The sequence below is a fragment of the Musa acuminata genome, chromosome BXJ2-6, assembly GCF_036884655.1.
Source record: "Musa acuminata AAA Group cultivar baxijiao chromosome BXJ2-6, Cavendish_Baxijiao_AAA, whole genome shotgun sequence".
Lineage (NCBI taxonomy): Eukaryota > Viridiplantae > Streptophyta > Magnoliopsida > Zingiberales > Musaceae > Musa > Musa acuminata.
The window spans coordinates 35,104,930-35,167,792 of NC_088343.1; the positions used below are offsets into that span (position 1 = coordinate 35,104,930).

At 39.0% G+C, this 62,863-nt stretch overlaps 5 protein-coding genes, 1 long non-coding RNA gene and 1 other non-coding gene across 7 annotated transcripts; 4 read left to right on the top strand and 3 right to left on the bottom strand.

The window, feature by feature from the left end:
• Positions 1-8,298: 8,298 nt before the first annotated feature.
• On the bottom strand, positions 8,299-18,285 carry LOC135615350 (T-complex protein 1 subunit gamma). Its single transcript, XM_065113700.1, has 14 exons — positions 18,111-18,285; positions 17,288-17,349; positions 14,116-14,188; positions 11,964-12,031; positions 11,676-11,745; positions 11,317-11,385; positions 11,131-11,202; positions 10,856-10,929; positions 10,413-10,690; positions 9,569-9,953; positions 9,364-9,489; positions 9,135-9,239; positions 8,815-8,889; positions 8,299-8,742 (listed from the first exon to the last, which is right to left on the bottom strand). Exons 1-14 carry the CDS (start codon positions 18,133-18,135, stop codon positions 8,551-8,553), a joined length of 1,674 nt encoding a protein of 557 aa, XP_064969772.1. The 5' UTR covers positions 18,136-18,285; the 3' UTR covers positions 8,299-8,550.
• Positions 18,286-27,826: 9,541 nt separating this feature from the next.
• LOC135613603 (probable glycosyltransferase At5g03795) lies at positions 27,827-30,921 on the bottom strand. The gene is made up of 4 exons (XM_065110632.1): positions 30,340-30,921; positions 30,115-30,245; positions 29,628-29,976; positions 27,827-28,969 (listed from the first exon to the last, which is right to left on the bottom strand). Exons 1-4 carry the CDS (start codon positions 30,808-30,810, stop codon positions 28,277-28,279), a joined length of 1,644 nt encoding a protein of 547 aa, XP_064966704.1. The 5' UTR covers positions 30,811-30,921; the 3' UTR covers positions 27,827-28,276.
• Positions 30,922-32,193: 1,272 nt separating this feature from the next.
• LOC135616012 (U2 spliceosomal RNA) lies at positions 32,194-32,390 on the top strand. The gene has a single exon (XR_010488246.1). It is a non-coding gene; the product is annotated as a U2 spliceosomal RNA (small nuclear RNA).
• LOC135615351 (uncharacterized) lies at positions 32,211-35,419 on the top strand. Its single transcript, XR_010487988.1, has 3 exons — positions 32,211-33,773; positions 34,059-34,119; positions 34,568-35,419. It is a non-coding gene; the product is annotated as an uncharacterized LOC135615351 (long non-coding RNA).
• A 1,123-nt stretch (positions 35,420-36,542) lies between these two features.
• LOC135615352 (cinnamoyl-CoA reductase-like SNL6) lies at positions 36,543-38,467 on the top strand. The gene is made up of 5 exons (XM_065113701.1): positions 36,543-36,833; positions 37,110-37,273; positions 37,370-37,561; positions 37,643-37,802; positions 37,900-38,467. Exons 1-5 carry the CDS (start codon positions 36,575-36,577, stop codon positions 38,214-38,216), a joined length of 1,092 nt encoding a protein of 363 aa, XP_064969773.1. The 5' UTR covers positions 36,543-36,574; the 3' UTR covers positions 38,217-38,467.
• Positions 38,468-38,587: 120 nt separating this feature from the next.
• Positions 38,588-52,094, bottom strand: LOC103988863 (glutamine--tRNA ligase). The gene is made up of 23 exons (XM_009407532.3): positions 51,847-52,094; positions 51,681-51,728; positions 51,527-51,598; positions 51,224-51,323; positions 48,611-48,706; positions 47,883-47,944; positions 47,683-47,784; positions 47,508-47,600; positions 46,825-46,977; positions 46,695-46,750; positions 45,700-45,790; positions 45,549-45,635; positions 45,174-45,371; positions 44,994-45,092; positions 43,823-43,954; positions 43,592-43,728; positions 41,523-41,622; positions 41,345-41,440; positions 39,753-39,853; positions 39,559-39,661; positions 39,369-39,458; positions 39,143-39,272; positions 38,588-38,857 (listed from the first exon to the last, which is right to left on the bottom strand). The coding sequence occupies exons 1-23, from the start codon at positions 51,973-51,975 to the stop codon at positions 38,760-38,762; spliced, it is 2,373 nt and encodes a 790-aa protein (XP_009405807.2). The 5' UTR covers positions 51,976-52,094; the 3' UTR covers positions 38,588-38,759.
• Positions 52,095-54,026: 1,932 nt separating this feature from the next.
• LOC135613604 (NADPH-dependent aldehyde reductase-like protein, chloroplastic) lies at positions 54,027-55,117 on the top strand. The gene has a single exon (XM_065110633.1). The coding sequence runs from the start codon at positions 54,239-54,241 to the stop codon at positions 55,034-55,036; it is 798 nt and encodes a 265-aa protein (XP_064966705.1). The 5' UTR covers positions 54,027-54,238; the 3' UTR covers positions 55,037-55,117.
• The last annotated feature ends 7,746 nt before the right edge of the window (positions 55,118-62,863 follow it).

Genomic DNA, 62,863 nt, shown 5'->3' on the forward strand with positions numbered 1-62,863 from the left:
TCAGTTGCACTATCTACGGCGGAAGCCGAATACATTGCTGCAAGTGCATGTTGTGCACAAGTCATTTGGATGAAAAATACATTAGAAGACTATGGAATTCACTTTAAAAATATTCCCATAAAATGTGATAATACTAGTGCCATATGTCTTACTAAAAATCCAATTCAGCATTCTAGAACTAAGCACATCGACGTTAGGCATCATTTCATACGCGATCATGTCCTTAACAATAATGTTGTTCTAGAATTCATTGACACAAAGCATCAATTAGCAGATATATTCACAAAAGCCTTGAATGAAGACCAATTTGAATTCATTAGAAGGGAATTAGGTATGTTAAATTGTCCCTAAACAATAAACTTGTTTGATTGGATTTTCCGTAAAGTTTTTCATCTTCTTTCCATCTCTCATTCTCCTTCAAATTCCATATGACATGTTGTGAAATCTCGAAATCGACTTTGATGACTTGATTATGAATTTCAAGTTAGCGATTTGATTTAAATAATTTTTATCTAAATCATAATCTTGATCTTGCAAAATTGGAATCACAAATAATATCTTTTGGCATTCATGAATTGATACTTACAAATATGAAAGTATTGGCATTCATGACTTGAATTTGATTGAAACATTGTATGCTTAAATTAATCATTCTCCTATGTTTCAAAAATTCTTTAAATGCCTTATGTGATGATTAAAAAGTAATGTTGAGATTTTCATGAATTTGACGATTTGAATGAGTTTGTATTCGAATTATGATCTTGACTTCGTGAAATTACTACTTGAATTTTTTTTTATCCCAATCTCTCTCTTATACATCTACAATTTCTGTTATTCATAGAAAGAAGAGATTAGATAATATGAATGCATGCTGAATTTTCCTCTAAAATGAACTCTGCGTAAATATTTTTGCATACTTAATTTTCAATGATAAAATCGTTGTATGACAAAATATGTGCTTCAAGTCTCATTTTCCTTTTTGTTGATGACAAAGGGGGAGAAAAGTGATGACTTATATCATTCTTAATAGCATGACAAAATATGAATTGCAAAATCCTTGAGAAAAGTGATCGATCGATGATTATCTTATATGCCTTGCAAAATCCTTGAAAATATCGTAAGATTGATTGATCATATTGAATGCATGTCTAAAATGTATAATCATGCAATTCAAGTTGAAAATCTTTATCTCTTGTCATAGTAAAATTTGTCTCTTATCTTTCGACTTAAAAAAGATTTTCATCAAAGTTTCGCATTTACATTATGCTTAATGAGAATAACGATAAGTTCTACGGTTAGAGCTTATCGGTTTATACTTGAATTCAATGATGAAATTCATGTGTTTTATCTTCTCATAATATGGCATATAGATAGGGGGAGTTACGTTTAACTCCGTCATCAATTGATTGTCGTCATCAAAAAGGGGGAGATTGTTGAATCTCGGATTTTGATGATAAAATCAATTGATGGGTTATTTGATCTAATCCATATTATTGAGTTAAGTATGCAGGATTAACTACGATAACCAGAAAGCACAAAGCGAGATTACCGGAGTCAAGTTCGATGGACGTTTAAGAGTCCGAAGAATCGTCGGAGATGCTGCCAGAACCAACCGAGAAGAAATCGGGAACCTGTCGAAATTTTCGAAAGTTCGCCGAAGAGATCGTCGAAGGTTCACGGAGATCACCGAGAAGGCTCGGCTACTCATTAAAGTCATCACAAGTTCGGGAGCTTGCTAGAAGCCCGTCGGCAGAAAGTTCGTCGGAAAGCTCGCCAGAACAAGACTCGACGTTCGCGGTTGAAAATTTGCTTAGGATGTGTTTTGGTTATGTAGTCCACTTGTAATTAGGATTAGGATTAAGAGATAATCCTATATCCTGGTTAGGGGCCAACTGGGCCCAAAGTCAGAGTTGGTTTAGGCTAAAAATTAAGCTAAACCAACGAACTAGAGAGCCAAGATTGAAGCCCAACTAGTGGCTGAAAATACTGTAGTCGGGCTGAAAACACTGTAGGCGGTGGCACCGCCCAACACCCGAGTGCTGGGCGGTGACACCTCCTTGGCTGGGCGGTTGCACCGTCCAGCACCCGAGCGCTGGGCGGTGGCACCGCCTGGCTGGGCGGTGGAACCGCCAGCACCGGGAACCCTAAGAGAATTCAAATTTTGGAGCCCAAAATTTGAATCCTCTTGAGGCCTATAAATACCCCTCAAATCTCAGCTGAGGTTACAACTTTTGAGAAGCATTTTGATTGAGAGAAAAGTCTTAGAAAGTCTTAGCAAGTCTTGTTTTCAATTTGCTAGAGAGTTCTCCTCCTTCTTTCTTATTGAAAATTTGTAAGAGGTTGAGCTGCTTGTAAAAGGTTGTAAGAGGGGTGTTTACCCTTCCATTTCAAGAGACTTGCTAGTGGAAGGTGGGAGGCTCATCGAAGAGGGGCCTCGCAAGTGGAGTAGGTCATTTGACCGAACCATTCTAAAAATCGGCGTAATCTCTGGTTTGCTCTTTATTATTGTCATTTACATTACTGCAAATCTTCTTACTGCTTTAGTTCCTTATTACTCTTGCTGCGCAACTTCAAGAATACGCCTTCAAGTTAAATTTCTCAAGTTTCGTTCTTAACGTACGAAAGATTTTGTTAAAATCGAAGTTTTAATCCGCTGCACTAATTCACCCCCCCCCTCTTAGTGCCGCTCCGATCCTAACAAGGGCAAGGGCAAATCGGATAAAGCAAAGATTGCTAAGAATGACCCAATAAAGGACAAAGATCAGTGCTTCCACTACGACAATGATGGGCATTGAAAGAGAAACTACAAAGAGAACCTTACAGAGAAGGTAAAACAGAAGCTTATAGAAGCTTCAGGTACATTCATTATCAATCTTCATTTATCAGATTCTTATAATAATGCATGGGTATTGGATACTGGGAGTGCTTATCACATCTATAATTCATTGCAAGTTCTGGCAAGACTTAGGAGATTGGCAAGAGGTAAGAAGGACCTCAAGATAGGCAATGGAGCAAAAGTTACTACAGTGACTATTGGCGAGGTCACCCTATATCTACTTGGTGGAGCTATTTTTGCATTGGATGCATGTTACTTTGTTTCTTCTATTATCAAAAATATTATTTCCATTTCATGTTTGATAGTTATAGATATAAATTAATTTTTAAGAATATTATTTGTTAAATAATATTAGATGATAAGATCATTACTAGAGGAATATTACATAATAGTTTATTTATACTAGACACTATTTCGTACATCATGAATGTAAGTGTGTCCAAGAGGAAACGAGATGAGGTGAATAGTGCACACCTATGGCATTATAAACTAAGTCACATTCATGAGGGAAAGATTCAAAAATTGTTAAAGGATAGATACATAGATCTATTCGACTATAAGTCATATGCAACTTACGAGCCTTGCCTTCATGGAAAACTAACCAACTCTCTATTTAGTGGAATTAAAGAAAGAGTCATTGAGTTACTAGCTTGGAAAACTCGGGATGAGACTTTTTTGCTCTATTTTTTTAAGTCATTTGGGGCCTATAAATACCCCACTCATTCTTGCTTGAGATAGTAAGAAAAGAGCATAAAAAACTTATGAAAGCCGGTAGCTTCGATGGAGGAGGAATCAAGAGTGAACATAGGTCACGATGATCGAACCACTATAAATCAATTATGCATTTCGTTTATGCTTTTCATTCTTATTGCTTTCTGATTTATTTGCTCACTACTTTTACTTGCATTCCAAGTTAAACATATTTTTGATACGGGTTTAATCAAATAAATTTTTGAAATCGGTTCAACTTTTTGAAAGCACTAATTCGCCACCTCCCCCTACCCCCCCCCTCCATCTCTTAGTGTCTTTATGATCCTACCATACCAATCAGACATGAGATATCACTTTCTAAGAGTATATCCCCAAAGACTCTTAAAGAAAGGATAGACATGGATAAGATATCCTATGCCTCAGCAATAGGATCTATCATATATGTTATACTATGTACCAGACTTGATATAGCGCAAGCTCTATGTGTTACGAGTAGATATCAGGCGGATCCAAGTTTGGAATATTGAAAGGCAATAAAGTGTATCCTTAAGTGCTTGAGAAAGACTAAGGATCTTTTACTAATATATGGAAGAATTAGCCTTAGGGCTAAGGGCTATACGGATTGAAAACTACACAGACTCGAGTTTCCAGTCCGATGTTGATGATAGCAAGTCTAACTAAGGGTATGTGTTTACCCTGAATGGAGGAGCAGTATGCTGGAAGATTTCTAAGTAAGATACTACCGCTAACTCGATCACAGAGGCGAAGTACATTACTACAACAGAAACAGCAAAGAAGGGAGTTTGGATGAATAAGTTTATCACATATCAAGGAGTTGTGTCGGGTAGCGAGAAGTTGATTCCCTTATATTGTGACAACAATAGGGCGATTGCTCAAGCAAAAGAACTCAAATCTCATCAGAAGTCTAAGTACGTTCTAAAGAGGTTCTACCTAATCATAGAAATCATGGCCTATGGAGATGTAATAATGAAAAGAGTTTCATCTGAAGATAACATCACAGATCCACTAACGAAGTCGTTATCTCATTATTATCTTTAAGCGACATAAGGGTATGATAGAGATCAGATACATAGGTGATTAGCTTTAGATCAAGTAGAAGATTGTTAGTCATAAATGTCCTATAAGCTAATTACATGAGTGATGGAATGTGTGACATAATACGCACTCTTTTTGCTTATCACATGAGTGATGGATTGTGATGAAATCACGATAATGAGACCAATTCACCTTTAAACATAGACTCTAAATAATCTCGATCATAGGTTACTCGATGGGATATCGAGATAACCGGATAGAGTGGTGTGTTATATACTCGTCTATATAATAGAGGCGGTTGGTCTCATAACTGCTCATGTGAGGACATTAGGGATACAATGCATGTGCTCATTGGAGAATAAGTTTACTGATTGATCTACTCACAGAATGCTTGATGTTTAATGATACCTCATTGTCAAACAGTGATTCTATCGTCCTAGTGGTGTCTCTGGTCCTTAGACCTGAGACATCAAAGATATCCTGTATGAATACTCTACTATTTGATATTGGACTTACAAGCTTAGAAGTTCCAAATCTAGTATAACATGTCATCAAGAATGGCAGTCAAATTTATGAGGGCTATTGAGTGTCGATAGAGGATCATCTACTCTCGGTGTCATAAGAGGAATATTCTATATATTCTTGCTCAAGCAAATCCCTGGCCAGGGTCATTCAAATTGAGAGAGAAAAAGTTTTCCGAGAGAATCCGATTAGAGCGAGATTCGAGTAGATTTCGTATGGGCCTGATAGCACCATTCTCGGTATATGGTATTTAGGATATTAGATAGATGAGGGACTATAGATACATAGTAACTGAGGATAAATAGGTCTCATAGATTAGATTCCCCTATATCGTTTGGGGACTACGGTGTAGTGGCCTAATACGTCCGTAATCGATGAGTCGAGTGAATCATTATGGAGATAATAATTCACTGAGCTAGAAGGAGTTCTGACAAATATGACTTATAGCCAACTTGATATGGGCTTAAAAGGTCACATATATATAGTAGGTGTTGCAACGAGCAAAGGTTCGGATATGAAATATCCACTAGAGCTCATATCTTATTGGATATCCAATAAACCCCTGAATTATTGGATCTTGTGGATAAGATCTAATAAAAGCCAATGAGAGATTATTGGATAGAGATCCACTAATCCAAGAAGTTTGGGTAGTTGGATAGAGATCCATTACCTAATATTGTATGATCCATTAGGGTTAAGTTGACAATGGAGCATCTATAAATATGAAAGAACCAAAGGGCCATAGGCTAGACCCGTTTAGCTGCCACTTCTGATACTCCTCTCTCCCTCTCCTCCTTAGCCAACAGTCCTTGTTTGGAGTGTGTGAACACAAGAAGGGTCAGCCCCTTCTTGATCGCGTGGTATACGTGAAAATGAGGATTATACAACGATTTAAGGAGCGTGTTCATAGTCCTTTCCATATGGATCATCGCTAGAGAGGAGGATAGTTGACCTCCTTCATCCTCTCCTATAGATCTATAGAATTTCAGGGATATACGATCTCCCTAAGTAACATATTTTTTATATACGCACAGTTTTCGGTTTTACGATTTTTGTGCACTAATCTTCGCATAATGATGAAACCTTCTTTTTTTGTAGAAAATTTTGATATTTGTTTTATGTTCTTCAACTATGCATATGATCCTGCCCTAGATTTTCTAACACCTTTAACGCCCAAGTTAATAACCCGAGGTGTACAGCCTTTTGTATTTGGTCCTAAATGACATAATATTTTATAGGGTATTCTACGGGGAGATAATCTCTAACCATCCCCAATTGCTTCCTCTTAACCTCTTATCTATGGGAGCGACAAGGGAGGACAATTCATAATTGCTTACCTTTGACCCTCCACGTAGGCTAACAGGTGAAAAGTATCCTCCATCTTCTCTCTCCACTCTGGACATCATGTGACGATTATATATTAGATGGCAATTGACTGACTGTGTATTTTCTGTCATTTTCCATCTTTAGACCATTCTGACCCTGGACCTTACTATTTTCCTATTTGCAATTTATTTTCAGCTTAGTAGCATCTTGATTTGTGAGAATAATTGTTAGCGAGTATAAATAACTAATAGAGAATAGAATTCAAAAAGTTCATAACACTTAAGTCATATATATTTCAATAGATGAATAATGAATCAAAGAAGAAGCAAATTGATAAAGACATTTAATCTCATATTGATTAAGGAGTATGAGAACCAAGGGCTCATAAGTCTGTCGAGTCACCCTTACCCTCAAAGGCATCTTTTAAAGTTCACAAGCTCCAAAATGATAAAACCGTGCGAGTATACCCACCGTCCAAAACGGATAATTCCTCATGAGTCCATAACACTAATGACGATAAAATGTGACTTATCATATTGGTGCTAGAAGGAGGGCCCTAAGTCCTTGGCTCCAGTACGGGAGGGAGCACTGATAAGGACATTTAGTCTCATATTGGTTGAAGAAAATGAAAACCAATGACTTATAAATCTGTCGAATCATCCTTATAGAGCTCGAGCTCCGAAAGAGAAAACCTACGAGGGTACACCCATCATCGGCCTACAGACCGCACCAATGACCAACCAAATCTTGGCTTATCAAATCATATGAAAATAATAATATTAAGCAATATAAGTGTTGCACCTTAATTATATCATAATGGGATCTATAGGCTTAGTCATCTCCATGTATTGTTTCCATACTAATTAAAGGAATATAACATATGCTTATTTAAGATTTAAGATGTAGGGATCTGAACCATATTTTCTATTTGTGTTTTTTTTAACTCCTATATTTTTATCATTTTATTCTTTTTTTTTTACCATAGCAATAATTATGATGTCTGCACCAATGAAGCTTGTTATTAATGCCTTATTGATCTTTGTTCTGATTAATAGAGTTTTGAGTAGATCTTTTAGCCTTAAAATATGAGGATAAACTTAGACTTCGTTTCCTAAAAATTCGAAAGGTGACGGCTGATAGACGAGCTTGCAGACTTTTGAGACACAAAAAATTGAGGGTTAGAACAAGGAGAAAATGGTGACACTTTACATAAATAATGAAGTAATTTTATTATTCTTCAACAGACATGATGATGGGGTAAGTCTATTATTCCAGTTGTGTCAATCTCCAAGGTAGGTATAGCCTTCCGAGAAGTAGGCTTCCTGTGGACCTTTGGTGATTCAAGCCATCTCTTACATCTATCTCATACATGTTCCCCATAGGAGACTCATCAACTTGCAATTTGAAGTAGATTAATGGATTAATGGAGACTCTTTGGATGCTTTGACAAATCGTAAAACAAAATTGAAGTTTTTACCAACGCATATTCATAGTTTGTTGGTCATCCAGAGGGATTCAGAGGATTAAATAACCAAAGGATCCAAATTTACTTTCAAAAATATTGATATCATTCGACGTGTTTTATCTGATTCTTTGTATTAACGGTAATTGATGTGTGGCATTCATTCCTCGTTACAACATCACTGATCAAAGCCTGCTACACTAATATCTACCCTCGTTACGGCAGAGGCACCCTGAACTCAAGGCTCCCATACACAAAGATCACAATGCAAATTGCAGGGAAAACAGATGCATGTCAGCAACATATTTCCACAATCCCTATTTCTTTGGTTTTTCTGTTTCAGCCATGCACAAAGTTGACAGCATTCTGAAGGAAAACAAAAACAAAAACAAAAAGATCCCACTCGATCTAAAACAATTTTTTACCTGCTGTTACAGTGCATAAATAAAGGGTTAGCCATAACAAAAGGTAACACCCAACTTCCCAGGTTTAAACAAAATTTCTCAAACAAATACAGCATGAAGGGATGCCCCTCGAGGCACAGAAAACATCATCAACCACCTGGGAACGAACTCAAGTACCCATGGGTTCAAAACAATCCTGCAAGTGACATAAAACCACACATCCTCTGGGCTTTCTAATCCGGTAGGATCTGCTCGTTGTCTGCATCTCCTTCCTCCTCTATCTTAGGCTTAGATGGAGTTGGGCCAGCCCCAGGAGCCTGCTTCTTCTTGATCCCACTCACAATGTCATCAATCCTCAAAAGCATGCAAGCAGCCTCGATGGCCGTCTTAAAAGTTTGGGCCTTTACATTGTAGGAGTCCCATATCTGAAATGAAACACCAATTAGGAGCAGAAAGACGAGAACGGGAATGGAGGGAGGTTGGCACCCAACCCATACCTTCCGCTCTTTCATATCAACAATGTCACCAGTATTTCCATCAATGCCGACCCATTCATTTCCGGCATTAGCATGCTGCAACACAAAACAGGCAAATGATGTCATCTTGTAGTATGGTCACAATAACCATCAAGCCTAGTCAAGTAAATCAATCTCATGGTTCAGCAAGTCACATGTCCATAGGCAGCCATATATCAAGCCTTACAAAGGGGTCTAATCAGTAATGATCGACCTGACTGAAATAGATCAGATTCAAGGTCCAAATTTCCAGACAAAGGAACTCCAAATAAGATCACAGTGGCAAGAAGGTTATACTTCACCTTTCCCTGGAGGGCAGTCATTGTTCGAATGACGTTCACCCCGCAATTCTGAGCCAAGGTTCGTGGGATCGCCTCAAAAGCTACAGCAGCAGCTTCATAGGGCCACTGATTACACAACCAAACAGAAGATCAATTTAGTTGTCACGTGCCTAGCGTATAACATCATTGCTTCTGCAATTCTACTTAATGAATAAGAGCATACTATACGGGTAAGTAATCTAGTTATCACCTTTTCTATCCCTTCAATTGATGAACTCTTCTGTTTTAGTGCAGCCGATACTGTTAACTCGGTTGCACCACCACCAGGCAGAAGCTTTGGATTTTTCAAGATGTTTCGGGCCACTGACATAGCATCCTGTGGATCCAGACTTAGTTATTGCATGACACCCATGATTTAAATAAACATGTACAAACATGAGAACATGAAAATGTACCTGCAAGTTCCTCTCAACCTCATTCAAAAGATCCTTGCTGGCACCTCTCAAAAGGACAGTACAGGCTTTTGGATCTTTGCAATCAACAATAAATGCAAAAAACTCATCACCGAACTTCTTGATTTCAAATAGCCCTGCTCCGGTTCCAATATCAGATTCTTGTAACTCCTCCGGCCTGTTGACAACAACAGCGCCACAAGCCTTTGCAATCCTGTTATTGTCAGTCTTTCTCAATCTCCGGATGGCACTGACTCCGGCCTTGCTGAGGTAATGACATGCAAGATCACTGAGCCCCTTTTCTGTAATGACCAAGTCAGGTTTAAACTTCAGTATCTGCATGCACAGATTCTGTATATACTCCTCCTCCATCTTTAGCAGAACTTCCCTGGAGATGGACATACATGTTAATGGAATACTTGATATTGATGAATAACATGTTTCACACAAGCTCTACTGTGTCTTTGATGAAAAAGTTGAACTTCCATTAGGGATAATACTATATAAAACTGAGCGCCCATGATCAGCCCAAAAATAACACCAACTACCTTAAGAAGAGTTGAATTAGGCTGTAAATATAATAAGTGTTGTGACATTAACCATGCTGACTACCTGCAATTGTACATAAAAGACAGTAATTTTGCTACATAGTCATTACTTATCTCAACATCAACCTTATAAGAATTACAAGTTATCCATAAATTCCAATTTTCAGAATACAAAAGGTCCAAGTATTTTTTATTACTTAAGAATGAGTAGGCTTGACCTGACATCAATCATCACATTCAGGATATGAAATATATTGTTTAGTAAAAAATAGCAAGTCAAATATAAATCAACTTCGTACCAGTCTTCTTCCTTGACCAACTCGGCATTAGTTTGGTTTTCTCCTTTCTTATACTCAAGGGGGCAATCAAGGAGAATAATGCGTGGGTTCAATATCTTTCTCCTCATTTTTCCAGGTGCAACAACATCCTTATTAATCATAACTCCCTTAAGAACCTTGGAATCTTCCAGCTGCCCTCCAGGAACCTTCTCAACTTTTATATATTTTTTAATATCAACCTCACGTAGACCTTGGCCAAGGTCCACACCAACTGTGGTTGTAGCATCAATGGCAAGATCCTGAAAATGACAAGATAAAAAGTTAGAATTTCAGTTGTTGGGTGATATAAGACAACTTTCACCAAGCATCATAATCAACTTTGGAATATAGCCTTCTCATGTTTAGCTAATAAATAAAGCATATCATTAGAACTGAAAACTAAGTTATCACAAGGAAATACTCACAGCAATTAGGTCCCCAAATTGTCCAGTAAATTTTGTGCCTATACAACTTTTGACAAGGCCCAGCATCGTGGCACCTATGAAGACGAATCCAAATGAAAATTATTCAAACACATTTCGAAAAGATATTTCACACGACAAAAGTGAAGGGAGATCCACAAGAATTAAGAAGAAAGATAGCAAAAAAGAAGGGTGTGTAACACTGAACCATTGGTCGTGACCACCAAAAAATTTGCTGTGCAACACTGAATAACTGAATCAAAAATTGAAGAACTTACGGTCAGTGACATCAATAGGCATTGCAATCTTGTCCAGAACGGCAATAGAATCTTCGAGAGCTTTATTATATGCTGAAGAAAAGATTAGACAATCTTAGAGACGATGAACCAAACAGCACGGATACACATGTATATACATATATGGTGCAAATTGAAATAGGTGCCTCCTGATTATTTCAAGATTACCTCGACATATGACAGTAGGATGGTAGTTCTTGTCAATGAAAGTAGCAGCAACATGGAGCATCTCACCAGCTTTAAGAAATTTCATGCAAAATATCATCATTTCCAAAAATAAAAAGTTTGTGTTTAGATACTAGCTCAGGCAACATACAAGGAAACCAAAATGAACAAAAAAAGCATAAGCACACCTTGCTAACATTAATAAAGACATGGTGGATGATTCAAAGATAATGTTTCCAATCAGGTACATTGCTTTTGATTCAATTTGACTATGTATTGTGTAGTTAGCTATATGATGAGGCAGATCCAACATACACACATAAATTCACAAGGAGATTCAAAAACAAAATAACAGAATGCACCTAGTACAATAACAGATGTTGTGCCATCTCCAACTTCCTCATCCTGTGTGCGGCTTAGTTCAATCATTGACTGTCAAGTCAGGAAAAAAAAGCACAGTATTGCGTTTAGTACGGTTATGAAGCCTGCTGCGAGAGTTCTCAAGTAAAATGAAATAGAACAAAACAATCCATGTTGTAAAACAATACTGATCTAAAATTCATGATATTAAAAACAACAGCAATCGACTCAAAATAAGAGAGCATATACAAGTAACTTGACACAACTAAAATCAACTAGCATGGACAAACCTTGGCAGCTGGGTGAGCAAGATCAAGCTCACGTAGTATAGCATTTCCGTCATTAGTAACCACAATCCCTGGCAACAATAGTTTGAACAGAAAATAGTGAGGAGAGTTATGTTAAAAAGTATATCATGATGCTGAATGTTAAAAAGTGATGAACCACTTGAAGCAGAACCACCAAGAAGGACAGAATTAGCCTGGAAAATTAATACTAGAGCAGGAAGAAAAAACTAAAACATATAGGTAGGTCATGGCCTAGTACAATTCTTCATCATTGTTTGTATCAGTGGCATGTCAGAGATGCCAAAAGCTGATATTGTTTGTATCAGTTGAACAAAAAAAATGTTTGCATCAGATGCCATCAAATTATCACATTTAAATGGCAACAGATTTAACTTTATTGTTGTCTTTTTCATTTTTGTCATATATTTGTCCTAATTCAATCATCCCCTTCTCTTAGACTGACAGATCTACACCTATTTACCATTACCCACTTCCATCACCCCCAGTAATCACCTTTCTTAAGCCACTAGAAATGACAAAATTCTGCACACAACCACTTCTTACTAGAAGTTACTCAGCCTTAAACACATCATATTTACATCAGATGAAAGGATATTTTAGCAAACTTGCAAGCCCCTTTGATCTTGCTTTGGTGCTCTTCAACAAGCCCAAACCACCACCATAAAGGCTAAAGCAGTCAAGATTCCACAACAATAACCAATAAAATTGGAAAGATCATAATCATAAATATCAACAGCTTCTGCAAACAAAGCAATCAGAACAGGAGCAACTTGTGCAAGTTCTTTACCATTTTTGTTATGCTTGGTGACCTAAAAACTTTCCAAAATTTGCTCCAGAATAGTTCAATATGGTGTACATCTCAAAATGCCAACAATTTTAGCTAATTTACAGCCAAAAAAACTCAGTTCTTAAGGTTCTATTACAGAATTTGATATCTGGTCTGTTCTCAGCTAGTTATTCTGATGGAAATAACCTTGAAAGAACGCCATATTCAATGAGAATGAATCAATCATACTTGAATACAAGTCAACTGGCAGGGGTATGAATTTAAAATAGATACATTATATGCTACTGTTGGTGCCATTGGGCCATGATCCAGTTTGGCTGCAGATCTGTGACACTGAGCAGTACAAAGATACATAACAGTGCAAACTTCCTTGATCAGCATGCATCCCATTAATTCTATAAGCAGAGGGGTCATGAAATGGTCTGATATGATCAATATGGAATTTGGGCTTTAATTTTACAACTGAAACAACAACAACTAACTAATTGATATCTTATCTAATGATTTTTTTTTAACAATTCTACAAGCTTATGAATGTTGACAATATCTTAGCTAATCTTAAGCTGCTAAAATGTGCCAAATACAATGACTAAATTCATTTTCAAAACAATTAGACAAATGAAATAGACATCATAGGATTCGACTTGGTGGAAGATGATTCCAAAATGATAATACTTATTTTTTATTTCAAGAGATCAAGTAAAAGCAATTGTATAAAGTTTAAAAGAAATTTGAGCTCCATTAGTCAGATAAAAGGAATGCATTTACATTAGGATATGATTCAACACCGCACAGCTTAAGAAGCATGTTCCATAGCCTTTATGATACTTTTATACTTTGAAAGCCCAGAGAACATTGCTTGAATTAAATAATAGTGATGATGTCAGAATTTCAAATTCGTTTAGAAACATCGTCACATAAATTGTCTAAATCCTTCAATTTCTGCAATTCTAGGTCAACAAGTTCACTATTTACTACACATAATACTGCACCTTTTTTTAATACATTCACAATCATTCTAAACTTTAGACATTATTTTATGGGTTAACAAATTTACCCTCCTTACTATAGATTCTAAGAGGCCCTGTACATAAGCAAAATATCTCTTCTTCGAGGGTAGATGTACACAATAGAACGCAAGAAAGGATCAATGATTTTATAAGACCAAAAGTCTAAAGCATAATTGAAGATTAAAAGGTCATCATCACAATAATAAATATAAAGATCAATCAAAAAATAACTTAAGAAGTTTACAGTGTCATTATCACAACAATAGATGCAGAGATCAACAAAAGAATAGCTTAAGATGTTAACAATGCCAAATAAAAAAAAAGTCTGAAAACAGACCTCCAGCAGCATCAAGCAGCATCTTAAGCATAGATCGAGGACCCAAAGTAGTTCGAATTATGTCAGCCACAGCCTGCGTACAAAATATAATGAAAAACACAAGAAGTCCAAATTTGGAAGGAAAAGAAAGTAAAGCCAATTTCAACAACAATGAGGTATCAACTACTTTATTCCCGACTATTCCAATTATTACTGGAATCCATTAAGGGCAATAATTGCCAACCACATTCATGCAAGTTCAAGTGTACAGAAAGAGGTGAAAATGATGAAATTTCCAGATATTCTTATTAAGTTCATCAAACAACCACACAGTATGTCATTGTTAACCGCTCCATTGGAAAAATCCCATTTGACATTGTCCTCAGTTATACCCCTCACACAACCATTGACCTTACCACCCTTCCATTTGACTATCATGCCTCGGAACCAGCCCATTCTTTCGCCCAACATATCCATGATTTGCATACTGAGATTCGAGATAAAATTACCTTAAATAATGAAAATTACAAACTTGCTTCTAATGCACATCATAGGAGTCAAGAGTTTCAAGTTGATGATTATATCTTGGCTCGCATTTTCCCTGAGAGATTCCCCAAAAACTCATTCAAGAGTTGCATGCTTGAGCCATTAGTCCTTTCCCCATTATCCAAAAACTATGATCTAATGCATATATGCTTGATTTGCCTTCTAACTTAAATATTAGTCCAATTTTCAATGTGGAGGATTTAACTTCATATCATGGTACTTTTGAGCCTCTTTCTCTATCTACCGGTATTCCTACATGTGACAATCCTCCCAAAGCACCAACTCTCCTACAACATGGATGATGTAGAGGTAATTCTTGATGATCGCCTTGTTACGTCTACTACTAACATCACTCAACACTTTTTTAACAAGTGGCGTGGTCATCCAACTTCCAATACCACCTGGATTACTTTAGAGGAACTTCATGACACTACACCAGACTTATTGGACTAGTACCTTTCAAATCATTCTCCAGGGCCTAAGGTCGAGTTATTTTCCACCAGGGTAGAATGATGGAGAACCATCTAGACTTATAAAGAATTTTCGAAGAGTTTATTCTAGACAAAAAATAAACAAAAACTCATCAATTATTTGGCCTAGAAACTCTAGGAGTTGTGTGGAAAATTGTAAAGTCTTTTGTGTCTTTCTAGGTGTTAACCTAAAGACTCTACTTTTGTATTTAGTGCCCTCTTGTATTAAGTGCACCTCTTTACTATTTAATTATCCTACAAGCCACATTTTGGGATTCTAAAAGGCATACAAGTTTCCTATGAAATTATTTTTGAGAATTATTGCCTTCATTAATTATACCAAGGCTCTTAAACCCCTATAAATAGTAGAACTTATCAATGAATGAATCACTATAGATTTGAATGAAAAATCTTCTCTACTCTTTTAGTCTCTTACTCTCCTCTCTTGCTATCTTGCTCTCTTGCTTTCTCCCTACTCTAATCTACATCACCAGGTCTATGGTTATGATACAAACTCCTTTCTTATATAGTCATCAGCTAGTGGACAAACAAGAGTTGATCAACATCTTCAATTCTTGGTAATAAAACAACCATCAACATGAATGGCCTGAATCATATTTTGATTCGTTATACAATAATATTAAGTCTCACTAGATCAAAATTGCACCAAGCTCGAATCAATTTATCCAATCTTGGTTGTGCACATTTGTTGTTCACATTCACAAAATATATCTACATGACAATTAATTTTTCGAAGATATAATACCCTATATTTTTAAAATAACAAACAAGGCTGTGAAACATTTGGTTTAAACTCTTACCACATGATAATCTCAAGTCTCAATTGATCAAATTGCACCAAACTCGAATTAGCATTATGTATTCTTGGTTGCACAATTTCTTGGTTATATTCACAAACTACATCTACATGCCAACTAATTTTTTGAAATATCTTATATTTTTAAAAGGATTTGGTTTAAACTCTTATCCTTCCTGAACCAGTACACATTTTTTTTCACAAAAAGTATCTAATGACCAATTACTGTTGCAAATAGAACTCATTATATTTATTATAACCGCATATCCCACACTGCATCTAAAAATTAAGGTATGACACATTTTGAGTCTCTAACTAATAGACTATGATCATAGCACTGACAAGGTTTAAGAGGACATGACGCAAAAAAAATAGTAGATTATTATAGAACTTTTTTTCAACTGCAACAACAAATGTTGCCATGAGAAAACACATTTGTCCTTGTCTTAACCAGAATTTAATTATAAAATTCCCTTTATTTCTAGTACTCCATTGATTCTTAGTTACAAATAGTCCCAACTCCTAAAAATGTTATACGCTAGGGAATGCTAAAGCCATTAAATACATAACTTTTAAATGACCAATATATTACCATATGGTTCACAAAATTTAACTTTTAAAAGCAAATTTGCCACACAAGGAACTTATGTCACAGAATATGGAGGAATCTATTACACGCTATGGGGAGAATGGTTTTAAACTCTTTATGCAGCATCTTTTACGTTACATATTGAGAATCAACAAAACAGGTATAACAACAATATAATGTTGGAACAAAGACCTATAGATTCTGCTGTATAAAATTTGAACAAGGAAATTCCTCTCCCAACCATTTTTTAACTACTATGAACAGCACAGACATGATTTCTGTAAAGATTGAGTACTCAGTTCACAAGATACATAAGACAGGTCATGCTATAAAGGTAGATATGAACTTTTCTTTCAAAAATTACTCACTCTATAACTAAAGTAAGCATTAAAGTTAGCTTTTGGGAAAGGGTTTATTTACTAACAAAGCTATAAAGGAATCTGATAAAGATAAATCAATCTTGATGTCAGGAACCTTATCAGAATATGGTAGCATCCAGAAGTGCTCAGGTGCCCAGTTGATCCAATTTGTTCAAGCAAAGTCATACTAATAAATCACTGTGAGATTCATGCCCAAATTAATTACCCAACACTGTTTCAACAACAACACTTTTCACACTTCTCCTAGTATTGCCCAATGAAAACCAATAAAAAGATTCCTCCCTCAACAATGCCAAGTCAAATGTGGCAGGTTCTAGACAATTCCAAGCCAAATTTGGGACATGCAACAGCCTGTCTCGCACAAATACTTAAAGCATTAACACATACTCACCTTGGAGGCTTGGATGTTAGCATGATGAACCTTGCTTCCAGATTCCCGTTTTAAAGAATCTTCTGCTCAAAAGAATTAGCACAAATTGTTAGATGATCCTAATGATAAAATCATAGGACTACTCGATTCAATACACAGTACATTCAAAATAATAGTTTTGCCATTTCACAAGAATGACAAAACCATCCTGGTTCTTCTCTTCCTTTCATATTATTTTAACCACAAAGGTTCCTAGCAAAAGAAGTCATGCAGTCAATCAAAAGATCAGCAATTGCCAAATCATGAATCTTGATCAGTGGTTTGCTAAGACCCTAAATGTGACTTGGTAAATGAGAATCTTCAACCAGAAAGGAAATCTGACCATGATCAAGAACACAACTTTTATTTTCAAAACTAAATAAAAAAGACAAATAAAAGGTAAAATTGACCCAGCCGATCCTACATAATGTGAGACGCCAAAGGACCAAATCACACAACCAAGAAGAATTAGGAGCAGTCGTTATCTTTAGTAACATTAAGTGCAAGATCCCCCGTAAAAGAGGGCATACAACCAAGCAGAAGATCCGCGGCTTCCAAATCATCGATCTTGAACTAGGGTTCATCAGAACCCTCAAAAACTTCGTCCCAGAAAGAACAGGTAACGAAACCTCGATCAAGAACCGAACTTTCGCCTTGAAAACAAACAGAAAGCAAGAAACGACCCCAACCGATCTTACATATTACGGTGATCCAAAGGACCAAATCTCACAACCGAGATGGAGATCACCCGTCACCCAAGATTCGTACGAACGACCTCCTAGGGGAGAGAGAGAGAGGGACTTACTGAGAACGAGGACTGGGGCGTGCATGGCTACGATGAGAGACGGGCCTTCCTCCTCTTCCTGAGGAATGAGACCGTCGACGGCGACAACCGGGTATTAGGGTTTCGGCACCGAGTACCTTCGCAAGAGGTCTTGGAGCTTAAAACCCTCGTCTCTTAGATCCTTAATTTTATTTTTCTGGTGCTCTTCTTTATAAATAACGCCCTATAAATATACTGTCTATAATAGAGTCTCTAGAACGCACCGTTATACATCTTAGACCTCCTTAATATTTATATTAAGTTCTGGTCTGTGAAACTAAAACCGGATCAAATTTAGATGGCGATTGGCCATGCATTAAGTTCCTTAATATTTATTCATAATCTGCCATTTACCATGTAATAGACCCTATAAACCTCCTTAATATTTATATAGTAGAACTATTATGCATCTTAGTCCTCCTTAATTTTCTTTTATTAAGTTCTAGGCTGCAAAACCAAAACAACCTGACATTTAGAAGATAATAATTTTTGTCTGTCTATGTCGTATGAAATGATGAGTCAAATAATTCATGAAAAAACAAAGGACTAGATAATCTTAAAATTAAGATATATTAATTTTTTTAAATAATAATAATAATAATAAATTATCCATTAACGATTACATTTGATAAAAGAAAAAAAAAAACTCAAACATAATATATCTAAAATTTATACCATATGTCATTATCTATATCTATAAGGCTCATTTCTCTATTCAATCACTTAGGTTGAGTACTAGTATTCTTACTTATAAAATAGTATCTATAGTGAATAATCACTCAATAACTATAAATTTTTATAATTTTATTTACTCAACAAGTATAAATCTTTATAATTTTATTCAAGTGAATATACATCATGTCATATATATCATATTTTAAAATCATCATCATAAGATAATTAATAATAAACATCTCATTCTATGACTTTTTTAGCAAACATAATCCTACGACATAGTATATGTAAAATAAAAAATAAATTTTAATATTTAAATAATTTAAAATACTTATATACACATGTAAAAAATATAATGAATTTATGGATTTCTATACTCATATTATAATATATATGTGCACTCATATACCATATATTATTGTAATATATACGTGTGCTCTTACACCATACATCATAATATATATGTATACACCAACACTAAACGTTATAATATATAAGTGAATTCTCACACTATACATCATAATATATACATGCACTCTCACACTATACATTATAAGATATACGTACACTCTCATACTGTACTACTATAAACAAAGTCATAAACGAGGTGTTTGATATAATGCTCATGTATATTCATATCTTTTGGTTTTGTTCATGCTTTGTATAACATGTAAAGGGTTTCTAGTAGCCTTGACAAACTTAGTGTGGTTGGCTTTTATAGTCATTTCAAGTTTGTAAATATAAGTTATGTGTAATCGTCGTGTAGAGACAAAACTATCCGAAAGTAAACTATCCAAACAGTCATTTTGGGGGTTTTCTAACTCCATAGAGTGGTACAAAGTACAGTAACCAAAAACTACCCAAGTGGCACATGGTTGGATGGGCCTTTGGGGTAATATATAGGGCTGATTTATTGTCTTGTTCTGCAAGAGTGTAGATGGACATGCAAGGGTGTCATATGGCTTAGGAAAAACTAACTAAGTCTATGACAGATGGTATCAAATGAGACAAGCACATTTAAAAACACTTGGCATACAAACGTGATGGACCTAGCGGAGCTGCATTAAGGGCAGCCAGCACGTGCGATTGTTTGGGAAAAACGAGCGTTGAGATGTAGAGAAAGGAGTCACTTAAAGGAGCAAGCATCTTATATTGACGTTTTGAGGAATGGCCAACCCTTTAGTATCACAAGGACAAGTGAGCTAAGAAGAACGCATAGCACACAAAAGTTGGGATAACTAAGTTCGAGCTACTGCTCAATGTTGGCAATCAAACTTTATAGTTCTCAAGACAAGTGGGGCACTTAACAAAGGATGAGACCTGAAAGGTGGGATGGATTACGTAATGATTGAAAGAACTTTGCAAAGCTCACAAAGGTGAGGGGAATTGCTAACTTGAAGAATTTGATACTCATGCAAGAGCTTGTAGGTGAATGATGGACTATCCATGGTCATCCTAAGGTGACTAAAACTTGACGCCATAGAGTATTGAAACTTTCTCTTTAACATGAAAATGATATGGAGGCTAAAATGTGTAGTAAGTTTAACATATTGCTAGGTCTTGAGAGGTGTAACGAGAGCTATATTAGTGAAGAGTCACAATCTAGTAAGTGCATTCACGAGGTCGAAATAGTGCATAATTCATTTAGCAAGCCAAAGTAGTACAAGGGGATAATACTCTTTGAAACTTTCAGAGAAAAGGATATGAAGAGAAAAATTATTCTAATGGGACAAATATCCAAAAAGGATAAGTCTTGATTCTCGAAAGAGAGAATCATGTGCAATGAACTGTATATGTTGAGGGGTACCTAAAGACAATAACATCATAAAGCTCAACGGATCGAGTAAGTGACAATGAATCATCACATAATCTTATATGATGTAATGCAATGCGAGATCAAGGAAGCGACCCAAGGCAACACCATATGATGGCATACTTAGAGTCGATGTAGAGATCATACTCAATAGAGGTTTGACCTATCGAATTAATAGGCATGAGGGTTACCATCAACTTAATATAAATCGAGGGGCAGAGCAACTTAGGTGGAACTTAATGAAGTGTCCAAGCTGTATGAATGGAGTTAACATACAAACAAAACATGGAGTAGAGATACAAAACTTTCCTTGGACAGAGGTTAAGGACATGAACTCTTGTAGAGGTAAGAGCAGGATCATATCGTTCCATGGGTCCCTAATTCTGATGAACCAGTCTGATCATATATTGTGCCAAAGACAAAGGGAGTTTTGAGACATATGCACCTTCTCTCGGTGAAATATTTGATAAATGAACTAAGGTAACTCAACTTGTGAAAGCAAAATTAGGGTCAAAATACCATAGTACAAGATAAGAGGATACGAATGCAAATACTCTTAAAGAATATGTCATTGTACTACCATTCAAGTTGTCATAAAGAAAACAGTGGATAGTAAAGATTATACTAGGAGGGTAGAGTCCCAAGATCTAAATAATGACGCATCAATTTCAATAAAGTCAATAGACATCGAGAGCTTCATCTGACTTGAGAGCGGGTGGATGAAGGTTGGTTACCAAATGAACGAATATAATCAGAGGTGGCATAAGCTCTATGATGTATAGCAAAGGCTGCATATAAAGAAATCATAATCTAGATTCATCCCACAAAGATCAATATGCAATGAAGATGTCACTAGGAGGTGACATGGTGTAGTAGATCATGGTAGAACAATTCAGGATAATATGACACACATAGGAGAAGTCCCCATGAGAGACTTGATCATATAGAGGTATAATCGGGAGCTACCGAGAGCTCCACTTTGGTGAATAATATGATGATAAGAAGGGCTATGGAGAGTGAATATCATTGTACTACAGAGGTGGATCTTCCATATGTATATTGAATCTTACATCGGATGAAAGCCTTAGTCATCAGCATATAAGGGTTGTATATCACTAAGGAAAAATTTTATATGTAAGTACTAGTGATCCCATGGAGGGAGGGGTAGACTTAATTATATAGAGATATGGTTAGAGTAACTAGAGAGTTAGACTTCTCTAAAGCTCATATTTGTTTAAGAGAGTCAATCAAGTCAAAGAATAAAGCCAAGTAAACGAACGTTACTACCAACGAAGCAAAAGAAATTAAAATCAACATAAGCCTTACAAAATGATAGCGAAGATCATACATAGGAGTTACAGTTTATCTTTTCATCAACTAAGGGGAACTACTCAGATGATAAAGAGGTGTTAAATTAGGTGGTCGAAAGGGACGAGTAAGTAACAACGAGTTTAGAGAGACTTAGCTACCCAAAACTAAGTGTCGATTAGAATAGAGGTGGACTCAAAGGAGTGCTATAATACTACAAAGGTAAATGTATCGATCGTGCAAAAAGGGATACAAATGTGAAGCAACAAATAGTAAGGCTACGAGTATAGCAACACCATGGTGTTGGGAAACCTAAGGCAATATTATATGTACAGCAAAAGAATAGAAAATAAAAATCCTAGATTTCTCACAAAAAATAGTTTCTCATCGTCATGTGAAGAATAATGCGTTAAAAAATACAAAATTAAAAAAATTATGCGTATATGAAAGATGTGTTACCTAGGGAGATCATATATCCCTAAGAACCTGTAAATCTATAGGAGAGGGTGAAAGATATCAACTGTCCTCCTCTTTAGTGGTGATCCACATGGTAAACGCTACGAAGATGCTTCTCAAATCACTACACAATCCTTTATTTCCATGTACACCACACGATCAAGAAGGGGCCGACCCTTCTTGCTATCCACATGCCCTAAATTGGGGCTGTTCGCTAAGGAAGAGAGGGAGAGAGGAGTATAGGAGATAGTAGCCAAAAAGGATCTAACTTATACCAGTTTAGTTCTCTCTTATTTATAGAAGTCTCTATCAGCTTAATCCTAATGAATCTTGTCCTTTAAGTATTGAATCTCTATCCAGCTACCCAAGCCTCTTAGAATAGTGGATTTCTATCCAATAATATCTCATTGGCTCTTATTGGATCTTATCCATAAGATTCAATAATTTACAGGGTTATTGGATATCCAATAAGATAAGGGCTCCAACAGATATCTCATATCTAAACCTCTACTCGTCGTAACACCAACCATACGTGTATGACTTTCTAAGCCAATATCGAGCTGATCATAGGTCGTGCTTATCAAAACTCCTTTTGGCTTAATGAATTATTATCTCCATAATAATTTACTCGACTCATCAACTACGGAGGTACTAGGCCACGACATCGCAGTCCCCAAGCAATATAAAAGAATTTAATCCATTGGACTTGTCTATCCTCAGTTATCATTTATCTATTGTCCCTTATTTATCTAATATCCTAGAGACCGTATTCCGAGCATGGTGTTGTCAGGCTCATACGGTTTCTACTCGAGTCACGCTCTAATCAGATTCTCCTAGAGAACTCATTCTCTCTCAATCAGAATGACCCTGACTAGGGATTTTCTTGAGCAAGAACACATAGGATATTCCTTTTATGACACCGAGAGTGGATGATCCTCTATCGATACTTAATTGCCCTCATAAGGTTAGCTGCCACTCTCGATGACTAGTTGTGCTAAATTTGGAACTTCCAAACCTATAAGTCTGGTATTAAAGAGATGAGTACTCGTATATGATATTCTTGGTGTCTCAAGTCTAAAAACTAGATACACCATTGTGATGATGGAATCACTATCTGATAGTGAGATATCATCAACCATCCAGAATTCTATGAGCGGATTGATCAGTGAACTTATTCTCCAATGAGTACCTACATTGTATTCTAAGTGTCCCCACATAAGCAGCTATAAAATCAACCACCTCCATCATATAGATAGGTATATAGCATATCGGTTTGTTTGGTTTTCTTGATGTCCCTCTCAAGTAACATATGACCAGGATTATTTAGGGTTTGTGTTTAAAGGTGAGTCGGTCTCATTATCGTGATCTCATCATAATCCGACTTTCATTGCACAATACTAGTCATAGGTGTCCTACAAGCTAATCACGTGAGTGATGACACGTGTAATATGACATGCACTATTTTTGCTTATTATTATTGTAGCATTTTCTCACTTTATCTTGTTTGATGCATAAATATATTATGATGTTCATGGATCTGTACAACAATAATTAGATTGTGATGAGATCATGATAATAAGACCAATTCACCTTTAAACACAAAACCTAAATAATCTTGGTCATAGGTTACTCGAGAGGGACATCGAGATATCGAGATAACTAGACATACTAGTGTGTTGTATACCCATCCATATGATGGAGGTGGCTGGTCTCATAGCTGCTCATGTGGGGATACTAGGGCTATAATGTAGGTGCTCATTGGAGAATGAGTTCACTAATTAATTCGCTCATGGAATATTGGATGGTTGATGATACCTCATTGTCAGACATCAATTCCGTCGTTCTAGTGGTGTACATGATCCTTAAACTTAAGACATAAAGGATATCCTGTATGAACACTCCGCTCTTTGATACCATACTTATATGTTTAGAAGTTTTAGATCTAGCACAACCGATCATCGGAAGTAGTAGTCAACCTTACGAGAGCTATTGAGTGTTGATAGAGGATCATTCTCTCTTAGTATTATAAGAGGAATATCTCATGTATTCTTGCTTAGACAAATCCTTAGCCAAGGTCATTTGGATTGAGAGAGAAATAGTTCTTTGAGAGAATCCAATTAGAGCGAGACTCAAGGAGAAACCGTATAGGCCTGACAGCACCATGCCCGGTATACAGTCTCTAGGATATTAGATGGATAAGAGACTATAGGTACATGATAACCGAGGATAAATAGGTCCAAAAGATTAGATTCCCCTATATCATCTAAGGACTGCGACGTAGTGGCCTAGTATGTCTGCAATCGATGAGTTGAGTGAATTATTATGGAGATAATAATTCACTAAGCTAGAAGGAGTTCTGACATATATGACTCACGATTAGCTCATTATTAGGCCTAGAGGGTCACACATATATGGAGATAATAATTCATTAAGCTAGAAGGAGTTCTGACATATATGACTCATGACTAGCTCATTATTAGGCCTAGAGGGTCACACATATATGGAGATAATAATTCATTAAGCTAGAAGGAGTTCTGACATATATGACTCACGACTAGTTCATTATTAGGCCTAGAGAGTCACACATAAATGGTAGGTGCTGCAACGAGTAGAGGTTGAGATATCCGTTAGAGCCCTTATCGTATTGGATATCCAATAAGCCCATAAATTATTAAATCACATAGATGTGATCCAATAAGAGTCAATGAGAGATTATTTGGTAGAGGTCCACTAATCTAAGAGGTTTGGGTAGTTAGATAGAGATCTAATACCCAATATGGTAGGATCTATTAAGGTTAAGTTGATAGAGGACCTCTATAAATAGGAAGGAACCAAAGAGCCATAGGCTAGGTTCTTTTTGTTGGGAAATCATGGGGGTGACATCACATGCGCAGCGGAAGAACAAGAAAACAAAATCCCCGATTCCCAAAAAGATGTTCGTCGTTGTGCGAAGATTGGTGCGCAAAAATCCGCGAAACATGAAACTGCGTATAGAGTAGATTGTGTTACCTAGGGAGATCGTATATCCCTGTTTCCTTGCAGATCCTTAGGAGAGGGTAAAGGTGGTCAAGCGTCCTCCTCTCTAGCGGTGATCCACATAGTAGGGTTGCGACGACGCTCCTCAAAAACTTCAGGCCTGATCTAAGGTGGAGAGGAAGAGGAGAATAGGAAAGGCAAGCAAAGGCTCTAGCTTATGAGGCTCTGAATCCCTCCTATTTATAGAGGTCCCCTGTCAAACCCTAATGGGTCCTCCCCTAGTGGGTATTGGATCTGCATCCAATAAGACAAGGGCTCCGTCGGATATCTCATATTTGAACCATTACTCATCGCAATACCTACCATATGTGTATGACCCTCTAGGCCCAATATCGAGCTGACCGTGAGTCATACCCGTCAGAACTCCTTCTAACTCAGTGAATTATTATCTCTGTAATAATTCACTTGACTCATCGACTACGGACGTACTAGGCCACTACGCCGTAGTCCCCAGACGATACAGGAGAATCAAATCCATTGGACCTGTCTATCCTCAGTTACCGTGTACCTATAGTCCCTCATCCATCTAATATCCCAGAGACCGTATATCGAGCATGGTGCTGTCAGACCCATACGGTTTCTACTCGAGTCTCGCTCTAATCGGATTCTCCCGGAGAACTCTTTCTCTCTCAACCCGAATGACCTTGGCCAGGGATTTGTCTGAGCAAGAACACATGGGATATTCCTCTCATGACGCCGAGAGTGGATGATCCTCTATCGACACTCAATAGCCCTCGTAAGGTCGACTACCACTCCCAATGACCAGTTGTACTAGATCTAGGACAGCCAAACCTATAAGTCTGGTATTAAAGAGTGGAGCACTCATACAGGACATCCTTGGTGTCTCAAGTCTAAGGACCAGATACACCACTAGGACTACGGAATCGCTGTCTGATAATAATGCATCATTAACCATCCAGCATTCCGTAAGCGGATCAATCAGTGAACTTATTCTCCAATGAGCACCTGTACTGTATCCCTAGTGTCCCTACACGAGCAACTATGAGACCAGCTGCATCCATCATATGGACGGGTATACAGCACACCAGTTTATCCGGTTATCACGATGTCCCTCTCGAGTAACCTATGACCGGGATTATTTAGGATATGTGTTTAAAGGTGAATCGATCTCATTATCGTGATCTCATCACGATCCAATTCCCATTGCACAAATCCAAGGACATCACAATATATGTATGCATTTATGCAATAGTTATAAAGTGATATATGCCAAAATATAATAAGCAAAAAGATTCTGTATCAAGTCACACGTGCCATCACTCACGTGATTGGCTTGCTGGGCACCTATGACTAGCACTTTTTAGGTATCACCTCAATACCATACAAATATTGCTTAGTTAATGTCTTAAATTATCGTAGTTGAACCTTAAGTTGAGTTAGAATTAAGAGATAATCCCACTAACTTAGTTAGGGGCCAATTGAGCTGGTTGAAAAGCTCATTCAGCACCCGAAGTCACGGCCAACGGTGGCACCGCTTGGGACTCAGTCTCCTAGGTGCTCTGGGCGATGGTACCGTCAATAGTTATTACCTTCAAAGCGGTGGTTATCGCCTTATCAGGCAGTGGTACCGTCAGACTGAGCGGTGGTACTGTCTAGTGTCAGTTTACAAGCGGTGGTACCACCCAATAATAGTGGTGATACCTCTAGTATCTTAGAAATACGGGGTGAGACACTTTTTTATTCTAATTTTGAAGACATTGGAACCTATAAATACTCTGAAATGATACAAAAGTATGAATAATATCTTGAAGTCTTTGGGATGTTAAAAGTGTTGTAAAAGTGATAAAAGTCCTCCTTCTCCCTTTTTAGAGTTGTGATCATTCAAGAGAGGTGTGAGCCTTGTAAGGATTATCTCCTAAACCAGTGAAAATGAGAAAGTGCTGTAAAGAAGGTGTTTGGTCTTCGCCCATTGAAGAAAGACCATTAGTGGACGCTGGTGACCTCGACGAAGAAGGAATTAAAAGTGGATGTAGGTCACAATGATCGAACCACTATAAATTCCGATGTACTTATTTCTGTTCTGCTTTTTACTACTGTTATTATTTTTAAATTAACTGTTAGTTTATTTATTTTAAAGTCAAGTACTTTTTGAAATTAGTTTTTAACAAATGAATACTTACAAAATCGATGATTTTTCTGCTAGTGCTGCTTTTAGATCCTAATAATTCCTTTATCATTCTGATGCGTATCATTTGATGTTTCACAAATTTTCTGTATCAGAGCTTCAAATTAATAAATATTTTATTTTACTACAAATTTTCAGTAATAATAGAATTCAACTGATAGTTACACAGACATTATCCAATAAAGGCTTCAAATTAATTCAAATAAACAAGCAATTACTGAACATCTTTTTTCTGTAAAGAGTGAGGACCACCATTTAAAAGAATTGCATAAATAAAGCTAAAAAATTATAAATTAAAAAAGAAAAAGTAAAACACTTTCTTCTAGTTTCTTATTGGAGGTTACTTGAACTTTGTCGTGCCATTGTTCTGGTGGATTTCATCCTTGCATTCACCAGGAGTCTTGTGGATCTGTATTTGCTCGGCTGACCTTCATTCCTAATGATCCTTGCATATTACAATGAGCCTCAGTCGACATCTAACCACAGCAACTCTAAAATCCCGTGGTTAATATCCCTCAATTCAATTGATTTTTCCCCCTGAAAACATATTCTTGCTTCAAGAAACTCTAGATCTGGAACAGTGAAACACAACCATAGATGAACTAAGCAGTGGCAAGCAACCTTGATTCGTATATCACACTGGAAGGCTACTCATAAACCATCAGAGTTTCATGTCTGTAAATTGCAAGTATACTTTCCACCGCAACAAGGGTGCTATTCCTGCTGAAGCTGAATCTGAATCTGGTTCAACCTGTTAAACCATATGGAATGCAGAATCATGTGGAAAATGTCGTGCTTGAGTGGCTTTGCATGCCAAAGAAAGTGCTTCTGCAACTTCTGTACACAAGTGTGCATCCTGATGTATCGCCTGAGAGAAATTCCTAGTAGTATGTTCTTTAAGTTAGGTATGTCCTTCTCAGCCACAACCACAGAGAACGCACTCCAGTCTAACAATTCCTCAAAAGGAAGCACAAAATTGTCTGCTATTATCACCGGAACACATTCATAATATATAGACTCAACGATCCTCGGGCTGTTCACTTCGTATCCCATGGGACAGATACAGAACTTGCTTGCTTTCATATGCTGGACATATGACATTTGCCTTGAAACCCTGTTTGGAAGGGGTCCATAGATTCTCATGTCTTCATCTTTATCACCCCAGTACTTCAGAAGGATTGGTCTGACCCTCCCATGCATGTTCCCAGCAAAAAAGGCTAGAATAGATCGTTGGGAGACACGGTTCCCACCCACATATCTAAGCGGCTTCTTCGGATCTCTGATGGTTGTTTCCGGAAGGGAAACATCCCTGCCACGGATAAATATACCTTCTGAAGCATCAGAATTGCACAGAGCTTTGATTGTGTTTTTACACAGTTCTTCATGTTGAGTGGTGGTGTAAGGCCCCTGTACAAAACTCGATGGAAAACGGGGTCATAGCTGTTATTGCAGAAACATGATAAAGTGAACTTTATATAAGATACTGATACAGTGATTTACATACTCGTGCTTAGAATTGTGAAGTCATGAATATATTATTCCATCCACAGATCTCCAAAACATCAATTAAACAAAAAAAGATACACATTTGTGGAATAAAAGACAAGGCATCTCTCTCCAAAACTCTATTATGAACTAATTCAAACATATGTTACATGAATAAGTCTTAACATCAAGCATATGAATTTCACACCCACTATGTATTATTTTCTCAATCTACACCCACAGTGACTTTTCTTTTGGACATCCAAACTCCGTGAAATAATGTTTGCAAAGGACATAAGCTAGATTTTATCAAAATATGATATTATCCAATAGAAGTCATTTCCGAACTTGCCGTCATTAAACCTGTAATTGATAAGGTATAATGGAACTCTAGAACTGACAAAAAAGAATCACTAAACTTGATGCAGACAAAGAAAATTTGGAATTGAACAAGATAAACAGAACAGGGAACATCACACATGATACCTAACAAGAGTTGATCATATAGAAATTTATGAATCTTCAACAATTTTTTTTTGCAAAGGCAGAATATTTAAAATTGACACTAGTGAATACATACCCAGTCATGGCAGGCAACTAGAAAATGATCTGCCCCTCTAGTCTTATTCCAGAAAGGAAACATTGCAGCTATACCATTCACATAGTCCCTTAAAAAGAGTGATAAGGGCCTCAAGTTGTGTGAGTTGGGCACATAAAGGGCAAGCTCTAGCTGGCGTGCACTATATGGTAGATAGAACAGATGAGCTTTACTTGGATCCCTGGTGGTATATTGCCTGTTCTCCTCCATCAATTTCATAAACCATCCTTCAGAAGCGTAAATGCCTCTGAGTTCTGGTGTGTGGAAAATGGGTGTTGGCCCATCCTGATAGATGTAGACCTTAAGCATTCTTTCCATCAGTTCGTAGCTCCTGAAAGCATATCAATTTAAGGATTGTTTTGATTTGTTTCTGGAGAATGTTAAGCTGTGATGCATACGACAAAAAGAATGTTGCAGCTATCATTCGCAAGATAAGTGCCCACAAAAAAGCAAAAGAGTCGTCTCTCACCTCTTGAAAACTGATACATTCTTGAACAACGGGGCATACAGATCCGGATCATCCAAAACTACCGGCGGATTTTGAATCTCTCTCTTGGCGAGCCGAAGTGCCTCCTCCGGCGCCATTCTCCAATAAGCTGGCTACACAAATTTCAACGAACCAGCAGAATTATTTGCAACATCAGAATCGAAACTCTCCGATTGCCCCAAAAGAAGAAAAGACGAACTTTTCTACCTCCCGACGCAGAGATGGGACCTTTACGTCGCTATGGTTGGATTTTCGTGCGGGTAAGTCTACGTTCCGGACCACTGGAGGCGGTTCCCGACGCTTGGATCTTCGCCGCTTTGAGCGTTTCCGGACCACTGGGGGCGGTTCGATACGGTTCCGAAGCACTTGAGGCGGTGCAAATAACGAAGAAGAAGAGACAGAATTCGAGGTGGAAACGGCGGGTTCGTTTGGTTTGACGCGAACGAGAGAGGGAGAAGGGGGAAGGGGCTCATACTCGTCAAAGGAGGTGCCGGCAGAGGAGAGAGGGCCGAGGGGGAAGATGAGGCCGAGGGCTAGGGGGTAGGGCATGGTGAAGGCGAGGAGAGCCGTGACGGCAGAGGAGAGGAGGGCGACGGCGGTGATGCGCCTCCGCCAGTGGGACATGGTCCGGCCGCGGCGCGGGCGGCGGGCGGCGGCCCTCAGATCCAGGGCCGCCATGGCCGGTGGCCCAAAGATCCGGTGGGAAGATGGGAAGAAGAGGAGGAGCAGGAGATCATAATAGGAGAAATGGTTGGCGACGAGAGGGAAGGAAGGAGGGAAAGAGGGAGAGGAGAAGAAAGAGCTGGGGAGGACAACAGCAACGGCTGCCAGTTGGCCGTTTCCTTTGTCGTTTGCACTCGATTCCTTCGTGAAAGGGTGAGCCTCCCCTGTCTCGGACGTGACAGGGGTCAGGGAATCCTTCGAGTAGAGATGGGTCCCAGCTCCCGACTTGCTGGTATCATCCGAGACCACCTCTTCTGTATCCTGTCTCAGATGCCGCGTCCGTCCGCCACGCGACGGGGACTTGGGGGGTGGCCCACTGTTTATCCTATATATATATATATATATATATATATATATATATATATATAGGATAAACGTGTGGGCGTGTAGAAGATGAGTTTAAATAACTGGTGTTTAGTTGGGATCTAAAATAATTCACACATAAATTTCATGAAAAACTGAATACTGAATTAAAATTGTTTTCATTTCCTAACCACACTAAAATTAGCAGATATAATGAATTGTTTATTAAAATGTATCAATTCTAAGTAAATATGTAAGAATCCTTTACTTTAAAATACTAGAGTTTTTTTTAATGATTAATGTGAAATATCCATTAAAAATGAGATAGAACACCGAGAATAACCAATATCATTTTAAAAGAGACCAATAAGATATAACTCACATACCTCAAGTTTGATCTTTTGGACGCTATTGATGAAAACCCTAATAAAAAAATTCTTAAATTTTATAAGGAATACACTTCGACCGAATTAATCCCGAATAATTTTTATGCATATATTTACCCATAACGAGGATCAACTTCCTCTATAAGTTAAATTAATCATGGGATGTAGCTTAATTAAAAGGAAAAACATTTGTTTTGGCTACTGAAAAATTGATGAGAACAAAAAAAAAAAAAAAACGAGCGCACTATACCTTTCTTTTAATAGACCCATAAATATCAAAATCTATTTCATTTGATCTTAATATGTAAGTGACATTGTAAATTGGACATCCATGTAATAAGATCAATAATACAAGTCAATTCCTTGTGATACATATCCCTTATATTGATAACGGATGAATTATCAAATTGCCTCTTCGTTCTCTTAAATTATATATAAATAGATACATATAAAACTTATCGTATTTCATTTCTTATATTTATTTGTCATGTCGATGGTTCGGAGTTTGATAAATTGTAATGTGTGACATGCAACTTTCCCGTTAATTTGAAAAGTGGAGCTTGCAAGTCGTTTAGTCCCACATCGCCAAATAAGAGACCACCGACTGAAGCAAGCGTTATATAAGCGTGTCATGGCGACTGAAAAAATCATACCTTTCTCGGCCTTTTGGCTAAGATCAAGTGTAGTATCTGTTCTTATCAGTTTAATATCTGATACGTGGGTCATCGATCCACTATGATATTAAATTAATTTATTGTGGGGGAGGGTCCGCTACAATGGCTTGCCATTGGGTCCCTCGCGCGTCGCCTGTGCGTTGCACTACTGCACGGGCCTGGCGCACCCCGACCAATCCGAAGTCTAAGCATTATTAAGGCCCGATTAACTGACAATATTCAGTGACCTGGCGCACCCCGACCAATTCTAAAGTCTAATCACCATTGGGGCCCTCGTGCGTCGCCTGTGTGTTGCACAACCGCATGGTCATGTCGCACCCCGACCAATCCTAAAGTCTAAGCATTTATGAAGGGTCGATTAAGTGACCATATTCAAGTGATGTATAGATTTGATCACCGCTTTTGTGCGATTTGTTGGTAAAGTCGTGGCACGCAGAAGGCTTGCAAGGAAGATTAGATGTAGGATGGGGAATATGCTTTGGATTGTTGCTGTTCCGTCCGGTATTGCGTTTGATGTTTGCTCCGATGTTCGATACCGATTGCTTCAGCGCTCCGTTGCGCATCCTGCGCCAGGAGAAGAGCATGAGCGATGTCTGGAATGTGTGTCACAGCTTAAAGAATCCTAAAATTTCATGGGTTTGACATGTTGTTGACAGATAATAAGTCCGCCGACGAGGCTGAAGGGGAGATTTCCGAGCTGGGGGATGAAGCCGGGTCTGGTCTCGTATGATTGCACGGAAGATGGAAGATGTCTACTGTAAGAGTCGCGGGAGGGAGAGGGCTTATGAGGTGGTCGATAAAATGCGGGCGGACCCTGTGTATCACAGCTTGAAGCATGATCTTAACCTTAATCTTTAGATGTTTGACATACTGTTGTCGGATTGACAGTACGCCGTTGCCTAGGGTTTCTTCCAGGAGATGTTGGAGCTTGGGGGTGAATCTGGATCTGGCCTCGTACGATTGAACGGAGGATGTCTACTGCAAGAGTCGCGGGACGGAGAAGGCACACGAGTTAGTCGATAAAATGCGTGAATAAGATTTATGCCCGGATGTAATCACACAGACTGACCGATAAAGCTAGAGATGTTCTGAAGGAGAAGAGAGAGAGAGAGAGAGAGGATGCCACCATGGCGTTGCCGTGCTCTGCATTGTAAAAGACATGGCTTTGCTTTGATTGATGTGATGGTGGAGAGGCAATTGCTTCCAAATGCCATGAGCTATAATCTGTTCTTCATGTACTGTTAGGCTATGATCATAGATGATGGACGGCTGTTTGTCGAACATTGTGTTTCATGTTTCTCATAAGGTTGTTCCGTCAGCAGGAGAATGCCATGCGGCAGAAAGGTTTGGGATCGTTCATACTGGTTTTCCATGTATTGTTTGATCTGATTTGTGATGCAGGAATAATTGATGAGGCCAAGCAATGTTACATTTTAGAAGGATCAAGATTCTGATGGAACCAGCAAATAAGCAGCAGTCTCTTTGGAACAGTAGATGAATCACTCAAAGAAGTAACATCATCCTTATTGCTGCACCCTTGTTGATGCAACTCTTGGTATTATATCCTCTTCTAATATAGGTCTATGTTTCAGTAACTCGAGCATCACCCAAATCGCAAATGAGATTACATTTCGAGGAACTTTGGATATCCCTTTACTGCTGCTCGAATATATACTGAAAACTCAGTATTTGAAGGGGGAAAATGTGTCTTTGTTAACTCACCATTGGTTTCTGATGTTCTTATGCTTCTCCTCATGTCACTGACTGTAAACAGTAAACTTGTCTACTGCTTATTTAGACAAAAACTCTGAGATTACTTGTTTTTTTTTTGGCTCCTCAGATGATGAATCAATTGAGGAATGACTTGCAAGGAGCAAAAAGGCCTTCATCATGAATCTTTGGTATTCTCCCTCTCTCTCCTACTTGAGTTAGCTTCACTTTTCTCAAATTAAGGTAGATGTTGCTTTTTATGATTTGAATTGAATTTACAAGTTCAAGTAATCTGATCCATTATCATTTCACTGCTTTGACTTGTATGAATGAGAAGTTTGACTAGCTACCATGATATCTATCTTTTTATCATAGACATTCAATCACTCTTTTTTACATGATATCTATCAACAGCATCGAGAGAGAAGAAATCCATATTTTGATCAAATTGGTTCTATTTCTAATAATGCAGTCTTTTCTGCTATGATCTTTGGTAGAAAGGAATTCTCAACTCCATCTTCTTATATTAGACCTCATGGATCAAGCAGCACTCGTCCACGGGGTAACTTCGAGGAAGGCCCCGCCCTATCGTTATGATCGGATCGGACGGTTGATATTATTGACTCACGTAAGTTTCAGGTGTCAAGAGTCAACCTTCGAACGTAGCCCACCATTTCGGACACGAGTTGGCGAAGCAAGCGTGGCTAAAAAGCTTGGAGCCGAGCCGATTGACTTGTGAGTGGCCGGCTTGGTGGTTCGCAGAACACGAGCCCTCCCCACCAACCCACCACGTGCGCAACAGCTGCCCGCCCACAAAGACTTTGACTCAGCGTTTTCCCTAAAAGTCAATGGAATAAACTGCTTTTTCTTCCACTTCATAATTCTTGTGCAAGTTATGCTAATTCTTAGAAAATAAATTTAGTGATGTTAATTAAAATTAATTATTGGATTAAAAAATTAAGGTATCAAGACTTCCTTTTGACCACTCTTTATGAGCCTTCATTGTCTGAGATTACCATTTAATAACAAATAAATAAAACATGAAATATGATCCGATTAAGAAGAATGATTTATCTTAGGTAATTTTGCCTAGAATAATATTACATGTAGAAAAGTAGGTTGAATGATAAATAGTCTTCTCTTACCTCCCTTGTTAATTCAGAAAAATATTTAAGCAGCTAATTAACTAGACAAGTAGAAGTGATTAGTTATGTGAACTAATTTAGTGTTAGATGGGTCAGAGTGACCTAATTGTGGACAGAAAGTTGTGGTGATGACATGTTAGGAAAAACCTAATGTTCTTAAGAAAGTTTGGTGCCATGCACAAACACAGACTATGCTTTCAACACTGTGCCTCCATTTGTTTGATTTGGCATGAATAATGCTTTCATCCCAGGAGAACAATGATGAAGCTGGTCCTGGATGGCATCTTTCTATATCATTAATTCATGCTCTTAATGAAGGATTGTTTTGGGTGTCTTTTGGCAGCAACTCCAAACATGTTTACATAAATATGTGAATAAAATAAAAATGAAAAACAACAAGAGTTTTTTTTTTTTTTTTTTGCCCCCAAATAAATTACACTTGGATTCTCATCATGAGTCTTGCCAATACTTGGCTACATGTCACTTTGAGTACTTTATCAATAAAATATTATTGTCTACAAGAAACATTTTTGGCTGGAACTTAGCACTTAGTTGAATAAGTCAAGTCAAATGACAATGTTTTAGACGTCACACATGGTTAGGTAGGTATCTCTTTTGGGTCAATTGGTCAACATGATTAATGGTCAAACTCCATAAGCTTATCTTTGATCTCACCCTTTCCCATTATGCTGATTTATGAACATCATTAATTAATAAATACGGTTAAACTATTACTAGTAGGGTGCCTGATTTCATTTGGAGGAATTCATTAAAAAAAAAAAACAATTGTCTATTAGCCCGGACTTGTGTTGGAAGAATTCTTGGATAATAATAATAATAATAATAATAATAATAATAATAATAATAATAAGATGATGATGATAAATAAAAATGAAATTAAATGACAAAAAAGTCAATACATATAGATGTGTAAAAATGTGATGGTTTTAGATTTCTATCCACTATTAAGCACAACATTATTTATTTATCTTGGGACATTGTCTTCTATCCCTTATCTTATTAGCAAAAATGTTTTTGAGAAAAAAAACATGTTAATCATAATTACATATACCGTCCTCTTGTAGTTTATTTTAAATAGAATATGATATAGGAATATAAAGTAAGTCTTATGACATCAATAAAGCTAAAAAAATATATTTAGTCAAATTTGGACTTCCTTGTTCAAACATGCTCTGCATATTAGAACCACCACCGGCAGAACAACATCAACTTGAGCCATTGGAGCCGAGCTGAGCCGAGTCAAGCTGAGCCGAGTGAGCCAAGCCACAATCCATCTCCCCTTCCGAGAAATAAGTGAGATGCAAAAGACAAATGCTATTCTTACCCCATATTATCCCTGCCGTCTTGTAATCTTGTGCCTGATACATCATACGGCTTTGAATAATTAGGGGTGACCATATCAGAGCCCTCCGATATAAAACCTTCACCGACTCCGCCATCTCAATTCGCGACAGATCCCATTCAAGTGAGACAGCAAGGGATGGGGGCGATGGGGAGGAGTGAGGGTGCGGTGGCGGAGGCGGAGGCGCTGCGAAAGGCGATCCTGAGTGGCTGCAGAGGACGGAGCGCGAGGAAAACGGGTCCGGTCGGCGTCCGGCGGAGCAGGGACGGCGACGGAGGAGGCCGGATCGAGGGGCGCGCGGTGTGCGTCACCGGCGGCGTCTCCTTCGTCGGGTCCGCCCTCGTGGACCGCCTCCTCGACCGTGGCTATGCGGTTCGCCTCCTCGTCGAGACTCAAGGTTTCTTATCCTCATCGCCTCCTACTTCATCTATCTCTCCATAGAACATAAAAATCGTCTCTGCCACGGATACGTTCTTCGATTTCAGCCGTTTATTTCCTCGCCGTTATTTGAATCGGCATGGAAAGATGTCATTTAGTCTCAGCTTTGATTCCTTTTCTTTTCCAATTCCTTTGCTCCCACCTTGTCCATTTCATGTTTGATGAAATGATGATTAATAAATACTCTGGCAAACCTCCTCACAAATGATGACTAGTTTGGCATGGAAACTTGCAGAGGATTGGGATAAGCTCAGGGAGACAGAGACCTTATGGGGCGGCGTGTCGGCGGTGATGGCCGACATGACGGACATGGATAGCTTGTGCCGGGCGTTCGATGGCTGCACCGGTGTCTTCCACACCTCGAGTTCACTGGATCCCGGCGGCATATCGGGCTACTCCGTGAGTTAAAAGCATATAACGCTTAGATCGTAGAACCAAAGCAAGATTTAAATGCTGGCAGAGCTTTTAACATGATCTTTGCCATCCACTCTACAGAAGCATATGGCCGAGATCGAGGTACGGGCGGCAGAGCGAGTGATCGAAGCCTGTGTCAGAACCGAGTCAGTGAGGAAGTGCGTCTTCACCTCGTCTCTGTTGGCTTGTACATGGCGACAGAGCGATCCTCGTAGCCGCAGGGTCGTCGACGAGAGCTGCTGGAGTGATGAACAGCTCTGCCGGGATAAGAAGGTGAGTCGAGTCCGACGCAAGTTGGAGTGAAGACGAAGGCTTGCATGTTTCTGCCTTATAACTCCTTCCGGATGACTGCAGCTGTGGTACGCACTGGGCAAGACGATGGCAGAGAAGGCCGCTTGGGAAGCTGCTGCTCGAGGAAGACGGGACTTGAAGTTAGCGACGGTGTGCCCGGCTCTTGTCACCGGGTCTGGATTCCATCGTCGCAACATCGCTGCCTCCATCGCCTACCTCAAAGGTGAGATATATCACTGCATGCTGTGATCGATGAGTCCCGGCAACGCAGGAAGAGTAAAGGCCATGATCCTGAAACCCATTCCATTGCATTTGGACAGGAGCCGGTGAGATGTTTGCAGAAGGATTGCTGGTTACCGTCGACGTGGAGAAGCTGGCCGGCGCTCACGTATCGATCTACGAGGCAATGAGCAGCCACGATTGCGGCCGATACATCTGCTACGACCGTGTCATCGAAAGAGGGGAGGCCGAGGAATTGGAGCGGCGACTCAGCATTCCGAGCAGAATATTGCTATCTGGAGAGACGGCCGCCCCCTGCTCGCCGTCGTCGGAGCTCTCAAACCAGAAGCTCTTCAGGCTGATGAACTCAGGGAGGAAGTGCACGTTTGATGTCTACTCTGATCTTACATGGAATTGAGTATAGTATGATGTTTTACTGCTGGCTGCAAGCAGTAATGAGATTATAGGTAGCTAATGAGAGTTTGAGGAAAGGAGAATTTTGTCCATAGCTGGGTAGTTAAATTGTGATGGGAAGATGTCACAGGCACATGATAGAAAAATGCCTGCCTACAGGTATACAACGTCCGACTTAAGACATATGTACAGTAGAATTCTTTGTTCTGGTTAAAGATACTACATATGAATGATATCACAGACAGTTTATAAAAACATTTAGCGCAGAATTCCTTTTTGTTCATATGCGTAAGACATTTGGAGTGGTTCTGTTGGATATGATGATTGGGTGAGTCGATCTCACCTAGGTTTACAATGCCTAGACAACAAAGAACATAAACAAAGCTAAAAGAAAGATTTACAATACTATCCGACAAGTATTACAATTTCAGTCTATGTTTTTCCACAAAAAAGAACAGTTAATACTAAATCGGTACTCGTCGATACTTCCTTTAGGTTCATGATTTCATGTACTTTTGTATGAAGGAGGTTCAAAGAGGGCGAGATTTTACTTGTTTCCACCCTTTGAATAGGAATCCCGAAGGGTGATTGTTCTGTTGAAGACCAATTTACCAGGAGTAGAATCTGTATCCACAGCAAAGTAACCTGAAACAGAGAAGATTATATCAAGTTGCAATATCAAATAAAAATAAAAAGTAAAAGAAGTCAGACATGAGTACCAAATTTCCCCCTTCCCAACAATTTCTTGGAATTGGGGTTTCTCGAGTGAAAGATGTAGCAGGATGTTGATTTAATAAGGCACGATCACTATTAACCCAAATGATTCAAGTATCTAACTTATTAATGAGGTACCATTTAGACACAATGCTAGGACCCAATCATGGTGCAAAGAGTTCAAATTAGCATTCGAAAGTGAGCAAGAGAGATTACCAAGCCTCTCAAACTGAAACTTGTCACCTAACACTGCATTAGCGAGAGAGGGAACTGCATATGCTTCTGGAATCACCTCCTTAGAATGCGGATTCAGATCAGACAGCCAGTCCTCCAACTCAGATGGATTCTAATGTGCAAGAGCAACTCAGAAAAAAAGGCTCGACTTTTTGCACCAAAGACTATCTTGAAACATAAGAAAGGATGAACACAGCAGAATACCAACCTCTGAAAGGAATAGTTTCTCGAACAACCTCACCTCCACCTTTACAGGATCAACACCAGGAGAAGGTTGAGCAACCCAGTGAAGAACTCCCTGCATTTGTTGTAAAAAGAAATTCAGTTGACTTAATTATCATCACGCAAGATGCAGCAGTGCTAATTACTTGGAAACCATTCAAAAAGCACAACTAAACCTTTGGCTTTATTTTCTTTGAAGGATCATATTCAGCATGGATCTCAACAATAGTGTCGTTATCCCCATAAACAACTTCTGTGCACTTTATAGGGAACGCGTATCTAAAATTAGGAAGAAAGAAAAATACCTGTTTATAGCCTTGTTACTTGAAAGTGCAAAGATTGAATTTTGCCTTTTCAAACTATCACTTGCCTGAGGAGAACAGATTTACCAGGTGCCAGCCCGTAGTAGTCTTTTGAATCCTTAAGACGAAAATCTGATCGTTCAATATAAACAACATTTGTAAAAGGAACCTGCAATGAGAATATCCACTTTGTTAATGAGTCTAAGCACATTAATTGGATTCAGACATGAAAAACAACAATGCTGTGAATATATTTGATGTGAGAAACAATGAAGCATATATGAACTTCATGACTACCATAAATTAAAATTATGAAACAATAACAAGAGAGCAGAACAATTTAACCAAAAGGCAAGTCATGTAACTGTCCTTTGGGTTAGCTGGGAACAATGTACTAAACAGAACTTGTACAGGTTTCCTGGTACTCCTGGGAGAAGTATACATTTTACCCCTCCTAAATTTTCTCCTTATTTTCATAGTGTCCAAATGGGACAAAAAGACCAGAAGAAAATTAGGCTACACAACATGCACAGATGCCCCCACTGAAGGTAATGCTGATATGGAAGACAACTCTAAAGATACAATAAAAGTTGTGGAACAAAAGGAAATTCCAAAGTGGTGGAAAAATGACCTTTCATTTTCATTGGTGAATATAAAGGATTAGAATTCCGGATTGGCCTCATGTTTTCATGCAGAGATAAAACAGAATTTAATTATTGCATGATTTTAGGACGAATTTTCTGACAGTAAGTAACAAACTGTCTCGACATTGGCAAAATTGGCCATACAAGCTCACTTCAAGATAGTATAAAGAAAATTCAGTTTTAAGTTAGCTACAGGAACAATCAAAATGATGAAATAATATTAGGTACACTCCCTATTATTATAAAGAATGAACCAGAAATGTCAACAAAGGCATCTGTGGAATTCCGAAAGATTACAACTGTGAAAGAGCTCATTGATCAACTTAAATATTAGAGAACTCAAAGTAGGTTTACTTCTGTCTATTAAATTCCATACAGGATTGTTGTGATACTTGTCACATTTTTGCATAGATCAAAATATACCGTACCAAAAAATATTGACATATATGGTGCCACAACTAATGCTGGAGGTGCCGACATATGGCTAGTCTAATTTTTAACCTGCGATGACCATCATAAGGGGCATCTAACAAACACAGCACAAAATCATGCCATCCAATAGGTTGGCCTTGCTATATGTCAGCACCTCAGGTTGACATCACATTGGCATGGTATGTTTCTTACTTCAAACAGATAAGTGGACGTCATTCCAAGCTGCCAAACTCCTAGATTATAACTAGATCATGATTTCATAATTATATTTTACAAGTTAGTACCAAATTTGTGAATGAAGAATCAAGTATTATTATAAAAAAGGATACATAGAACCTAAAGCTGTTTGATAAATGAGTACTTAAACTTTTACAAGTTTCATGTTCAGGTAGCATATCTAGAAAAAAAAGGTGCAAGAAATGTAAAGCTTTTTTTTCAATGTATCAAAAGCAAAGAAATCATTAGACAGATGGTTTATAGACATAATCATATCATCTGAAATTTTAAAAGAAATCATGGAAATTATCTATGGTTATTTGTGCTTTCACATTGACTAATGTCGAGAAATTTAGACTAATAAGCACCTTGTAGTAAGAAGAAGAATCATCTGATGGAGCATCAGGCCACATCTTTGCATCAAGATCTATAACTGATCCAGAATCAAGATTCGTGATAACCACCTGGAGTAACAGATCCCACAAAGCTAAGAATAAGTATATATTAAATAATAAAGGAAAGATTCTACCAATATAACTAACATACCTTAAGAGGATCCAGAACAACCAAAGTTCGAGATGCAGTTTTGTTGAGTTCTTCTCTAATGTGATATTCAAGACGATCAACACGTATCATACTATTATCACTGTACAATAAGGTTTAATGAGTGACCAGATATGAAAAAGAAAACATTTACTTGTGAAACACAATCTTCTAAATCATTCCCTGCACTGCTACAGTAATGCATGCCATCATCAATATGCAATCACGGAAGCCAAAAGAAAAACATGGTAGTGACTGAATGAAGTAAAAAGCAGGCTTTCAACGGTCAAAGGCAATATGTTCTGCATTTGAAGGGTAAATGCCAATACTCAGAGACTTCACAGGATCATTGCATAGAACCTCACAAAGATTGTGGGAAGCTTATTTGAGCTCACTAACATCGGACTTTAATTAATTTCTTCTTTTAAATGTCTAACATTTGAGGTTCGCATTTAATAAAACTTCATGAGTAAGTGATTTGTTTTCTAATAATACACCAGATAATAATGACAAATTGACAAACAGAGGAAATGCAGTCCAGTGAAGCTTATTTGGGAATACTTGAGACTTCACAGGATCATTGCATAGAACCTCACAAAGATTGTGGGAAGCTTATTTGGGCACACTAATGTCGGACTTTAATTAATTTCTTCTTTTAAATGTCTAACATTTGAGGTTTGCATTTAATAAAACTTCATGAGTCAGTGATTTGTTTTCTAATAATATACCAGATAATAATGACAAATTGACAGAGGAAATGCAGTCCAGTGAAGCTTATTTGGGAATACTCGAGACTTCACAGGATCATTGCATAGAACATCACAAAGATTGTGGGAAGCTTATTTGGGCTCACTAATGTCGGACTTTAATTAATTTATTCTTTCAAATGTCTAACATTTGAGGTTTGCATTTAATAAAACTTCATGAGTCAGTGATTGTTTTCTAATAATATACCAGATAAGTATGGAATGCAGTCCAGAGAGGAGAGAAGCCACCAAAATGAGGTATAGGGGTCATGCGCTAAGGAAAGGAATTAGGATCTGAGAATTGAGAATTAAAAAGACCAGAGAGCAACGCACTCAGGCTCTATCTTTTGTCAATTCAGTTCCATTTTGGAAATTTCCAAAGTTTGTTTTTTTCATATCTTGTCAACTGCTTCCATATGAAGCATGCTTAAGTTCCATTTCATGTGCTAGTCAGTTAACCATCTTCTTTAAGCTAGCATATTGAAGCATGCTTAAGTTTTGCAGAATTGACAGCACAGAGAATGATTTTGACATGCAAAATCCTTGAAAGTTAATAGAAGGGTTAACCCATTGCTGCAAGCAATCTCAGCAAGTTTATATCTAATTTATGGATTTTGACCATCTGTTTAGGAATATTTGGGCATCAAATCCTGAATTTTAGCCGATCTTTATCAAGCTAAATCCAGTATAACATATCATGTAAGAAAAAATCACATTGCATGTGCAAACCTTCTAGTTAAGCTGGCATAGATGACTAGACAAGAATTGTAAATGGAATATAGATTAACTACATGTCAACAAAAAAAGATTGGAAACATAACAATTACCTAAGAAATTAAACATATACATACACCAATATAGCTACATATGTTTGCTAGTGCATGTATATGTTATGCATAATGTATCACAGCATGACAAGTTCATAATGAAAATATAAAGGAAGTTGAAGATTGCTCCACCTAAATAAATGACTGTAGCCCTAAATTATTTATCCTTGATGTGCATTAAGTTCAAACTTAAGTTTGGAATTTCTCTATCACAGATGGCTCATAAAGATTGAAAAAAAAATGGCAAGTCAAATTACAAGGCTAAATGTCACATCAAACTACAACATGATACAGTGTAAGATGATAAAGTCCAGTAAAATCAATTTTTTGGCAGAGTGAAAATGATGTGTTAATTAGCTCACGTGTAGAAAACCAAATAAGCACATTAACACAATATTTGTGTCTGCATAACTAAGGAATTATACAATTTTCAAGATTGCAGATAAACAAAGATATCAATAACAACTCATTCTAAGATTGTAAAGAATCAAGTTGCCACCTTCTCGTAATTCCAATTCCTCGGATGAATGAATTAATTGCTGTTGAAGAGACTCCTCGACGTCGTAACCCAGCTAGTGTCATTAGACGGGGATCATCCCACCCATCTACCCACTTCTCTGTCACCAGACGGTTTAGCTGCAAATAGAAGAAAACAAAAATAGGGAAAAATATAAATGGATCATGAAATAAGTCAAATGTGTTAATTATATTGGACAGCAAAATAACAGACCTTTCGCTTAGACATCACAGCATTAGAAATATTTAATCGTGAATACTCCCAGACATATGGCTGGTAAAGGTTAAGGGCCAGGAGTAACCAGTAGTATGAAGGACGGCGGATCTCAAACTCAAGAGTACATAGCTACAAAAAGAAAGTAAGAACAAGTTAACATCAACAACACCTGAAATGTCACTACAACTTAAGCAAATGATTAAAGATGGCATTACAAAAAAAATCTTCATTCATCTATAATGAACTCTTAAACTAAAGACAAGGTCAAAGGAGTAGTTAGATACACCACTTCTGAAAGGCAGCAGATACATCTCAAGCTGCTTTACGGAGAAGGATCCAAATCCTAGGAAACTTCAAAGACTTCCTTAAAGTTACTTGAAGCTATCATTTAAATCAGTACTGATATTTTATAGAGCTTTATAGCTAAAAATTTTGTTCTCCAGAGAATAATGTTTCACAGCACGAGGGATTGCGAAACCTTTCTGGCATGGTATAGTTCCAGCTGAAGCTGACTGGGATTTTTTTCTTCCAAGGTGATTGTTCTAATTTTAGAGAACTTCTGACATTTTAATTTCAGCAAATCTTATCCAATTGGTTTTTTCCCAAAGCATTTCCTTATTTGCAGTCTTAATAAGGTTAGGAAAGGAGTTCAGTCAAGTCTATACAAAGGGCTGTTGAAGCTACTGAATATCAAAAGAATATTGTTTATTGCTTTGAATAAGTGGAAAAAGAAATAAGATTTAAAGTTTTGCTACCTACTCCAATCAATATCCTAAATTCTAGTCATTCTCTCTTTTTTTTAATTCTTCACGTAGAGTTGCTGCTTGTGGAGGGAGGCAGCATATGTGTCAGCTTCATCTCCAGATCTAAACCAAATCTGACAGATAAAATCATCATATATAGTTGTGACCTCCAATTGTGTGGCATTGTGTCAGTGTGGCATTAAAAGACATGAATTAAATCAACATGGAAGGCACCTGGTTAGCAATGCACTGAAAGAGTTCACTGAACAAACTTTATAGACACAAGAAGGTAAAAGGAAATGCTTAATTAACTATCGATTTACTGATGTACATGGACTTAAAATGATGTGCCATTTCCATCAAATAATTGCAGATATAATAAAACTTGTTGCAGAAGATTCACACATATGAAAAACGGCACTTACAGAATGTGTCACATTCTCAAGAGAATCCACAATGCAGTGAGAAAAGTCATAACTAGGATATATACACCACTTGTCACCCGCATGAGGATGGGGAGTAAACTGTACAAATGTGCCAGGAAACAAATTAGATACCTAAAATTGCTAGAAATAACCGTAAGTGTTTTAGAGGCAACAGCTCACCTTGATACGATATGCTATCAAATCATACATATTTTTATTATCGCTCTGCATATCTTGCTTCAGTCTAAGCGTTGCCTTGCCCTCATCGATCAAACCTCTTCTCATGTCTTCAAACAACTTTAATGATTCTGCAATAGGTCTATCCCTCCACGGGCTGTTCATTTTCTTTTCTCTGTACTCCTTAACTTCTTCAGGACTCTAGGGCGGAAAAAAAGGAAATACCACTTAGCATTTGTTGTATTAATCAATCTCAATCCTTTTTCTCAACATCTTCACAAGCATATCAGGATTGTTCCTCAGTCACACTATCAATATATTTTGTAGATATACTAACAATCTGTTCTACATAAATCCACTAACAACTATACAACAAACCTGATGATCAACATAAGCTAGGCCTCTGCGTATTAGCTCGACTGCCAGATCATAGAGTTCTTGAAAATAGTTGCTGGTATAAGTAACCTGATAAAAGATCCTGTCAAATTATATTCACCGTGACAAGGTATAGAAACCAAGTAACACTGACCTTGAAAGGCTGCCAACCCATCCACTGAACAATTTCTTGGATATGCTCAATGTATTCTTTTTTTTCAGCCTCAGGATTGGTATCATCAAATCTAGAAGGAAGAAAGAGAAGTACCAATTACACCCATGATTCAGAGATCTGATGTTTAGTAAATGTACATATTATTGTCCAACATCACATGGTAGAATTAAAACATTATAAATCCTGATTTGTCATGTTAAACTAACTCGTTTGAGACATTTGATTATGCAAAATGAAGTTGGAATGTTTCCCTTACAAACTGATCAGTTGTTAGATATAAAAGGAAAATAACTACAGGCAACTATTTGGACATTTTAAACAACTAAAAGTTGATAAGAAACAGTGCTGACATCATCTAAATGCAGAAGCGGGAAAAACATCATTTGTGTTACTCATGTCCGGTGACTGATATACTCCAAAACATATTTAAGTTAATTATGAAGGTTCAATATAATGATACCCATGAACTGGCTAAACACAATGCTGCATTTCCTTGGTCAAATGAAGACATGATTACTAACACCTTTCTGATTACATCATTTCACAATGAGGTGAAAAATGTTAGATCTACGGACTCGCCTCAGACTTAGCAGACTAGCTAAGATTCCAAGTCATTTTTCTTCAATCAATGACATCTAGTATGTCAAGGATGATAAGTGTCTGATGGCATGGATGTAAATACAATGACAGAATAAATCAACCTATAAATAAAAATGGCCATGAAAATGATTCTCAAGTAGTTGCACATGGTATACAAGATAGCAACAAAAAGTTAGCAACACAACAAACTTCCATAATGCAGTTAAATTGCCATAAGCAAGCAAAAATTTGTCTAGTAATTTAATACTAAGAACTACTTTAAGTAGGACAGCATGGAAATAGCCCAATAATGGAGCCGAATATAGTGATAAAATTTAGTAGTGGAAAGAAACCTCATATTGAACACTAACTAAAAAATGGAAAAAAATTCTCACCTCAAGTAACATGATCCACCCCTCTCTTTTGCCAAACCAAAATCAATAAACATTGCCTGAAGATGTTAAAAAACATGTAAACTTATTTTCTAAAAAACTATAAAATGCCCATGCAAACATAATAATCTACCTTAGCATGGCCAATGTGTAGATATCCATTAGGTTCAGGAGGGAAGCGAGTGAAAACCTTCCCTCCGGTAACTTTAAGATGTCTCTCCAGGATCTCCTTTGTATTGTGAGCTCTCCAGATGTCTCCATTACTAAAAAATATCTCTGTATGAACCTGAGATATCAAAGGAACCATTAGTCATAGAAACCACAAAGCATAGAATAGTCAAGGAATGAGATGATGCAATTAAGGTTGACTACCAAGATGTGAAAATAACTAACAGCAATCACAAAGCATGGAATAGTCAATTTCTTTCCTAAGTACTGCACTTCAAAGTTCAAACCATTACAAATGATATACACCTGAATAGGATATCTATCGAGAAAATATGCACCAACATATTACCCCATATATGATAATCCAACCAAGCTCACAATTCTAATTAACACACTTAAAAGGAAATAGGCAGCATATAAACAAGCCTGTTCATGACTCTCTTATCATATATGGAAAGAAATAATAAAAGAAGATGGAAGATGTAACATTGCGAAAGTCACAATACTTGAAACTCAATCCTCACAATCATGTTTGCTAAACAAAGTTGAGAGCCAAGCTAGTGAAATAGAATTAGAGACCAATCCAAAATATTCAAAATAAACAAGAAACCTAGGCTCACAAGTAAGCCATGTAACTAACGAAGATACCTTGTAGTTTTCTGCTGGTTCTGGGAATATCAAGTAAGGATTCACTTCCTCCTCCAGAGTTGGGGTGGATGCAATTGCATCACTCTTTTGTTTCTTAAAAATGAGCACACAACAATGACCACAAATCAGAGACAAAAACTGCATCTTGTTAAATGGCTTTTACATACATCCTTACCTCAACTTTAGCAGGTTTTTCCTTCTTCTTTTTCAAAGGCTTTTTATCATCATCTGCTGTCCTCTCTCCAAGAATCCCATGAAGCTTCTCATCAATCACTTCCTATCAAAGGACCAAAAAAAATTAAGAAAAAAACCAGAAGGTTACTATTATCAACAGAAAGTTTGATAATTATTAGAGCATTGCATTGATTAAAATACCTTAACAATTTTTGCATCAGCCCATGGGTGATGTTTCCTGACTTGCCCACACAGATTACCAACTGGATCAAACAAACAATCATCAAATACTGGGAATGAAAATGGAAAGAATATGTAGTGACTAATTAAGGGGAAAACTAACATGAGTTGAACAAACATTCATCAAATTGTCACACCAAAGAGACATAATGACATAACACTTTAGGTTCCTTGTAGATGTACCAAATGTGGGTCTATCGACATCTTACAGGGATAAATTAGCAATGCAGAACTAAGAAAACACAGGAATTGAATAATCTTACATCACCACCAAGGGATGACCATTCAAAAATCACAATACTCATAAATCCTGGCAATTTGCCATTTTATTTTTACTTTTTAACATTTATAATAAATTATCATTGATTTGGAAAAGCCAGTCCTGCCAATACTGATCATATTGCCACTAGTCGATTGCAATCCTGATTTTAATTTTACAATGGCACCCAGTTGATTTCAACTTATTTCTAGTCAATTTAATCATTATTTCATGAAATTGAGATTTCTCAAATCAGAAGGATCCCAGTATAGATCAACTGATCCAGATCAGGTTGGTCAATTTTGAAAACAATGGCTGGCATACATTAGCATGAACAAACATGATTATATTAGGATAGGATCACAAAGAGAACAAGAATCATAAAATAGCAATCATCAAGATGCAATAGCTTAGAGAGAAAAGGGCAAACCATTGATATGATAACGTTGTTCCAATATGGCAACCATATTTTCTTCCAGAACAGCAGTAACTGTTGATTGAATTTCTTCAGTAGAAACATCAACTCCTGCAATAATTCACAAACAAAAAGCTTCAGACAATTTTTAAAAAATATAAACATAAAATGTCATACCAGAAGTTATAAACCACAGATTACATCAAGAAAAAAGTTATTCTCTGAGGAAACAGTACCAACAATTTACAGTTCACAGCCAAATATGATCTCACTAAGCATGATTTTGCAAATACCATAAGATGCCTCAATTGATCAGCTACAAAGAATATACTCTGAGATGTTCCAGTTAAGGTCAGCTACAAAAATATGTTAATGATGCATGTGCCTTAATTGCATTAAGAAAAACTGAAACATCTGAAAGACAAACAACTATTCCAACTTTTCCACCTGGACCCAATTTTCAGCTATCAAGACAAATTACGGAATATTCGACTTAACTCCATGCAAGTGTTCCATTAATTCCTCTTAATCAGAGAGCAAGCACAAGCTATTGAACATACAAAATTCTTTTGCCTATTGTGGAACAATGTACTATGATTGCCCTGTCTCAGCATGTTCTGCATCAACAATCAAGATACTATAATCTCTAAAGTTGACACTGACATGACAACAGTTAAATCTTGAAATATGATGAGTCCACGAGCATCGAGCATTCTGTAAAAAAAAAAGTTCGAAGTTGATGGAACTTTTAGCATTGCATTAGTAATGTCATGCCTTTTTCCTGCATTGGAGAGATAAGTACAAATATTAAAAAAATCACACAAGATTATTATGTTTTATTGAGTTGGAGTCTTTGAAAGCATTTAAGTAACCTTTGACAGAATCATAGAGTGAGTAGAGAAATTATGAATAACTTTATGGGGTTGAGGATCTTGGTAATGCAAACAACAGAAAATGACTTCACAATGTATCTTCAAATGTTAACCCACACTACTTCCTTCTGAATACCTTTACCTTAACAACATAACATGATCAGTAAAGCTATAACTACATCAGGATCTGTACCAAGTATCAAACTAATAATTCCTAGAGCTAACATTAAATTTTGGACTGATGCAGAAGCTGCTGACTACTGGAATTTCAGCTAGCGTGCAGGAAGCCTAACTTTTAAGCTACAGTATAAAGCACATGAAGCTCAAAGAAAAGTTGTATAAAGGTGTAGGAACCCTTTGTTTGATGTTCGATTCAGTGATTTAAAAAGCAAGAGGTGCCAAGGTCCAAAAACGCTCGAGGCGTTAGGCGCTCGCCCGAATGAAGCAAGGAACTAAAATATAAAAATATATAATATAATTAATAAATATATTTATTTAAATAAAAAAATATACTATTAAATAAATAAAAATTAATAGCATTAAAATCAAAATAATATATTATTAATCTAATAAATAAAAATACTATTATTAGTATACAATTAGCAGTATACTATTAAAGGTTCACAATTTTGTACTGTACCGGAGTTTCGACGTTAGCTCAGTACGATACGATACTATATACCGTACTGTATACGGTACGATATATATATATATATATATATATATCGTTCCGTCCGATAATAGGTGGTTCGTGTACTAGTCAGCTGACGGATCGGTACGTACCGCCAGTACCGGACGATATTATTCGAAATTGTATACCTTGATACTGTTAACAGTATAATGAGAAGAGTGTGAGAAGACTGAGGCTACTGAGGCAACGGCAGTGTTAGCCAATCACATGACAACGGTTGTTGACCGAGGCTGAGAAGAGTGTGAGGCGACAATCGTAGCTGGAGCGGCGAGCGACAACGGCAAGCGACAGCGAGAGCGGCGATAGCAGCGGCAAGTGACCACAGTAGCGACGAGCAGCGATTGTGGCAGCAGCGAGTAGCGACAGTAGCGGCGAGCAGCGACAGTGGCAACGGCAACAAAGAACAGCGATAGCGGAGAAGAAATCTCGACGGCAAAATCGCGAGTGTTAGGGTTAGGAAAGTCGGGGAAATCGCGAAAGGGAGCCTGATATCAGTGATTTAGTTGGTTCGATTGAACCAACTAAAGCATCGAAGACCAACCAGACCTAAAAATCTGGTTTGATCGCCTAGTTTCACCCAGGCGCTCGCCCGAAGCACTCAGTGCCTGGGCTCGAGCGCGCAGGCAGCTCCTCTTTGAAGCGCGCCTCTTGGAAATAAAGCGAGGCGCTCGGGCCTCACCTCATCTCACCCGAGGGCCTAGGCGAGCGCCCGAGCGCCTATTGTAATCATTGGTTCAATTTAGGACTCTGATTGTCAGATTTGATACCCATTCTACTTTTCAGGTTAGTTAGTCAAAGCACTTGATTCAGCAAGCAAGACGTCATGGATGTCCATTATTTGGAACTTAGGAATTGAAAGAGACAAACAGAACAGCAGAAATAACTCATTCCCCTTCCAGTTACTTTTATTGCCACGAACAGACTTGTGGTTTAGGATCTTCTCATATTCCATGAATATTTTCGTGGCTCAACCTGGCTCTAGTAGATTCCCAAGTCAACAAAAAAAGCAATGCCCTCAATAAACATCCATGATTAACATCGTCAGAAAAGTCATAAGAATTATACCTATACCACAAGCTTCTTCAAATTCATTCAACTTGAATGTTTCAGGACCAACAGTCCCAAGAAATGCCAAAGCTGCATCAAGTTGTGCAGGATTTTTTATCTGCAAAATAAGTGGCCGATACTCATACTGACTTGCAAAGGCCCTAGTGACTCTGAAATAATTAAAAATAATAAAAACATATACTAAGATATCAAACCCGCAAATTTTACATTCTGCGGTCACCAAAAATTTGAAGAATTTTTTTTTTTTTCCCAATTCGTATCAGAAAACTAATTACAAGTGACAGAGCTAAAAGTCATAACCTTCGACGAGACGATGTACTGGATTAAAGTAGGCCGGTGAACAAGTGCATTCGCTGGGTACTTGGTCGCGACCTATCTCATAAAAGAAAGGAACCAAATAACCAAAGTGTTTTAGCAGCTCACAATCTCACCAGCATTGACAAAAAAATGGTACCATGTAAAGAAGATTGCCTATCGTTTTGCTGCATTCATTAACACCCGCCTGCGAAAAGGGGAAAAAGAAAAGAAAAGGTCGGACTCACAGACCTTCCGATAGATGAATTAATCGTGATTCAAGGGCTTTTACGTGCGAGATGCGATTGGGATCGGGAAGAGATTACCTCCTCGATGACGGCCGTGAGGTTGGAGGTGACCTTCTGGTTGACGAGGGCGTTCTCCGCCGTCCGCTTGTCCAATCCGATGGACAGGAACAGATCCAAGGGCTTCGCATCGCCGTCCTCCACCACCATCCTCGCCCGCGCGCTCCGCTGCTGCTTCTATCCGATGCCCAAAGGAGGGAGAAGAGGGCGAGAGCGCGAGGTTCGCCACCCCGGCCGAGGTTTTAGGCACAATAAAGATCGCTCCTTTCTTGACTCGAACCAAAACCAGGGATATTTATGGAACCCTAAAACAGATGTGGGTACGGCTCAGCTGTCTGGTATCCGGGAGGGTCCATCTCTTTCTTCGCTCACATCGTGTCTGCAGTTGGAGGACCCACTCTTCCACCAATCAAGGTGCAAGCGAAATGAGGAGGCTGGCCCCGGGCAAACAAACTTACGCTCCCCGAGTCTACCCATCTCGGACCTCTGGGTAACCTTCACATGGGACCCGCTTGTGGGGCCACGGACGTTAAAAAGGAGCAGTGACATTTTGCTGGGGCGCGGACGGCGTCTGACAGCCGAGCCAGCCGCGTGCGCGAGATCTTTCTGACGCTTGGAGACCACGTGACCTACGCGAGCCGTTCGATTACTTGTTTTTTGTTCCGACGGCTGAGATTTCTCCACAGTCAACGTAACGTTCCCACTGCGACGGTTTCCGTGACGTCGTTGACGGATATGTGACGTCATCGTGCACGTCTGATGGACGAGTCACCGAACTCCAGCTTGCGGCGCTCACCAAACATACCCAAATTCCGCCTCTCATAGGTCCACATGTGTGGCCCACCGATGACATAGGGAAACAACTGCGCTTTACGTGGAGTTGAGTTGTTTTCGATGGGAGGAAGAGCCAGAATTGAATTGGATATTCCGGCGCTGGGTCAAACAACGAGAAGACGTGGAAGACCGAATCAGGGACTTGGGGAGCACGCAATCTGAAATGGATTCGATGTTTTTGACTTTTGGAAACCCCAAGGGCGGGAACAAGAGGTAACGCCGGACCCAGTGATTTGGCCGAGGAAGGAAAACAATTTCCTGTCTGAAATGCTTGATTGCCCGATTTAAGTCACGACGGTCGGACTTGCTCCATCGTCTCTCTCTCTCTCGTCATCTGATCGGACCAGAGGAGTGGGATGACAGATCATTATTATGACATTCTAGATTTGAATCATATCTTCATCACTTTAGTCAGCTACCTTAAATGGATTCAGTAAGATGTGGTGCAGCCACCTGCATCATTTCCCTTCTTATTAACAGCCAATGTTATGTTCATTCGATCCAATGCTACCACTAATATTCATGCCAGTCTGATGCTTGGCATCCCCCTCAACAAAGAAATCAATATAGTGTCGATGCCCAATTTGCTCTCCAACTTAGGTTGCAAAACTAGGTAGGGCTGCTATATTCAGACCTTCTGCTTGTTGTCTCATTTAAACTCCACAGAGCGGCTTAGGGTGAGCTGATCAGATTAAACCTTCTCTTCTTCTTCTTCTTCTTCTTCATGAGAAATTATGTCAGGAGATTAAAAATAGTTTCAGTAACAATATCAAAGTATTTGAGAGATGGAATGAAAGTTCAAAAAAAAAACTAAGTTAACACAGATAACAGTAGGATTAAAACTAAATTTGATATGGTCAAATTTGTATGTCAATTCAATATGGTGAAATTAATTTGACCAGCCTCATTTTTCTGAATTGCTACGTAGAGAAATATGATATATAGTATCTATCACTTTGACAATCATGAAATAATAAAATATTTTTCTTTAAATATTATGCTAATTTAATATGTGCCATTTTCGTCGTAAGAAGAGTGCCAAAACAATTTCATTTACATCATTTACATTAGATGATGCAGCGGAACACTCTGGAAACCACAACGACCAGCGGCAGAGAAAAAGTTAACTCACGTTCAGTTATCTCCAGTGGCATTTGCTATCCCTGTCGTCTTGCAGTACGATTCATCGGTGGAACAAACTAAGCGACGGAAAAAGAAAGAAGCAATGTTTGATATGACCTGTCTGTTCTTCCCGTCCGGGCTTCCTGGCACTCACTCTGCTACAGACATATACACAGCCTGTATTCTGCATGCAGTGTTGTGTTGACAAGGACCCCGGGGGTGACCATGTCGTGTGCGCATGGCGCGGTTTAGCATCGGATGCCGTGGCTACTGTTCCGAGAGCTCGACGGTGATGCAGGCGCCACCGTCCTTGTTCACGAGATGGATGCAGCAGTTGTCGGCAGCGTGCTCCACGGAGAACTCGTCATGGTAGACTCGCCTTATATGCTGCTGCTGCCAGTTGCTTTTGATCTCATCAACATAGACCAAGGCGGGAGCTCTGTAAGGGGAAGCTGAGATGGCAGCTGCAGGCACCGTTGCGCCGGAGAACCGCCTGCAGCCGCTGAAAGGCCGCGTGGCCATCGTGACAGGCGGCGCAGGTGGAATCGGCTCGGCTGTCTGCGCCCACCTTGCCTCCCTCGGCGCAAGCGTCGTCATCGGATACGTCGGTGACCCGAGCCCGGCGGAGAAGTTGGCGGAGACGATCAACACGACCTACGGGGCGCCGCGGGCCATCGCGGTCTCCGCCGACGTGTCCAGCTCCGCCCAAGTCAAGTCCCTGTTCGACGCAGCTGAAGCTACCTTCGGCCCCAACCTCCACATCCTCGTCACCGCGGCCGCCGTCATCGACGCCGAGTACCCGCCGATAGCCGACACCAGCGAGGAAAGCTTCGACTGGATGTTCGGCGTGAACGCCAAGGGCACGTTCCTGTGCTGCCGGGAGGCGGCGAATCGCCTGGTCCGGGACGGGGGCGGGCGGATCATCACCTTCTCGTCGTCGGGAGTGGGGTCGCTGCGGCTGGGCTACGGGGCGTACGCGGCGACCAAGGCGGCGATCGAGGTGATGACGAGGGTGCTGGCGAAGGAGCTGAGGGGGACGCGCATCACGGCTAACGGGGTGGCCCCGGGTTCGACGGCGACGCCCATGTTCTACGCGGGGAAGTCGGAGGAGGACGTGAAGGCGTACGTGGCGGAGATACCGCTGGGCCGGCTGGAGCAGCCGGAGGACGTGGCGCCGCTGGTGGGCTTCTTGGCCAGCGATGACGGAGAGTGGGTGAATGGGCAGATCATTCGTATCAATGGTGGCAATATCTGAGATCGCTGCAGATGAGCTGAATGCTCGATAATGATCCACGGAGTGTTTACGTTTGATGAAATAAGAATGATGTGTTAAGCTTGTCTTACGTGTTAAGATCATTCCAAGGAGGCAAGAAAGAATAATGCAACATGGGAAACTGTTAATGACATGTTCTTATTCATATCTTGAAATCTTAAAACAAGCAGTTTTCTCATACGACTCTTCGACAGGATGTACAGTCTCGAAGAACAACTCACAGTACAGGTATTAACTTGCCTGCCTCGCTCGAGTCGCCCCAAGGATGTCTTCCATTTGCACAGATCTGACTCCAGGATATTAGCACCAGTCTGATGGAAATCTGCTCAACAAGCACACATTTTTTACATCAATATAAGCTGACTAGATAGTAAATAAAGCGTGAAGCCAACAACTTAAATCCCAGTTCGATATTGGTTTCAGTAGCGATGTACCAACAATAAACAAATCTGAACCACCTCTCACAGGAAAAGCCAGCTTGTTGATATTATCATTGCTGGCTTTTCCTGAACTCAGTTAACACTGGATATATGTTCTCAATTGCTGGATGTCTCATCTCTCACCTGATAAAGAATTCCAGGTACATGAATCAGATATAACGATTTAGATGATGAGGTTGTGAAGAATGTCGGTGCAGAGATTTACCTTAGCTCCAGTCATAACAATCTTCAATGGGAGGAAGAGCCAAAATTGAATTGGGTAACCTCGAACGACTCGACCAATTATACTAAGCCCAAAAGATAGGTAACTCTTGCCGATTACAACTCCTTGTGATTCCCGTCCTATTCGATCTTCAAATCACTATGGTCTCGAGAGATTCGACCAACTATGATGTTCGGTTAAGTCAACATCATCCTTACAAAATGAGTCTGATTCAATGATATGCCCTTGAGGGACTCGATCAAACATACCATATCCTTAGGTCATCGGTGACATCTCTATGTCATAGGCAATATAGCGAATCGCGATATAGATGAGCCTCGAGGGACTCGACCAACTCAACCTATACCGAAAATTGGTCCCTACCTATAATGATGGAAGGCCATGTGGGTATATATATATATATATATATATATATATATATATATATATATATATATATATATATGTATGTATTGTATATAAGCAATCACACATCACATGAGCAATCACACTAGATGATCATGGACCACAGCCTAATGTGATCAGGGCCGAGCCAATAGGTCTAATCACTCACATCAAGATCTATGTGTATAGTGGTGCATCTTCATGCCCTGTGAGCGCCCATCTTGTTGGGAAATCATGGGGGGTGACATCACATGCGCAGCGGAAGAACAAGAAAACAAAATCCCCGATTCCCAAAAAGATGTTCGTCGTCGTGCGAAGATTGGTGCGAAAAATCCGCGAAACATAAAACTGCGTATAGAGATTGTGTTACTTAGGGAGATCGTATATCCCTGTTTCCTTGCAGATCCTTAGGAGAGGATGAAGGAGGTCAAGCGTCCTCCTCTCTAGCGGTGATCCACACAGCAGGGTTGCGACGACGCTCCTCAAAACTCCAGGCCTACTCTGAGGTGGAGAGGAGAGGAGAATAAGAAAGGCAAGCAAAGACTCTAGCCTATGAGGCTGTGAATCCCTCCTATTTATAGAGATCCCGTGTCAAACCCTAATGGGTCCTTCCCTATTAGGTATTAGATCTGCATCCAATAAGACAAGGGCTCCGTCGGATATCTCATATCCGAACCTCTACTCATCGCAATGCCTACCATATGTGTGTGACCCTCTAGGCCCAATATCGAGCTGGTCGTGAGTCATACCTGTCAGAACTCCTTCTAACTCAGTGAATTATTATCTCTGTAATAATTCACTCGACTCATCGACTACGGACATACTAGGCCACTACGCCGTAGTCCCCATACGATACAGGGGAATCCAATCCATTGGACCTGTCTGTCCTCAGTTACCATGTACCTATAGTCCATTATCCATCTAATATCCCAAAGACCGTATATCGAGTATGGTGCTGTCAGACCCATACGGTTTCTACTCGAGTCTCGCTCTAATTGGATTCTCCCGGAGAACTCTTTCTCTCTCAACCCGAATGACCCTGGCTAGGGATTTGTCTGAGCAAGAATACATAGGATATTCCTCTCATGACGCCGAGAGTGGATGATCCTCTATTGACACTCAATAGCCCTCGTAAGGTCGACTACCACTCCCAATGACCAGCTGTACTAGATCTGGGGACAGCCAAACCTATAAATCTGGTATCTAAGAGTGGAGCACTCATACAGGACATCCTTGGTGTCTCAAGTTTAAGGACCAGATACACCACTAGGACTACGGAATCACTGTCTGACAATAAGGCATCATCAACCATCCAGCATTCCGTAAGCGGATCAATCAGTGAACTCATTCTCCAATGAGCACCTGTACTGTATCCCTAGTGTCCCTACACGAGCAGCTATGAGACCAGATGCATCTATCATATGAACGGGTATACAGCACACCAGTCTATCCGGTTATCACGATGTCCCTCTCGAGTAACCTATGACCGGGATTATTTAGGATATGTGTTTAAAGGTGAATCGATCTCATTATCGTGATCTCATCACGATCTGATTCCCATTGCACAAATCCAAGGACATCACAATATATATATGCATTTATGCAATAGTTATAAAGTGATATACATCAAAATATAATAAGCAAAAAGATTCTGTATCAAGTCACACGTGCCATCACTCATGTGATTGGCTTGCTGGGCACCTATGACTAACACATCTCGTCCTTGTCGGTTCCATCGGCATCTCGACGCATCTCCATGCATCGCGATCATCCGTCTCGTGGGTCTCACTATCGCATCCACGCTCCTGCTATGCCCCCTCATGTGATTAGAACTTAATTATATGCACATAGGCCCGACAATAAATGAAAAATAAAATGGAGGCTCGTAGGCCTCAATAATAATAATCACAAGTACATACATCACACGGTCCATGATCATCCGTCACATATTATACATCACATGTATAAATCATCATCATGTAAGACTACTAGATAATAAAATTAAAAATAGTAATCAATTAAACTTTTAAATTAATTAATATTTTTGAAATCAAGGACATATAGGGAATTTTTTAAATTTAAGGGGTATTTTTATAATTTGGACAAAGGAAAGAACTTGAAATTTCTAAAATTCCAAGGGGCAAAACTATCTTTTTGCCAAAAATTGTCCTAATCCCTTCCCCCTTGTTTTCTGCGGGCGCCTCTGCGCGTTGGGGCTCGCTGTCGCCGCTGTTGGCGGTTCGCTCATGGAACCAGCGATGGTAGGCGCCGCCCCTATGCCCGCGTATAGGCGGCCACCGCTGTAGGCTGCCCAACCTGCAGGTGGCGCTTGCTACAGACAGGCCGCAGGCCGTCGGCTGTCGGCCACCACCCCTTTGCACCATTTGCAAGGGTAGCAACTGTTGCTGCCCTTTCTCGCTTTTGCGCCAACGATTTTAACACAGTTGAAAAGCGTCTCCAAAACATAACACACACAGTTGAAAACCAATCTTTCACACAAACAACCTGGCTCTGATACCATTGTAGGAAAATCTTAAGGGCAACGTCATATACGCAGCGGAAGAACATAAAAAATAAAATCCCCAAATTTCCAAATATGTGTTCGTCGTCATGCGAAGATTGGTGCACAAAATCTACGAAACTTAAAACTACGTATAATATATATTGTGTTACCTAGGGAGATCGTATATCTTTGAATCCCTGCATATCTCTAGGAGAGGGTGAAGGAGGTCAAGCACCCTCCTCTATAACGGTAATCCACACAACAAGGTTGCGACGACGCTCTTTAAATCTCCATACCTGCTTTGAGGAGGAGAAGGAGAGGAGAATATAAGAAGCAAACCAAAAAAGCTCTAGCTTATGAACCATTGATTCCCACCTATTTATAGAGATCTCATGTCAACTTAACCATAATGGATCCTATCATATTGGGTATTGAATCTCCATCCAACTACCCAAGCCTCTTAGATTAGTGGATCTCTATCTAATAATCTCTCGTGGGCTCTTATTGGATCTCATCCATAAGATCCAATAATTTAGGGGCTTATTGGATATCCAATAAGATAGGGGCTCCGACGGATATATCATATCCGAAACTCTATTCATCGTAATGCATACCATATGTGTGTGACCCTCTAGGCCTAATATCGAGCTGACTGTGAGTCATACCTGTCAGAACTCCTTTTGGCTCAGTGAATTATTATCTCCATAATAATTCACTCAACTCATTAACTGCGGATGTACTATGCCACTACGTCGTAGTCCCCAAACGATATAGAGGAATCCAATTCATTGGACCTGTCTGTCCTCAGTTATCATGTACCTATGGTCCATATAATATCCCAGAGATCATATACCGGGCATGGTGCTGTCAGACCCATGCGGCTTCTACTCGAGTCACGCTTTAATCGGATTCTCCCGAAGAACTCTTTCTCTCTCTATTCGAATGACCCTAGCCAGGGATTTCTCCGAGCAAGAACATATGAGATATTCCTCTTATGATACCGAGAGTGGATGATCCTCTATTGACACTCAATAGTCCTCGTAAGGTTAGCTATCACTCCCGATGACCGGTTGTGCTAAATCTGGAACATCTAAACCAATAAGTCTGGTATCAAAGAGTGGAGTACTCATACAATACATTCTTGGTGTCTCAAGTCTAAGGACCAGATGTTCGGAAATCTTGGGGGCGACATTACATGCGCAGCGAAAGAACAAGAAAACAAAATCCCCGATTCCCAAAGAGATGTTCGTCGTCGTGCGAAGATTGGTGCGCAAAATCCGTGAAACTTAAAACTGCGTATAGAGTAGATTGTGTTACCTAGGGAGATCGTATATCCCTGTTTCCTTGCAGATCCTTAGGAGAGGGTGAAGGAGGTCAAGCGTCCTCCTCTCTAGCGGTGATCCACACGGCAGGGTTGCGACGACACTCCTCAAAACTCCAAGCCTGCTTTGAGGTGGAGAGGGAGAGGAGAATAGGAAAGGCAAGCAAAGGCTCTAGCCTATGAGGCTCTGAATCCCTCCTATTTATAGAGGTCCCCTGTCAAACCCTAATGGGTCCTCCCCTAGTGGGTATTGGATCTGCATCCAATAAGACAAGGGCTCCGTCGAATATCTCATATCCGAACCTCTACTCATCGCAATGCCTACCATATGTGTGTGACCCTCTAGGCCCAATATCGAGTTGGTCGTGAGTCATACCTGTCAGAACTCCTTCTAACTCAGTGAATTATTATCTCTGTAATAATTCACTCGACTCATCGACTACGGACGTACTAGGCCACTACGTCGTAGTCCCCAAACGATACAGGGGAATCCAATCCTTTGGACCTGTCTGTCCTCAGTTACCGTGTACCTATAGTCCCTCATCTATCTAATATCCTAAAGACCGTATATCGAGCATGGTGCTGTCAGACCCATACGGTTTCTACTCGAGTCTCGCTCTAATCAGATTCTCCCAGAGAACTCTTTCTCTCTCAACCCGAATGACCCTAGCCAGGGATTTGTCTAAGCAAGAACACATGGGATATTCCTCTCATGACGCCGAGAGTAGATGATCCTCTATCGACACTCAATAGCTCTCGTAAGGTCGACTACCACTCCCAATGGCCAACTGTACTAGATCTGGGATAGCCAAACCTATAAGTCTGGTATCAAAGAGTGAAGCACTCATACAGGACATCCTTGGTGTCTCAAGTCTAAGGACCAGATATACCACTAGGACTACGGAATCACTGTCTGACAATAAGGCATCATCAACCATCCAGTATTCCGTAAGCGGATCAATTAGTGAACTCATTCTCCAATGAGCACCTGTACTGTATCCCTAGTGTCCCTACACGAGCAGCTATGAGACCAGCTGCATCCATCATATGGACGGGTATACAGCACACCAGTCTGTCCGGTTATCACGATGTCCCTCTCGAGTAACCTATAATCGGGATTATTTAGGATATGTGTTTAAAGGTGAATCGATCTCATTATCGTGATCTCATCACGATCCGATTCCCATTGCACAAATCTAAGGACATCACAATATATATATATATATATATATATATATATATATATATATATATATATATATATATATATATATATATATATATATGCATTTATGTAATAGTTATAAAGTGATATACGCCAAAATATAATAAGCAAAAAGATTCTGTATCAAGTCACATGTGTCATCACTCACGTGATTGGCTTGCCGGGCACCTATGACCAGCACCAGATACACCATTGGGACTATAGAATCATTGTCGAACAATAAAGCATCATCAACCATCCAGCATTTCATAAGCGAATCAATTAGTGAACTCATTCTCCAATGAGTACATGTACTATATCCTCTGAGGAGGAGAAGGAGAGGAGAATAGAAGAAGCAAACCAAAAAAGCTCTAGCTTATGAACCATTGATTCCCTCCTATTTGTAGAGGTCTCATGTCAACTTAACCATAATGTATCCTATCATATTGGGTATTGAATCTCCATCCAACTACCCAAGCCTCTTAGATTAGTGGATCTCTATCTAATAATCTCTCGTGGGCTCTTACTGGATCTCATCCATAAGATCCAATAATTTAGGGGCTTATTGGATATCCAATAAGATAGGGGCTCCGACGGATATATCATATCTGAAACTCTATTCATCATAATGCATACCATATGTGTGTGACCCTCTAGGCCTAATATCGAGCTGACTGTGAGTCATACCTGTCAGAACTCCTTTTGGCTCAGTGAATTATTATCTCTATAATAATTCACTCGACTCGTTAACTATGGACGTACTATGCCACTACGTCGTAGTCCCCAAACGATATAGAGGAATCCAATCCATTGGACCTGTCTGTCCTCAGTTATCATGTACCTATGGTCCATATAATATCCCAGAGATCATATACCGGGCATGATGCTGTCAGACCCATGCGGCTTCTACTCGAGTCGTGCTTTAATCAGATTCTCCCGAAGAACTCTTTCTCTCTATATTCGAATGACTATAACTAGGGATTTCTCCGAGCAAGAACATATGAGATATTCCTCTTATGATACCAAGAGTGGATGATCCTCTATTGACACTCAATAGTCCTCGTAAGGTTGGCTATCACTCCCGATGACCGGTTGTGCTAAATCTGGAACATCTAAACCAATAAGTCTGATATCAAAGAGTGGAGTACTCATACAAGACATTCTTGGTTTCTCAAGTTTAAGGACCAGATACACCATTGGGACTATGGAATCGCTGTCGAACAATAAAGCATCATCAACCATCCAGCATTCTATAAGCGAATCAATTAGTGAACTCATTCTCCAATGAGCACATGTACTATATCCTTAGTGTCCCCACACGAGCAGCTATAAGACCAGCTGCATTCATCATATGGATGGGTATACACCACACCGGTCTATCCGGTTATCTCGATATCCCTCTCGAATAACCTATGATCGGGATTATTTAGGATCCGTGTTTAAAGGTGAATCGATCTCATTATCATGATCTCATCACGATCCAATTCTCATTGCACAGGTCTATGAACATCACAATATATTCAAGCAATATGCAATATAAAGTGATAAATGTCAAAATATAATAAGCATAAAAACTATGTGTCAAGTCACACGTGCAGGGCACCTATGACTAGCAATTATGGTATCGCCCTCATGGACGCGGTCAGCAAACACGTTAGCGCGGACATGAAGCCTTAGGATTGAGATGGAGTGTCATGTCAGATATGCCACCTCGAACTCGGGATGATGGTCGCC

Bases quoted from the DNA above. Each gene is read 5' to 3' on its own strand.
- LOC135615352 (XM_065113701.1), top strand. From the start codon at position 36,575: ATGGGGGCGATGGGGAGGAGTGAGGGTGCGGTGGCGGAGGCGGAGGCG. The intron at 37,274-37,369 runs GTGAGTTAAAAG...TCCACTCTACAG, and splicing joins GCGGCATATCGGGCTACTCC to AAGCATATGGCCGAGATCGA. The intron at 37,803-37,899 runs GTGAGATATATC...GCATTTGGACAG, and splicing joins CTCCATCGCCTACCTCAAAG to GAGCCGGTGAGATGTTTGCA.
- LOC135613604 (XM_065110633.1), top strand. From the start codon at position 54,239: ATGGCAGCTGCAGGCACCGTTGCGCCGGAGAACCGCCTGCAGCCGCTG.
- LOC103988863 (XM_009407532.3), bottom strand. From the start codon at position 51,975: ATGGTGGTGGAGGACGGCGATGCGAAGCCCTTGGATCTGTTCCTGTCC. The intron at 48,707-51,223 runs GTATAATTCTTA...GAATTATTGCAG, and splicing joins TGAAGAAGCTTGTGGTATAG to GAGTTGATGTTTCTACTGAA. The intron at 43,729-43,822 runs GTCTGTTATTTT...TTCTATTTGCAG, and splicing joins CTGTGATGTCTAAGCGAAAG to CTAAACCGTCTGGTGACAGA.
- LOC135615350 (XM_065113700.1), bottom strand. From the start codon at position 18,135: ATGCACGCCCCAGTCCTCGTTCTCA. The intron at 17,350-18,110 runs GTAAGTCCCTCT...TCTTTTGAGCAG, and splicing joins CGCCCCAGTCCTCGTTCTCA to AAGATTCTTTAAAACGGGAA. The intron at 14,189-17,287 runs GTGAGTATGTGT...TTTTGTACGCAG, and splicing joins CTAACATCCAAGCCTCCAAG to GCTGTGGCTGACATAATTCG.
- LOC135613603 (XM_065110632.1), bottom strand. From the start codon at position 30,810: ATGGCGGCCCTGGATCTGAGGGCCGCCGCCCGCCGCCCGCGCCGCGGC. The intron at 30,246-30,339 runs GTAGAAAAGTTC...AAATTTGTGTAG, and splicing joins TCCCATCTCTGCGTCGGGAG to CCAGCTTATTGGAGAATGGC. The intron at 28,970-29,627 runs GTATGTATTCAC...AGTTTTGTACAG, and splicing joins TAGTTGCCTGCCATGACTGG to GGGCCTTACACCACCACTCA.